Source organism: Mauremys mutica, chromosome 14, assembly GCF_020497125.1.
Source record: "Mauremys mutica isolate MM-2020 ecotype Southern chromosome 14, ASM2049712v1, whole genome shotgun sequence".
In the NCBI taxonomy this organism is placed as follows: domain Eukaryota; kingdom Metazoa; phylum Chordata; order Testudines; family Geoemydidae; genus Mauremys; species Mauremys mutica.
The window spans coordinates 2,819,380-2,888,888 of NC_059085.1; the positions used below are offsets into that span (position 1 = coordinate 2,819,380).

At 58.9% G+C, this 69,509-nt stretch overlaps 2 protein-coding genes across 2 annotated transcripts in view; one reads left to right on the forward strand and one right to left on the reverse strand.

The window, feature by feature from the left end:
• Positions 1–19,085: 19,085 nt before the first annotated feature.
• On the forward strand, positions 19,086–59,400 carry BCAR1 (BCAR1 scaffold protein, Cas family member). Its single transcript, XM_044987208.1, has 7 exons — positions 19,086–19,360; positions 35,901–36,482; positions 50,632–50,793; positions 51,593–51,706; positions 52,251–53,378; positions 55,736–55,825; positions 57,965–59,400. Exons 1-7 carry the CDS (start codon positions 19,349–19,351, stop codon positions 58,478–58,480), a joined length of 2,604 nt encoding a protein of 867 aa, XP_044843143.1. The 5' UTR covers positions 19,086–19,348; the 3' UTR covers positions 58,481–59,400.
• Positions 59,401–63,524: 4,124 nt separating this feature from the next.
• The window catches only part of LOC123349503 (chymotrypsinogen A-like), a 12,030-nt gene continuing 6,045 nt past the window's right edge, over positions 63,525–69,509 (reverse strand). Inside the window, exons 2-7 of the mRNA XM_044987660.1 lie at positions 68,180–68,353; positions 67,353–67,438; positions 66,679–66,757; positions 65,797–65,977; positions 64,698–64,831; positions 63,525–63,812 (exon numbers count right to left, since the gene is read on the reverse strand). Of these exons, the coding sequence (XP_044843595.1) occupies positions 63,654–63,812; positions 64,698–64,831; positions 65,797–65,977; positions 66,679–66,757; positions 67,353–67,438; positions 68,180–68,353 (813 nt within the window). The 3' untranslated portion in view covers positions 63,525–63,653. The remainder of the gene's footprint in view (positions 63,813–64,697; positions 64,832–65,796; positions 65,978–66,678; positions 66,758–67,352; positions 67,439–68,179; positions 68,354–69,509) is intronic.

The window sequence follows — 69,509 nt, forward strand, 5'->3', positions numbered from 1 at the left end:
CTACGCAGGTGCCCCTCCCTCATGCCAGATCTTTGCACCACTTAGTCAGTAGCTTAATTCCGTTCAGTGCCCCCCACCCACCATTCACCTGCCTTTCCCTGTAGAAATTACCTTTCCACCCAGAGGAGGGAAGCAGCACTTCTTGTCCCAGCCTATCCTCTCAAAGCAAGGCCCGATCCCAGCTTGAACTCCTCACACGACAGCTTCTCCACAGTGCTTGGAGTGGCTGGTGGGGCCATTGCACAGAAAAGGTGCACGGCCATCATATGCCATATAACCACAGGCCCAGGTGCCTTTGTAGGGGTGCCCATGGGGGTTGCCAGGTGTCCAGTTTACGACCAGAACGCCTGGTCGAAAAGGGATCCTGGTGGCTCCAGTCAGCACTGCCGGGCCATTAAAAGTCCGATTGGCGATGCTGCTGGCACAGCGGGGCTGGCAGGCTCCCTACCCGGCTTGATGCGGCTCCCAGGAAGCAGCCGTCATGACCCTCCAGCTCCTAGGCATAGGAGTGGCCACAGGGGCTCCACACACACCCCTGCCTTGAGCACCAGCTCCGCAGCTCCCATTGACTGGGAACCACCACCCATGGGAGCTGCAAGGGCAGTGCCTGCAGGCAGTGGCAGCAGGCAGAGCCCCCTGGCCACCCCTACACCTAGGAGCTGGAGGGACATGATGCTGCTTCCCGGGAGCCACCTGATGTAAGCACTACCTGGAGCCCGCACCCCCTCCCATGTCCAAACCCCCCTGTCCCAGCCCTGAGCCCCCTCCCGCACCCAAACTCCCTCCCAGAGCCCACACCCCCTCCCACACGCCAACCCCCTCAGCCTCCACCCAGAGCTCCCTCCTGCAACCCAAGCCCTCAACCCCAGCCCAGAGCCCCATCCCGCACCCCCAGCTGGAGCCCTAACCCCCTCCTGCACCCCAAGCCCCTGCCCCAGCTCAGTGAAAATGAGTGATGAGGGTGGGGGAGAGCCAGCAACAGAGGGAGGGGGGATGGAGTGAGCAGAGGCGGGGCCTCGGAGAAGGGGCAAGGGCGGTGAAGGGGGTGAATGGGGCAGGGGTGTTCGTTTTTCTGCAGTTAGAAAGTTGGCAACCCTAGTGCCGCATGACCTAGTTGCCTTTTCCACCCTCTGTTTACTCCCCCAGCAGTCACCAGGGTGACAGATGGGGTAACAAGGCCGTACCACCGGGTAAGGTGCCTGGCACAGAAGTGATGGCAGCTGGTCCACGGGAGCTCCCCTCGCCCACTCACAGCATGCGCTCTCCACTGGGAGCCAAAGGGCAGGCGAGAGGACCCCTGTGCACCATAGATACCCGAGTATAGGGGGCCTTTACGCCAGGTGCCAAGCCGGCTCATCAAGGCCCCAACAGGGAGGGCATTGTGAGTTGAGCTGGAGCTGAGTGGGGCTTGGACAGAGCAAGGAGGGGTTCATACACACCCACGCTCTGGCCCTTGCTCTCAGTGAGGCCGTGCAGGGCTGGCTGCTTTCCCACCGAATGGCAGGACTAACCTTTCCCCCATTTCTGACAGGCCTGTCTGCATGTGTTTTGCTGGAGGGGCTGCTGCCAAGTTGATGGAGCCTTGATCCTGGCTGTATTTATTTACTCCACATGGCCTGCCCATGTGTAAAATCCCTGTCCCCTTGGCAGTCCCCAGGTGCTGAAAACCAGAGAGACCCTTTGAGTCTCTCTATGGGGCGTCCCTGTGCATTCCCTGCACAACGGATGGTGTCCTCTACTCTGCCAGCCAGCTTCCCACTATTGTTCTCCACTGCAAACACAGATGTGAAAGCATCCTGGGTCCGGATCTCCCAAAGCCCCCAGCCCCCAGCAGCCCCCATTGTTCTCAGGGCAGTGGGGCCAACATTCAAACATCGCAAGTCGGCTCAAAAATCAGGAGCTTGGCTTAAAAAATGATGAGATTTTATTTCACAAATAATGCACCTCGGGGTCATTCCCTTCATGTTCTGCTTTTGGAGCCTCGAAGTGTCACGTTTCCAAGCGTTTATTTGAAACCACAAGGGCGGGAAGCTTTGTTTTTATGTTAAACGCAAGCTGAGAGTCTCACATCCTCAGAGGACTCCAGGAACTCCTCAGATATTGCAAGATGCATGATAAAACCCAGAGAACTGGCAGCCCTGTCTGCAGGCATGGAGCATATGAAAATCTGGCCCTGAGGATCCAACTTCAAACCCTACAGTGTGTTCCCTAGCAGAGAGCAAACTTGGGGTCCCAACCTCCTTGAGGCTGTCTCTTTAAGACACACATCACTGGCGTGTGGGTAAGAACCTTCAGAATAATGTCTTAGGTCCCAGCTATGACCTGGCAGCAGTACAGCCTGCCTCTCCAGGAGAGCTCCGAGGGCCAGGCTGCCTACAGGAATCCATTTGGGATGGGCAGGATCCAATGACAGGAGGAGCTCTGGCCGCCAGCCTTCTGAAGATCATAGAATATTAGGTTTAGAAGGGACCTCAGGAGGTCATCTAGTCCAACCCCCTGCTCAAAGCAGGACCAATTCCCAGATTTTTACCCCAGTTCCCCAAATGGCCCCCTCCAGGATTGAACTCACAACCCTAGGTTTAGCAGGCCAATGCTCAAACCACTGAGCTATCCCTCCCCCCAAGATCAGATAAGAAGGAAGGGACATCTCTGCAGGGCAGGGCCTTGGGAAATTAAATCCTGTCCAGAAGGAAAGCTCCAGGGAACTCAGCATGGCAAGGCACAGATGAACACATCCTGTTTAGAGGGTCAGCTCGGCCCTGCCCAAGCTCTGTTCCTGCCCCTGTATTCACAGGACCAGCCCAAAGGACTCCAAGGAACGAGGGGTACGAGGCTGGCCGCCTGCTTTGTATGGAGCAGAGCAGATTGCTGCAGATGCCTCTCCTGTCAGGCAGCCAGGCACAATGCAGAGACCATGTCCTCCATGAACTTATCTAGTTCTTTTCTGAACCCTGTTATAGTCAGCCTTCACAACATCCTCTGGCAAGGAGTTCCACAGGTTGACTGTGCATTGTGTGAAAAAAATACTTCCTTTTGTTTGTTTTAAACCTGCTGCTTATTAATTTCATTTGGTGACTCCTAGTTCTTGTGTTATTAGAAGGGGTAAATACCACTTCCTTATTTACTTTCTTCACACCAGTCATGATTTTATAGACCTCTATCATATCCCCCTTAGTCATCTCTCTTCCAGGCTAAGAAGTCCCAGTCTTATTAATCTCTCCTCATATGGCAGCCATTCCATATCCCTAATCATTTTTGTTGCCCTTTTCTGAACCTTTTCCAATTCTAATGTATCTTTTTTGAGATAGGGCGACCACATCTGCACACAGTATGAAGATGTGGGCGTACCAGGGATTTATATAGCAGCAAAATGATATTTTCTGTTTTATTATCTATCACTTTCCTAATGATGCCCAACATTCCATTAGCTTTTTTGACTGCCGCTGCACATTGAGTGGCTGTTTTCAGGGAAATACACACAATGACTCCAAGATCTCTTTCATGAGCACAAGTAAGGGGCTGGTTTCTTTGTGCCTGTAGCACACTGGGAGTTCCAGCTGTGTGGAAAGGGCCAGCCCTTCCCCGAGGTGCTCGTGGTCTAAGGCTGGCGGACAGACAGATAGCTCTGGGAAAGGGGGCCAGCCCAGATTTCTGATACCGGTCAGCCAGGTTTGCACCTTAGAGGAGGTGCCCAGCTGTTCACATTGGATTCAATGGCAGCTGGGAGCCAGAGAGGGGGGATGCCGTCCTGGGCAGGTGGGGCATCTGCATCTGCCCAAGAATGGAGCGGCGGGGAGGCCAGAAGGGAACCTTGTTCTGTCACCCCACCTCCCTTCCTGCTCCGGCCTGCCCCTCACTGCCCATCTCCATTGACCCTCCGAGCCCAGAGGGGGCCAGTTCTAGGCAAGGATGTTCCCTTCCCAGAGGCCTCCCTGTGACGGCCTGAGGAGGATCCAGCCACATCCGCTGATGACGCTGGCGTAGCAGGAATGCTCACTAAGGTGCACTTGGCTGCACCCCTCCCTGGTCCCTGACTAATGTGCAGTGGGGTTAGGCTGCCCTTCCAGCCAGGGGGCGGGTGGGAGAAACACCCCCTGAATGCAGGGATGGAAGCTGGCGCTGGACAAATTCAGACTAGAAATCAGGTGTTCGCTTGGAACAACGCACCTAGGATCATGATTCCCCACTGCTTTAAAGGGAGGCAGTGTTGCCTAGTTGCTAGCTCACTGGCCTGGGGCTTAGGGAACTTGGGTTCTATTTGTGGCTCTGGGTTACCTCAGATGGGTCACTTCCCTCCCTGGTGCCTCAGTTTCCCTGCCTGTAATGGGAATAATGACACCGACCTCTTCTGTACAGCACTTTGAGAGCCCCTCGCTCTATTAGAGCCAGGTGGTGTTCTCATTCAATGCAAGATTGGCATCTCTTTCGCTGTTCTTGCGAGGCTCCAGGCTCAACACAGGAATTACTGCTCCAGGTTGGCTGGCCTGTGCAAGCCAGGGCAGACCAGAGGATCGCACCTGTCCCTTCTGGCCCGGGGATCTCAGACTCGACCCACACAGGTCTGTTTCGATAAAGCGCTTGAACTCGTCAACGGACGCTCTCGGACTGGAGAGGAAGTTGTGGCTCACTCGGCCTGGCTTTTCGGGGGCAGCTGCGGTTTACCAGCTTGACCGCGGCCCTGCACAGCAGGGGATGTGGGTTCTATTCTGGGACAGGAACTCGCCGGGTCACCTCAACCAAGACCCTGTGCCTCCGTTTGCGCGCTTACAGCTTAGGGAGCTCTGCGGAGACCAAGCAGGGGTGTTTGGAAGCCACTGGGGTGAGGTTATTTTGGTCACCCCGCCTACTGATTGATCCTTGGTTCCCTCTGCGGGTCTTTCTCCCCACAGGGGACACTGCTCCTTTACAAGGGAGAAGCTGCTCAGCACACCCCAGCTTGGCCATTTAACAGGGTGGGGCAGCACCGAGAGGCCATAAAGAAAAGGGTGGGAGAGCCAGTGAGAAGGAGCCCAGGTGACTGGGGCCTGAACGTGAGCCAGGGACAGGGCAGAGAGGGCAGATCTGGGGAGCAGGGAGACTGGCCAGGTGCAAGACGTCCCCTGGGAGCAACTGCCAGAGGCCGGGGGCAGGAACCTGCCAGGCAAGACCCGTGAGTCGGAGCAGACTGGGTCAGTCAGGATCAGGGGAGAGCTGCCCCATCCCTGGGAGACTGGAGGAGTCCAGGGAGGGAGCAGAAGGTGGCTCCTGGGAGAAGGCAGGAGAGCAGCACAAGGGGTTTGGTGGCTGGCATTCCCAAGCCGGAGCCAGGCCCAGGGCTGGTGCAACTATTTAGGCAAACTAGGCGGCCGCCTAGGGCGCCTAGTGGTTGGGGGCGCCTAAAAGCCCCCTCAGGCGAGGAGGTGGAGCGGAGGTGAGCTGGGGGGGGCGCGCGGGGAGGGCTGCCCACAGTAACGGGGGGAGGGCGCACAGGGGAACCGCTTCCCGCTCCAGCTCACCTCCACTCTGCCTCCTCCGCTGAGCACAGGAGAGGGGGGGGAGAGTCTCCCCAGGCAGGGTTAGCTGGGGGGGGGAGAGTCTCCCCAGGCAGGGTTAGCTGGGTGGGGGGGAGAGTCTCCCCAGGCAGGGTGAGCGGGGGGGGGGGCGAGTCTCCCCAGGCAGGGTTAGCTGGGGGGGGGAGAGTCTCCCCAGGCAGGGTTAGCTGGGGGGGGGAGAGTCTCCCCAGGCAGGGTTAGCTGGGGGGGGAGAGTCTCCCCAGGCAGGGTTAGCTGGGGGGGGGGAGAGTCTCCCCAGGCAGGGTTAGCTGGGGCCGGGGGGAGAGTCTCCCCAGGCAGGGTTAGCTGGGTGGGGGGAGAGTCTCCCCAGGCAGGGTTAGCTGGGGCGGGGGGGAGAGTCTCCCCAGGCAGGGTTAGCTGCCGTGGCAGTGGGGGAGAGTCTCCCCAGGCAGGGTTAGCTGCCGTGGGGGGGGGGAGAGTCTCCCCAGGCAGGGTTAGCTGCCGTGGCAGTGGGGGAGAGTCTCCCCAGGCAGGGTTAGCTGCCATGGGGGGGGGGGAATTCTCCCCAGGCAGGGTTAGCTGCTGTGGTCGGGGGGGAGAGAGGGGCTAGCTGTCGGGTGGAGGGAGGGTAGCTGCTGCGGGGGGCGCTCCCTAGGTGGGGGGCTGAGTTAGCTGCTGTGGGGGGGGGCAGGGTTGGCTGGGGGGGCGCAAGGTGGAAGTTTCGCCTAGGGCGCGAAACTTCCTTGCACCGGCCCTGGCCAGGCCCGCAGAGAGCTGAAGGCTGGAGGAGCGACAAAGGGCGATGTCAGCTGGCTCTGGGCTGGAGAGCGCTGAAGGCAGAGGAGCAGCAAAGAAGCTCCCCTGCTGATGGGAGCTGGCCAGGAGGACCCATGTGAGGGCTGGGGGAGCACGGGGTGCATCCCTGGTACAAACTATCTCCCAGAAGCCAGGCTTGGGGGAGCAGGGGAAGGGCTGGGGCGGCTGTCCCGGCACGAGGACAGGAGAGGACTGACAGAGTCCGGGTGTGGGCAAAGGTGATTGGTATGTGGGGCAACGAGGCATGAGGTGTCTTGAGTTGTAATGACCGCGCCCGCTGGACTGAGCAATGGACAGTGTGTCAGACTTTTGTTAGGTGCTCTCTGGACTGGGTGGTTGTAATACAGCAGCCCCAAGGAGGGGGAGTGTGGAGACAGGAAAACCTGAAGTGAAGTAATGGGGTCACCTGAGAGGGGAAATTGAGGCGGACGGGCCTGTCATGCTGCGGCCTGCCACGGGAGGGTGCTCCCAGTGGAGCAGCATTCTGACAGTTAGTGTAAGAATCCTCCAAGCCAAGGGGAAGGCGGGCAGCGGGTGTTGGTGCAGCATAGGGAATCACGGCAGTGCCAAGGGCTTCCTCTCAGCCCACATGCGTGGTCCCGGCAGGGCGGCCAGTGAAGTCCTCCCATGGTTGGGTTGGGCTGGAGCTGTGCCACCAGGCAGCTGAGCGCAGGAGGAGGGGGCGGGAGCCGGGTCAGGCCCTGCGTGAGGCAGTGATGTCAGCCTGGCTGTGGAGGTAGAGGAGGGGAAACCATGTGTTAGCAATTTTGCCTCTTGCAAGCAGCTGGCTGGCACATAGCAAAGGTAACCCCCAAGGGGGAGATTTCCAGAGAGGAAATGCCATTGCAAGGAGCGCAGGGCTGCAGGACGAGGGGGAAAGGGGCACATTCCTGAGATGCCTGCACCAGTGCTTCTGCTGTCACACTCTCACAGCACTCGTATACACGCAGCTTGCACACACAGATCTCACAATGGCTCTTTAACACATGCACAGTTCTCATGCATACACATCACTCACCGAGCTCACACATGGCTCTTACACACATTTACACATGATGCAGCTCTCATGCTTACGGAGCTCACACATGGATCACACACTCACAGCAGTCACACACAAATCTCACACATGGATCTAACACACTCGGATCTCAGGCTCACATGCAGATCTCACACTCACTGCACTCACCACATGACTTACACACACATTAACCACACAACACACTGATTTCACACTCAGTATTCCCACACACACGTGCACTCTCTCTCTCACACACACACAGAGCTTACACACCACAGATCCTACCCCCCCCCACACACACACAGGTCTAGGACACTTATAGGATTCATCACACATACATATAGCTCACACGTGGATCTTACACACTCAGTGCTCACTGTCCCCCCACCACAACTGTCACACAGCTCTCATCACACACACAACTCACACACCTAGTGCTAATCAAATACAGACAGCTCTCTCACACGCCCTGATCTCACCCAGCAACCCTCATGGATATGCCTGGTTCTCACACTTACACAGCACTCACCACACACCCACCTCTTACACCCCCAGATCTTAGTCTGACTCCCGGTGCTCGTCACATGCACCCAGTGCTCACAACACACATAGAGTGCGCATCCACATCCAGATCTCCCTTGCACACAGCTCACACAGGTGGTTTGAATCCCTGCTTCATGCACAAGTTCTCACACAAACGGTTCTCGACTATGCACCCAGAGACAAAGGCCTGGGTCAAGCCAATCCGGAGCCCTAGGTATGCACTCACATGTATCCCTGCCCCTGCCCCTCCATGGGGTAGCATTGGCATGAGCTGCCCATCCACCCAAAAGCTGTATGCAGGGCTTGCCAGCAAGGACTCCCTGCATACAGAGCCCTTGTCTGAGGAACTGTTGTTAGGTTTCAGAGTTAACCGCCCAATGAAATGCATGGGGCAATGCCCCATCAGAGCTATTGCTGAGGCTCTCTGCAAACTCAGGCAGGTGTCCCTGCATCAGCGACCCCCCACCACCACCACCTCATGTTTTCATGGCTTTGTTCACAGCCATGAGGGCTAGAGACATATTGTTTTTCAGTGAAAGCGAAGATTCTGTGTGATCTGGGACTCCAGGCACTGGGCCTGAGGCATGGCTCTGTTGTGCTTAGGTGCCTCTTCCTCACTCTGAGTTCTCCTATCTTCAGCTCCCAGCCACTGGCTCCTCTTCTACCTTGGTCTGCCAGATGAAAGAGCCCTTGGAAGCATCAGACCCCTTCTCCCCTGCAGGTACCAACATCTTCTGATCTTAAACCTGCCACCAGGGGCTGCTAAGGTACAGTGACCTGCCCCTGCCACTCGCATGCCATAGCCAAGTGCTGTTTGTAAGAGAGGCAAGTCGCAATCTCCTTTCATCCCCCAACAAGCCGCATTGGCCTTCAGCTAGGGAGCAGGTTTGCTTGGCTGGTGGTGTAAAAAATACCAAAGCGGCAGATGTGACCCTGGCATCCTAAACCCTGTGGCAGGGGTCGGCTGCCCAGCACTCCCCTAGGGTGCCATGCCCTGGTGTCCAAGTACTGCCATGGAACTGTCGTTTTGTTTTAAGGGGACAGCATGTACAATTGGGGGAATGACCCTGCCCCAAGGCACAGGCGCCGCTCGGCAGGGGCAGATGGGTGGTGGGTTCTGGCAGGACCGGGGCAGGCCCTGTCTAGAGAGGCGCAAGCACTGCGCTAATCTCTAGTCCAAGCCCTCCTGTGCACGCGGGGAGGTGAGGGGCCAGCCAGTGTACGGTGCTGCAGCCTTTAAGAGCAACTGCTGCTCCCGGGTGTGGGCTGGAGGGTTTCTATCCTGCTTTCACTCCGTGGAACTGGCTGATGGAGTTAGGCACCTGGGGCAGTGAGGGCTTTGTGATGCACACAGACCTTGTGTGTTTTCTTGGAAAGTCAAACGCCTTCATCAGACAAGTGCTGAGCTCAGTCATGCAGGCAGGGGGAGGCTGTCCTGGCCTAGTGGGTAGGACACAGCCTGGGACCCTTGCATTGTCTTCTGGGCTCTGCCATTGATTTGCTGCCTGACCTTAGGCAAGTCACTCAGCTTCCATATGCCTCAGTTCTCTTGTCTGTGAAATGGGGATGCCAGTGCTGCTAACCAAATACAGACAGCTCTCTCACACACCCTGATCTCACACACAGCCAATGCTGCTGCCTGCCTTTGCCTGTTTCTTCAGGATCTGCCGCTGTGCTAGTGAAATACAGTGGGCAGCTCACCCTGTTTCTCTCGAGCACAGGGATTTTCTGTGCGGGTGGGAATTAACCAACTATGCTCCCAGTGGCCCCGCAGGGCCATGCTCAGATGCTACGCTTCCTCTGGGACCCAGAATCTGTGTGATCACACAGAAAGTGCAGCGGCTGGCGGGGAGCTAGACCGGTGGGAGAGAGGAAAAGGTTTGCACTCAGAGCTCTGCAAACCTAAATTGTGGCTGGCACCTGAGAAGTGCAAAGTGAAACTGACTAGACACAGAAGAAGAAACTGACCAGCCAGGCATGACTGTCCCAGCAGAGAGTAGCCAGCAGGGAAAGGAGCTGCAGAAGCCAGGATGAGGGATGAGCCTGCTGTGTTCTATAAAACTCTGTCACCTTTACTAATCACAGGTGTTCCTGGGACAGAAAGAACCTGCTGCCTGGGGGAGAGCCAGCAGCTCAGGACGAGCCCAAGTCCATTTTAATGACTTGCTGGCCCGCACGTAGCAATCCTGCCATGATCTGTTCTGAAACAAGAAAATGAAACTTTCTTCCACTTGGGTGCCATTGTAAACACCCCACCCCACCCCCCCCCACCCCACCCCCCGGCGCAGCACCAGCCAATGCTGATTTATCCACTCGGCCTGCTCTGGCATGCATTTCCTCCTCAGCCTTTACCCACGTGGCTAAATGCAGAAGTTGTGAGACTGGGTGGTTTGTGGTGAGGACCCAGCATTCACACTAGATACCCTGGCCAGATCCACATTGCGAATTTCTGCTGACGCTCTGTCGGTCAGGGCTGTGATGAGGTGCAAGCTACACCTGCAAATGCCTCTAGGGCAGAGACAACTCTACTGGCTGCACTTCTACCAACAGAGAGGCTGGTTTGACTGTCCCAGTGCACAGCGCACAACCTCCATCCTTAGATGTTTTTAAGGCCCTGGCTGGGATGATTTAGTTGGGAATTGGTCCTGCTTTGAGCAGGGGGTTGGTCTAGATGACCTCCTGAGGTCCCTTCCAACCCTGATATTCTATGATTCTAACACAGCTTTGCTGGACGCAGCAGCATGAGCACTTTGCTGGTATAGTATACTGGTATTGCTAGCCTGGTAAAGAGCTCCCAGACAATGCCTCTGTCTCTATACAGCACCTAGCACAATAGGGCCCTGATTTTGGTTGCAGCCTCTGAGTGCTGTAATAATAAAGTAGAAGGCTAGGAAAGAACAGTGTGTGACCCTGCTCTCTTGGGTTGGATATGCATCTTTGAACTGCTGGACAAGTGACCTTAAAAAAAATGTTCCTTGTCTGTGAGATAAGGCCAGCTCTTTTAAACCCTGTGATTCCAATCTCAGCAGCGTCCCCTTTTGAAACCCTTTGCCGGCTGTTTCTTAACAGTGTGCAGTATTGTTAGAACATGTCTCGGCTCCAGAGATAAGAACTCTTTCTTATAGGCAGCCTGTGCGTCCTCCTGACCGAGCGCCCCCTTCTCATCCAGCCCTCGCAGGATCCATTTGTTGTACAGAGCAGAGTTTAGGAGACTGTTAAAACCAGGTTTAGGGGGATTTTGCTGGGAGCCAGACCTCTCGGCAGAGGTCAGGACCGCTGTGTCTCAGGGCTGTTGGTGTGGCTTGCTGCAGCCAGCTCTGGGATTTCATTCCCACTTTCCCCAGCCTTGAATGGGGATGGTGGCATCACTGACCAAGTCCCTGGGAATCTGATTTATAGATAGCGGCAGGGCCGTCCAGAGGATTCAGGGGGCCTGGGATCAGCCACCGCCGAATTGCCGCTGAAGACCCAGCACTGCGGCGGGGGGGTCCTTCCGCCCCGGGACCTGCCACCACGGGTCTTTGGGGCACTTCGGCGGCGGGTCCCAGAGCGGAAGGACCCCCCGCCGCTGAATTGCCGCGGAAGATGCTCCGGGGCCCCCAGAGCAAGTGAAAGACCCTGCTTCAGGGGCCCCAAAAAACTCTCGTGGGGGCCCCTGTGGGGCCCGGGGCAAATTGCCCCACTTGCCCTGGGCAGCCCTGGATAGCAGAGGTTCTGCACTGGGACAGGCTAGCTTCATGCTTGGTATCCCAGACACCGCTCAGCCTCACCTGGTCCCCTAGCAGCACTGAGGCCTTCTTTTTAACCGTCCCACCAACGTTCTCAGCCCCAAACATGACTGTAACTAGTCTGTAACCAACCTTTACGGTATGTCTACACTACAGAATTATTCCGATTTTACAGAAACCGTTTTTTGGAAACAGATTGTATAAAGTCGAGTGCACGCGACCACACTAAGCACATTCATTCAGCGGTGTGCGTCTATGTACCGAGGCTAGCGTCGACTTCAGAAGCGTTGCACTGTGGGTAGCTATCCCATAGTTCCCGCAGTCTCCCCCACCCTTTGGAATTCTGGGTTGAGATCCCAATGCATGATGGGGCAAAAACAGTGTCGCGGATGATTCTGGGTAAATGTCGTCAGTCAATCCTCTCTCCGTGAAAGCAACAGCAGACAATCATTTCGCGCCCTTTTCCCTGGATTGCCCAGGCAGACACCATAGCATGGCAACCATGGAGCCCGTTCAGCCTTTTTTCACTGTCACCATATGTCTACTGGATGCTGCTGACAGACGCGGTACTGCAGTGCTACACAGCAGCATCCCCTTGCCTTTTGCAAGTTAGCAGAGATGGTTACCAGCCCTACTGTACCATCTGCTGCTTTGCAAGTTGACAATGATGGTTACCAGTCACACTGTACCATCTGCTGCTGTCATGGGTGCTCCTGGCCGGCCTTGGTGAGGTCGGTCAGAGACGCATGGACAAAAATAGGAATGACTCCCCAAGTCATTCTCTTCTTTAAGTTTTGTCTAATGGAGAGTCAGTCCTGCCTAGAATATCAAGCAAGCCTACTAAAGAACCAGAAAGGCAAATGGCCGCTCTGAGTCAGAGCCCCAGACATCCTGCAGAAATGATGAGCTGCATGCCATTCTAGGGGGTGCTCCTGCAACAATGCCACCCATTGCTTCCCTCCTCCCCCACCCCTCCTGGGCTACCGTGGCAGTTATCCCCCCATTTGTGTGATGAAGTAATAAAGAATGCATGAATAAGGAACAACACTGACTTTATTGCCTCTGCAAGCAGAGATCAAAGGGGGGAGGGGAGAGCAGCCTCCAGCTGCTATGATATTCCAGGCAGGAGTGAATCTCCATTAGACAAAGCTTAAAGAAGAGAATGACCTGGGAGTCATTCCCATTTTTGCCCAGGCGCCCCCGGCCAACCTCACCGAGGCCAGCCAGGAGCACTCACGGGATGATGATGATGGATACCAGTCCTAGTGTACCATCTGCCATCCGGAAGGGAAGGGAAGGGGTTGCTGCTGTGTAGCGCTGCAGCACCGCATCTGCCAGCAGCATCCAGTAGACATACAGTGACATTGAAAAAAGGCGAGAAACAATTTTTTCCCCTTTGCTTTCACAGGGGGCGGGGGAGCAGGGAGGGGCTGATGACATATACCCTGAACCACCCGTGACAATGTTTTTGACCCTTCAGGCTTTGGGAGCTCAGCCCAGAATTCAAATGGTTTTCGGAGAGCGTGGGAACTGTGGGATAGCTACAGTCGTCAGTCGCCCCTCCCTCCGTGAGCGTCCATTTGATTCTTTGGCTTTCTGGTACGCTTGTCTCAGCTCCTTAAGTTTCACGCAGCACTGTGTTGAGTCCCTGTTGTGGCCTCTGTCCATCATAGCCTTGGAGATTTTTTCAAATGTTTTGGCATTTCGTCTATTGGAACGGAGTTCTGATAGAACAGATTCATCTCCCCATACAGAGATCAGATTCAGTATCTCCCGTACGGTCAATGCTGGAGCTCTTTTTTGATTCTGGGACTGCATGGTCACCTGTGCTGATCAGCGCTCCACGCTGGGCAAACAGGAAATGAAATTCAAAAGTTCGCGGGGCTTTTCCTGTCTACCTGGCCAGTGCATCCGAGTTCAGATTGCTGTCCAGAGAGGTCACAATGGTGCACTGTGGGATAGCTCCTGGAGGCCAATACCGTTGAATTGAGGCCTCACTAACCCTAATTCGAAATGGCAATACCGATTTCAGCACTACTCCCCTCGTCGGGGTGGAGTACAGATATCGATATTAAGAGCCCTTTATATCGAAATAAAGGGCGTCATTGTGTGGACGGGTGCAGGGTTAATTCGGTTTAACGCTGCTAAATTTGAGATAAACTCGTAGTATAGACCAGGCCTTAAACAGGCTGGGCCTGAATCTCCTCTCGCTGCAGCATAACCAACATCACTGGAGATACCCATTAGTGTCAGTGACAGGAGACTGCTGCTTTCCAAGGACTTTATAGGTCCAGGGCTATGGGGAACATCCTAGTGGAGGCTAGGCACACAGCTCCTCCTGATCTGAAAGCTGAGGCCTCTGCCACTTCAGCAATTGATAGAAGAATCTCCAGTAACGGCCAGCAGTAGAGGGTCTATGACATAAGATGAGCTGTAGGACAGACACACCAAGTAGGTCTTTACAACAGGAAGGAAAGAATCTTGAGCAAACTGCTGTCCCAGGGCGTTAGCCAGGGACAGGCTGCCATGGGCATTTCACCCCAGGGAGGATCAAACAAGGGGATTGGTTTGGCTCCGTTTAGCAAACAAGGGGGTTGCAGAGATGAAAAAAGAGAGAGAGAGAGAAATGAAAGTTGGATTGGGGAGGGTCTGTCCTATCCCAGGCTGCAGACCTCATGATCAGTACAGCAGCCCTGTGGCTGCAGTGCACTCTCCCACCCCCATGGAGGAAAAGACTGGGGGAGCTTCTCCCCCACTGCTGAGGCACATGGGGCTTTCAGAGATTTCCTCTTTGAGGGCCACAGACCTTCAAGGGGCTCCTGACATCTCCCCCTTTCTGTGCTCTGGTTCTGCTGCAAGCAGGAGGTGGCACGAGCACAGTGCTGTGTCCGTGGCTGTAGTCAGAGACCTCCTTGAGGGTGAGACCAGGAGCTTCCACCTAGCAGGGCTGTAGCAAGACAACCAAGCCTGCTCATTCACAGGGGGCTGCCGTGGGGCCAGGCATGCCCCAGGGAGACTGCAGGCAGGTCACCACTAGCTATTGCACGTGGCCTGTTGACTATGTCCTGGGGGTGGGGGGGTGTCATGGCCAAGCATGGGGAACCTGGGCCGTGTTGCTGGGTGTTATTCTCCTCTGCTGGGACTGCCTCTGTTCACAATCCATCACCTTGCTATCTGGGCACCAGCATATACATCTTTCATCTAAGGATCTCGGTATTCTTTACAGACATGCGTTGCTGCTGTTAAGCCTCCCACCACCCCTTTGAGCCATAGGACAGATGGGTCGAAACTGAGCCGTGCAGAGATTTGCCCAAGGTCCCCCAGTGGCAGGGTTGTGAACAGAAAGGACCCAGAAGTCCTGACTCCCAGGTGCCCTTCTCTCATCACTAGACAATGTTACAGTGTTAGCTCCCATTCCCAGAAGCTGGATTCTCTCATGCAATTGTTTACAGCCGTGCAAAGTGGCTGTAGAATTACCACGGACCCAGTGGCATTTCACGCCCACATTGCACGGATGTGAATGACCACACAAGGGGCAGGGGAGCTGTGAACACAGCCCCCCATTCTTAAGGAAGTGGTTTGATTCAAGGAAAACCCACCAACTGTCCCCCACCCCCTCCCCAGGCTGAACATATCCTCCTGTTTGCAGAGGAATCAACTCCATGGCGTGTTTTATCCAGAGATCTCGCAGCACTGCAGGAAGGTGCGGGAGGATTGTCACCCCATTTTACAGATGAGGAACCTGAGACACAGCTTTGCCCAGGGTCACACAGTGAGTCACAGAGTCATTCTGGCCTCCTTGATGCCCACAAAGCCCCATGCCAGCTGGTGCAACATGCAGCTGCTAAGATAAGCGTCCTTGCCTTTCATACAGCCTGCGTCAACCCTTCTTTGCATCTTTATGCTGGCTCCTTCTGTTGTGCTGCACCCCGTTCCAGCTTCCTGTCTTTGTCTTACAGGCCCTTCATAGCTGTGTTGTCCCTCCTTACGTATCCTCATTTCTTTCCACATCATCCCCTCCACTCTGCCAGTGACACTTGTTCATCTGCTCCTCTGCCCTCTTTCCTCTCTGCCGCTTGGCACACCCTTCCTGCAGTGCCCACATAGCCACCACCCTCTGTGCATTCAGACCCATTCCTCAAGTCCCATAGCCAGGGGCGGCTCTAGGAATCTGGCCGCCCCAAGCAGGGCGGCATGCCGCAGGGGGCATGCTGCCGGTCGCCGGTCCCGCGGCTCTGGGGGACCTCTTGCAGACGTGCCTGCGGAGGGCCGCTGGTCCCGCGGCTCCGGTGGAGCTTCCGCAGGCATGCCTGCGGGAGGTCCACTGGAGCTGCGGGACCAGCACACCCTCCTCAGTCATGCCTGCGGGAGGTCCGCTGGTCCCGCGGCTCTGGTGGACCTCCCGCAGGCATGACTGCGGAAAGTCCGCCGGAGCCGCCTGCCGCCCTGCCGGCAAAATGCCGCCCCAAGCGCGCGCTTGGCGCGCTGGGGTCTGGAGCCAGCCCTGCCCATAGCCACTGGGATGCCTACAAGGAACTAGCCATCAAAGCTTGGGGAGGTGGAGGCAGTGCTGGAGCACTGGGTATAATTCTAATATAAATTAAAAACCAACAGAGCTGTTAATTTAACTTTTGATTTAGTTGGGTTTGGTCCTGCTTTGAGCAGGGGGTTGGACTAGATGACCTCCTGAGGTCCCTTCCAACCCTGAGATTCTATGATTCTATGATTCTATGATTAAGCATTGAGTGGTCTCGCCCAGTATTATTTCTTACAGCTGGTCAAAAAAGTTTTCCATTAGAACATTTCCCCCCTTCTCCCCTGACAATGTTTGTGGACAAAAATCTGATTTCATCAACAACAACAAAAAATCAGATTTTTATTTAAAAAAAAAAAAGCAGCAGCACACATTTTTTTCTTCCGGTTTCAGTTGCCAAACCCCCACCGCCCCGCCCCCAAGTCAGCTTTTGGGGGTGGCGGAGGGACAAAAACCCAAATAATTTTGAGAAATGTGAAAATAGTTTCATTTATATCACAAATTTTCATGGAGAAAAAAGATTTCCAGAGGGCTGCATTATATATATTCTGCTAGTACCTAGAATCAAGGCCCAGGTGTGCTGGGTGCTGTAGGAACATGCAATAAGACAGTCTCTGCCCCAAAGAGATCAATCAAAATAGCTGAGACAGACAAAGCATAGGTGGGAAAAGAACTTGGCCAGGGTCACACAGCAGGAAGAGAAGCCAGGTCTCCTGATGCCAGTCCAGAGCACTATTCTGTCTGCCAGGCGACCTTCCCTTTCTTTGTTGTACCCTTCCCCTGACCCTTTCAAGCTCTTCAGGGCATGGGCCATGCATTCCTGCATGTTTGTACAGCACCGAGCATGCTGTGGACATGACAGTAATACAATTAATAAGAGCCTGGCATACAGCCCACTTATCCCGTCTACTGGTTCCTCTCTCCTCTGCCCCGTGCTTCCCCATGCTCATCGTCACTCGTATGCATCTTTCAATATGGTCTCAGGGCCCTAACTTAGGTCTTGATCCCATCATGCTGGGCACAAAATGTGAATAGGAAGAGCCAGTCCCTGCCCCTAAGAGACGGGGTAGACACAGGCTGGGAGAAAGAATGGATTGTCCCCATTTTACAGATGGGGCAAGGATGCCAGGAGTAGCTGTAAGCACACATTGAAGCCAAGGAGATTACTCTCATGTTTCGAGTGATGCCCGTGCATAAGTGGTTTGCTGAACGGAAGCTGGACATTCAGCCTCATTCAGTTCCTAGTGAGCACCACAATAAGAGGCCAGTGTTTCCTAAGAGGCATCAAATCTATCCCTAAGTGTCCCAGTAGAAACTGCTGTAGAAGTGTGCTGGTAGAAGTGTCCCAGTAGAAACTTTGGGAAATCCAGCTCTGATTTCAGAGCTGAGCTCTGGAAAATCCAGCTGCACATGCCAATCTGGCCCAAAGGACTTACATGCACCAGAAAGTTTTATTACTACAACAAACTCCAACTAATGTGGACACAATTAGATTGGTATACAGGTGAGCGATTCCTGTATGAACCACACTGGTATAAGGCCCCTTATATGGGTAAAACTGGGTCCACCCCAGGGCTTTTACCAGTATTATTATTGCAGTAACAACTCACACCCACCTCTGATATTGTTATAGCAGTAAAACTTTGTGAGCCAACGAGGCCAGAATGACTTGCCCAGGGTTACACAGGCAGTGTGTCAGAGCCAAGAATCAAAGACAGATCTCCTGAGTCCTAGTCGAGTGCTTTGACCACCCAGTCCCTGTCACACACACAGTCACTCACACATCCTGCCTATCTCACACACCCAGCCCGTCCCTCTCTCTCACACACACACCCCACTCCTGTCTCACACACACACACACACAGTCCATCACACACTCACATACACACCACGCATCACTCCATACACAGCCCGTCTCTCTCTCACCCCCCCCCACACAGTCTCTCTCTCTCTCACGCACACACCACCCATCACTCACACACACACACACAGCCCATGTCAATCATATACACACACAAACCCCGCCCCGTCACACACACCCAGCCCGTCCCTCTCTCTCTCTCTCTCTCACACACACACCACCCGTCACTCACACACACACACACAGCCCATGTCAATCATATACACACACAAACCCCGCCCCGTCACACACACCCAGCCCGTCCCTCTCTCTCTCTCTCTCTCACACACACACCACCCGTCACTCACACACACACACACAGCCCATGTCAATCATATACACACAAACCCCGCCCCGTCACACACACCCAGCCCGTTCCTCTCTCTCTCTCTCTCTCACACACACACCACCCGTCACTCACACACACACACACAGCCCATGTCAATCATATACACACACAAACCCCGCCCCGTCACACACACCCAGCCCGTCCCTCTCTCTCTCTCTCACACAGTCCATCACACACTCACATACACACCACGCATCACTCCATACACAGCCCATCTCTCTCTCACCGCCCCCACACACACAGTCTCTCTCTCTCTCACGCACACACCACCCATCACTCACACACATACACAGCCCATGTCAATCATATACACACACACACACCCAGCCCGTCCCTTTCTCTCTCTCACACACACACACACACAGTCCGTCTCTCTCACGCACACACAACCCATCACACACTCCCATACGCATCACTCCACACACACAGCCCGTCTCTCTCTCTCTCTCTCTCACACACACACACCACCCGTCACTCACACACACAGCCCATGTCAATCATATACACACACAAACCCCGCCCCGTCACACACACCCAGCCCGTCCCTCTCTCTCACACACACACACACCACCCGTCACTCACACACACACACAGCCCATGTCAATCATATACACACACAAACCCCGCCCCGTCACACACACCCAGCCCGTCCCTCTCTCTCTCTCTCACACACACACACACACACGCGCTTGCTCCCCGCGCTGGGCTCGGCACCGCCCCCTGCTGTCCCGGCCGCGGCCGGCGGTGGGCGGCGCTGGAGGCGGGCTGTTCCCTGGCCAGCCGGGCGCTGGCGGCCAGTCGGCCGGGGGGAGCGCTGGGGTGCAGAGTTGCCGAGCCGAGCCGGGCCGGGCCGCGCCGCCTGGGCCCGCAGGACTATGCGCTGACGGGGCCGGGGCGGGCAGCCTGCACCGAGCGCCGGGATCGCGGCTGTGCAGTCGGCGGGGCCCTGCTGGGGCCGCCCGAGGAAGATGAACTACCTGGTGAGTGCCTGGGCCGGCCGGCCGGAGCCCCCGCTTTGCAGCCGGGGGGAGCAGACCGGAGCCCGGCTGGAGCTGGCTCTGGGGTCGGTGGCGGGGGTGTCCGGAGTGGGGAGCTGGGCCTCTCTGCCTGCCCGCTGGGCCCATCCCCGCTGCCTCCCGGCGCCACCAGAGCGTCCGCGGCGGCCCGAGGGGTGTCGTTCCCGGGGGCGCTCCACGGAGCTCGGGCCGAGGACGCCGCCGGGCGGTGGTGGATTGCCAGCCCCGCCCGCCCCAGGGAGCCGGACCCAGCTGGCAGGGACGGGCCTGGGCCTGGGAGTTGCCGGGCGCCGCCCCCTGCGCCCCCAGCGGAGACAATGCGGAGCCCTCCCGGCGCTGGGAAGCCCGAGGCCGCGGCGAGTTTCCTGCTCCCGGCTCGCCCGCTGGCCGGGGTCCCCAGGCTGCGTCCGGGGAGCTGAGCTCCCCGTGCCCGCGGGGCCGGCCGGGTCAGGCGCATGTCCCCTGCCCGCTGCGATCCGGGACCTTCCCGGGCTCTGCTCTGCCGGCCCGGGATCATGCCCCTCTCGACGTGGCACAAACCGTTCCGCGTGGCTCCTGGGGACCCTGATCTGGCCCCGGGCCGCTTCCCTGGTGAAGCCAGGGACCAGGGCGGGCCCCTGGGTGGCAGCCATCTGTAGCTGGTACTAGCCCGGGCGTGCGGGCGGGGTGGGGAGCTCTGAGGGCAGGGCTGCGGGGCAGTTGTCACAGCTACGGACAGCGGCTGGTTTCTGTGCCCGGGTCAGGATGTGGCCCAGCAGCCCGGGGCGGATGCGGGACAGTATTTCCAAGGTGTGGAGCAGTGCCTTTGTCCTTTGAAGGAGATCTGAAACAGAAACCAGTGGCTAAATCCCCTGGGCCAGGCTGTTGCGAGCCCTGTGGCTGCTCAGGGACCTCCCTGTAACGAGTTTGTTGGGTCTCAGGCCAGTTCCTGGAGGGCCTGGCATGGCCTGCTGTAGAGCCCACCAGCACTCTTGGCGCTCCCTTTGTTGGCAGGAGAGGCCGCGGCGGTGAGCTCCTCTCCCCCCCTGTGTCAGGGCAGGCACACTGGAGTTACCTGTAGCAGTGCGCTAGAGTCCTTGGCGCTGGCTACCGTGGCAGCAGTGGGTGCAGGCTTGCCTGGCGCTGCCCTTGCCCTAGGAGTGTATATGGGAAGGTAAGCCCCAGGGCTATCTGCCCAACATTGCAGTCCCCTCCTGTGGATGTGGGTTTACAGCCTGAGTGCCTGTCCCAGGGGAAGGTGACCTGGCTGTGATGTGGGCAATTAGCTGGGCTAAGCTGGGAGGCTAGAGGGCATATTTCCCCCATAGGATCCCCTCCCCCAGCAGCAGCATGGATCATTGCCCTGCTCCAGGCTAACATTGGCACCTAGCACCTGCCAGCCCAGGATCTCAAGCTCTTAACGAGGTGATGGCCACTATCTTGACTGACAGGCCAGGGCTCGAACTGGTCACCTCCAGGGCTAGCTGCGTGAGGTGGCCCATGGCACGTGTTTGCCTGTGACACTTGGTACCTTCATCTCCCCCGTAGGGAGGATCCTGGTTGGGGTCCCTGGTTTACAGATTTGGAACTGGGGCTCTGAGAGGAAGTGATCTGCCCGGAGGTTGTGCAGATTATCTGGCTGAGTGCCTTACTTCCAGGCCCTGCTCTCACCACTGGCCTGTGCTCCCTCCCAGACTTGACCCCATCTGGGATGGCACGAGACTCTTAGCAGGGGTGGCTCTAGGAATCTGGCCGCCCCAAGCACGGCGGCATGCCGCAGGGGGCGCGCTGCCGGTCGCCGGTCCCGCGGCTCCGGGGGACCTCTTGCAGACGTGCCTGCGGAGGGTCCGCTGGTCCCGCGGCTCCGGTGGAGCATCCACAGGCATGACTGCAGAAGGTCCGCCGGAGCCGCCTGCCGCCCTCCTGGCAGAATGCCGCCCCAAGCGCGCGCTTGGCGCGCTGGGGTCTGGAGCCGGCCCTGAGCAGGGGGCATTGCTCCCTCCTCCCACCCTGCTGGCATGTTCCTGAGTCACCCTTCAAACCCTGCCCCCCTTTTCTCTCTGCCCCCCGAGAAGCCATTGATGCCCTCCCTCCCCACCACTGTCAGCACCCTGTCATTGGGCTGCGAGTGCCCTCTGGTGCTCAGCACCACCCCATAATCAGTCAGGAGTGAGCGCCACGAGGCTGTCCCAGGCAGCCCCTTCTGTTGCTGGCCCCAGGAGCAAGGGCCCAGACCCTCACAGGGCCACCCAGGCTGGCTCCCAGGCAAGCTGAGCTGGGACTCTGGCCTCTAGAAGCATTTTACCATCCAAACCTGGGCGCAGCGGCAGTCTGGGACTGTGCTGGGCAGCGGGGCCCTGAGGCCTGTCAAGGAGGCGTGCTGGATTTCCCCCTCCCGAGGCTGGGTTTGCCATTGGTAACTGAAGGAGGAGGGAGGGAGCCGTTCCTGGGAGGAGGCTGCATGGTGCCAGGAGGCCGGCTGGGGGGGAATAACTGGCATGGGTGGTGGTTAGTGTGAGAGCGTAAGAGCCCTGCCTGTGCACGTCAGCGGCAGGCTGGCCCCAGAGCATTTCGTTAATGATTCACCCAGCGATAATCAGCAATCTCCAGGCCTGGCTAATCTGGCTGTGTGAGTACAGTACAGGGCCGGGGGAGGGGAGCGACTCCTTTCATGTCAGATTACAGCATAGTGGCAGTGCTGGGTGGGGCAGCCAGAGCAGGGACCCGTGTGAAGGCAAGCTGTAAGCACGCCCCATGTGGCGCTAGCAAGCGGTGAGAGGAGATGTGCCCCTGCATCTCCCCTGGTATTCAGGGAGCACCCCCCTCGGGCAGTGCCTGGACCTCTGGCTGGTGCTGAGCCATGCAAACTCACAGGGGCCAGGGCTCGTGAGGGGGATCTTCCCCCAGGGCGGTGGGTGGTCCCTTGTTGTTCGCGCTCTTGTGACAGTGCACGCTGTGGGGGGGTCTCACCACGCAGAGGGGTTCCTTGCTCTATTTAGCCGTTCTCTGTTTAACCCTTTCAGACCCAGATTTGCCCAAGATTTGCTTGAGCAAGAAGGATCAAACAAGTAACACCTAGTGAGTGGAAAGGTGGGGCGGGCTGGTGGAGGGGGCGGGAGCCTGGGTCTGCTCCTGTCTCTGCCAGCAGCCTTGGGTGGCTACGTGTCCTCGCTGGGCCCAGTTTCTCCTCCCACGTTTTGCCTTGTTCAGATTGCAGGCTCTGTGGGGCCGGGACTGTCTGTCACCAGAGGTATGCCTAGCGTGACCAAGCCCCGAATGCAATTGTTACCATAATACACACCAATAATGAAGGGGGAGTTTGGGGCCTGTTGAGTTGATGATGGCAGTCCCCCAAATGGCATCCATCCTCCTGCCTTGGCAGAGACCATAGATGCCTGGCAGAGGGCACGTGTTGGCTGCTAAGAACATAAGAGCGGCCAGACTGGGGAAGACCAGTGGCCCAGCTAGTTCAGTGTCCTGTCTTCCAACAGTGGACAGTGCCAGGTGCTTTAGAAGGACTGTACAGAACAAGGCCATGGAGTGATCTGTTGTCCAGTCCCACCATCTGGTAGTCAGAGATTTAGGGACATGCAGAGCATGGGGTACAGTACAGGGGATGGGAGCGACTCCTTTCATCTCAGATGACCATCTTGGCTAATAGCCATTGCTGGACCCACCCGCCGTGCTGTACTAGCCCCGCCAGCTGCTGGCAGCCGCATGTGAAGTGGGGCTCTAAAAGCAGGTGGCGTGTGGGGTAGTTCCAGGAACAGGGTATGGTGAGTGTGCGGAGCTGAGCGTATCTGTCTCTTTACCTTTCACTTTTCTGGGAAAGTGTCACTCCCAGGACCTGGCTCTCCTGGCTGCCCCAAGGGAGAGAGAGGTGAGTGCTGGGCATGGGGGCTAAACCACAGCGCAGGCTGGGGAGGGACCTGCTGTTTGTTTGCCCCCAGGGTCCAGCTGCTGCACAAGAGCCTAAAATTGCTGGTGTGGAGCCCTGGGCAGGTCCTGACTGGAGGCTGAACAGCACCCGCTTGGTCGCATTGGTTACCCAGCGCAGCTCCCGGTGGGGCTTGCTTCCAATCCCTGGGCAGGGCTCATGGCAGTGTGGCTTGTCTTCACCAGATGGCCAGAGAGAGCCAGTGTTGGTGAGGAAGAACGGCATGGTGACTTAGGGCCCCAGACTGGGACTTGGAAGACCCGGGTTGAAATCTCTGCTCTGCCACAGACTACCTGGATGACCCTGGTCAAGACACTTAGCTGCTCTGTGCCTCGGTTTCCCCCTCTGGACAATGAGAGTAGTGGCATGGCCCTGCCTCCCAGGGCTTTGGGAGGTTAAACATGGGTAGTAGGGACCAGATAAATAGCATAGATAAGTGAGCATGTGCTGGACCCTCACCCGGTCGCTTACCAGAGGTGGTAGAGCTGAGCTGAGGCCATTTCGGGGGTACTTTGGGCCAGTCTCCTAAGGCGGGAGGTCACCTGATCAGGGCAGACTCTGCCGTGGTCTGGGGGTGGGAGGGGCAATGGCTGAAGGGCAGGTGTGGGGAGCAGAGCTCAGTGTCTGCCATGGTGTGGGATGGGACACCCAGGCTAGTGCGAGACAGGCCCTAGTGAACCCAGTGCTGGGGGAAGAGGGGGAAGAGACCCAGATACCAAGACCTGAGAGCCGGAGAGGTGACGGGGCTTGCACTGCTATGGAGCAAGGGGCAGAGCAGCTCCTGGGACTGCTCCATCCTCGGGGGCAGGGAGAGGGAGAGGAGGAGGCAGCCCACTCAGCGCACAAGCCTCTTTGTGCAAGGCCTCCACTGCAGCCTCCTTGTAGGTGCTGCTGCACTGACAAGCCCCAGCTTGATGGCAACATGCCTAGTTCGGGGGGGGGGGGGCACTGTGCCCCATGCATACAGCGGGTGGCTAGGTGCCTGGCGGCTGCCTGCTCCCATCCCCAAGAGGAACATATGCTGATGGTGTGGGGGTGAGCAGACTCCAGGCCAGGGTTGCCTCAGCCCTGGAGGGGGAAGGGGGGAAGTGTCCCGCCCTAGGGCAGCAGTGTCTGAACAAAGCCCAGGGCTCCTGGAGGGTTCAGCTCCAGGCGGTGAATGTGGCCATGGGTGTGAGCCCACTCATGCCAGGACACCCCCAGCAATGGGTGATCAGAGCATTGGCTCCCCCTATCTCTGTGTGCGGCAGCTGGGACTGGGTGCTGCTGAGGTGGGGGCGAATGGTACCTGGGCAAGCCGCCCCTGGCAGACCCCCCACAGCCAAACTGCAGCCACAAGGGAGCAGAGTGTCCAGGGGGATCCCAGAGCAGGCGCTACCGAGGCCCTTCCCGCCTGGCGCTGGACTGCACTGCGTCCATGGTGGGCACTGGGACCCGGCTGCCCAGGCTCCATGTGCTTCTAGCCTGCAGGGGCAGGGCAGGGCCTGTCTGCAGGAACGGCTCCTGCTGCAGCTGGTGCACCGAGCTCCAGGGTCGTGTCTGGGCAGGACAGGCTGCTGGAGGGGGTGGGGGGCGGCGCTCCCATCCGGCTGCCTCCCCGCTCGCGTCAGCTGGGCGCAGCTGGAGCTGGGCAAGCTCAGTCTGCAGTGCCCACTGGATGGTGCTCTTGCGCGGGAGTCCCAGCCATGCAGATGTTCTGGGTGGGGGGCCTATGCAGGTAGCTCTGGCGGCAGGTGTTTGTATGCTTAAAGGAGGCGGGTTTGATGGCAGCCGAAGGGGGAAGGACAATAAATCTGCAGCAGCAGCTGCTCTGCTGGACCCCTGCCGCCAATCAGATGTAGAAAGGGCTGGGGAAGGGCGAATACAGCGCGGTGTCTACATGGAGAGCGGGGCCCAGGCGGTTCTGGGAGCAAGGCATCCGAACTCTGGCCTCAGCCCGGCTGCTGCGCAGAGACAAGGGCCCTGCATGGGGCTGGGATGGTTCCCCAGCTGCCGTGGGAAGAGCACGTGTCTTGGCTGCTGTGATCAGCACCGTGGGGTGCTGCTGGGGCCTGTCTACCCAGGGTGGGCTGCGTTAGCCAGTGAGCCCCTGAGCCAGTGGCAGATTAAGGATTTTGCCGCCCCTAGTCCCTGAAATTATTGCCACCCCCAGCCCCATATGAACTTGTTTTAGTTTTTTTACAAATTTGTTTGAATTAAAATGAATCTAAATATCATTAAAATAATTGAACAGTTACAAGTTTTATTATAAATAAAATTACAAGTACAGCGGACCCTCGCTTGAACACACGTCTGTATAGCGTGATTTCACTTATGGGCCGGAACCGCGCATGGATCCAAAACTGAGAACCGCTTCATTTCTTCCTTCCAGTCATATTATTAACGTTTAGGATTCTCACGAGTATGTTTACTAAATGGTGTCACGCCATCGTTGGTGGTTTCAATACGTGCTATAATTGGTAGAATTACGGCGTCACTGATGCCGCAATTACAAAAATGCTGCTGTTATAAATTTGCCGCCCCTGTATCTGTTAGTGCTGGGATCTCTGAGAATTGGGGTGGATCCAGCACCATGCATCTAGGGAACAGAAAACGGCTCCGTAGCCATCCCTGCATTAGTCTCAGCACACTTTGCTGAGGGGGTCAGGGTTATCTCCATTTTATAGCTGGGGAAACTGAGGCACAGAGCAGGGACGTGACTTGCCTGAGCTCACCCAGCAGAGTTGGGAATAGAACCCAGGTTTTCCAAGTCCCAGTCTACTGCTCTGTCCACTAGGCAAGGCTGCCTTCCCCCTTCTTGTGTTTCCCCATTGTTGGTGTCTCAGGGAAGGGGTGCACCTGGCCAGTACCAGGTTTACCATGGCACCAGTGGCTCCATAGTGCCGGGCCCAGACTCAGAAGGGGGCCGGGTGTTGGGACCGTGGCCCCAACTCTCCTCCCCACTCCAAGGCCCCACCCAATGTTGACTCCTCTTCACCTGCCTCCCCACCCTCTGGGCCCTGGGCATGGGGCCAGTAGCGTGGCTGGGTTGGCCGGCTCTCGGGGGTTAAATCCCAGGAGTCTGCCCCACTCCCCAGCATGACTCTGGCTTGGGCAGTCTGTGCTGCCTGCCACCTGTGGGGCCTCGCCCACGTCCCCGGGCTGAGCTGCCTGGGACCAGGGCACGTGCAGGGCCGTCTCGGGCAGTGCATGGGGCTTGGCTGGGCCCCTCCAGGCAAGTGGGTCCTGAGAGAGCCCAGCCCAGGCCTACAGGCCCCGCTCTGTCCTGGCTGATTACGCTGTTTACCAGTCCCAGCTGAGCTGCTGTCTCAGCCCACACATGGACATGGTCACTTCCCAGCAGGGAGCAGGCAGGGTGTGGGGGAGTGGGTCTCTGGGGGATCTTTGGGGGGGGTCTGTGCATGTTGGGACTTTGGGCACTGGGAGGTCTGCGGGGGGGTACTCCTGGGGGAATGGAAACAGGTCCCCCTGCAGATTTCTTTGCTTCCCTTTAGAAAGTGAGGGAGAAGAAAAGGGAAGCAGCTGTGGGGTGCGGCTGGGAATGCCCATGGACATTGCCCCCAAACAGAGGCGAGGCGTGGGGGGCACACAGGGTCACATGCCACTGCCCCCCCTTTCTGTGAGCGCAGAGCTGCCCAGCTGAAAAAAACCGGTGCTCAGCTCTGCTGACTTTGCAGCTGGAGCCTACCTTCTGGAGCAGTGGGGAAGGAAGGTGATGGGATGGGGAAGGGATTTAGAAGTGGGGAAGGGGCAGAGAGTAGGGGAAGTGGGAGCCCGGCATGCAGCATCCCCTGCAGAGTCTCACTGCCCCTGCACCTGGAACCCCCCAACGAGCCCCTGTGCATCCAGATCCCCCACTGAGCTGCCCACACCCAGATTGCCCCACACAGAAACCTCTTACCCCCATCTGGATGTTCCCACACTAAGTCCCTCTGCACTTGAATCCTGCTGCCGGGCTGAGTGTGTCTGTCCATATCTGGTGCACCTGGTGGAGAGAGGCAGGGCTTCAGGGTGTTTCTGGGGCAGGCCTGGCCCTTTCTCTGGGTCAGGGTCAGGTGCAGCCTCGCTGCTGAGTCCCTGTAGGGTGATCTCCCACCTCCATGCAGCCAGTGGCCTGTGCCCCCCACTGCCAGGCTGTAGCTTCCACATTTATTGGCCAAAAAAATTGCGGAATTTTAACATATTATGTGCAGAATTTTTAATTTTTTGATGCAGAATTCCCTCCTGGGGTGCTGTGCAGCTGTGAGGGGGGGTGTTGGGCAGTGCGGGGGGTGCTGGGCGCTGTGCAGTTGTGGTCGGAGGCCAGTGGGGAAGGTCTCAGTGAGGGGGTGCTGGGCATAGGGATCTGTGGTGGAGGTCTCTGGGCGAGAGAGTGCTGGGCATAAGGGCAGGGCACTGGACAGGGGGGCACGCTGGCAGCACAGTGCCAGGCGGGCCAGTGTGTGTCTGGCTGTAGGTATGTAAATGGTTCCCTCATACTGGGCTGAGTGGAGCGGGGCCGCTCCTGCCATGCGGTGACCTGCCCCCGTTGCCTCACTCTGAGGACCGACCCTTCCCCCGTGCCGTGTCATGCCCTACTGCCCCCATGGGGGTCCACAAAAAGTTAATCTAGCCCTGCCCCTGGCCTCAACTCCCTGCAGTGACTCCAAGAGTCTGCCTGCTGGCTCCCTTCGGCCCGGCTGTGTCTGGGAGCGTCACCAGTTGGGTTTGGGTTGGCAACAGAGGGGGAATCATCAGAACTGCTTAGCAAACAGCCCCGTGGGGCTCAGCTGATGCACCGATCTGGCAGAGCTTGGAGCTTCTCTGAGACCTGAGCTTCAGCCCAGCGGCGTTCCGCACCCCAGGCTTGTACTGGGCCAGGGAATGAAGGCACCTCCGAGCAAGGAGGAAGGGGTGGGGGATTTCCCTGCAGGGCTGCTGATGCTCTTCTCTTGAGAGCTACCGGACAATCCCCGTGGCACAAACAGACCAGCTGGCTGACGCAGGCTGGTTGCTGGGCCAGCGCGCCGTCGGGCTGCCCAAGGGCTGCATAGTGAACATCTGGCATTGCCCCACATGGAGCTGGGTGCTGTCTCTGGGTCAGGTAGGACCATCCCTGTAAGAACTGGCCATCCCTCTGGGGCAGACTGACTTGCAGGATTGGGATTCCGGATGTAAAGAGCCGCCAGTTGGGCCCGAGCTGCAGGAAGGTGTTGACTTGCCTGTGTCCCCTCCCCCTTCCTTTGGACAGCAGCAGGCGCCCCTCCAAGGTGCCCCATGGGTCAGGCCTCACCCACTCCAATTGCTGTTGAGGAGCAGACGTATGCTCCCCTCCGTGGGGCTCACGCTGCAGGGAGGCAACGGGCCCAGGCTTGGACCCTGCTGTGCCTGGTGTATGGGGGCAGCTGGCTTGCCGCCGGGCGGCGGGACCCTAGAGAAGCTATGAGGTGGGAGCATTAACAACACACACAGGTCCTGCGCCTGGAGGCCTCCGCAAAGGCGTCTGGGGGACATGATGGGAGTGGGGTGCGATTGGGGGAGGGGAGCTCCAGCGTGACCCCAGCATTGGCAGCGCCAGGGCTGGTCTTAGGGGTGTGCAGGTGGTGTCAGTCTCCACAGGGCTCTAATGCCAGCACTGCCGGCTCTGTGTGGCGACCGCACTGCCGGCTCCGGGGAACAGTCTTGGAGCTGATCCCCGGCACAAACAGGCATTGTTCCATGGGGCTGCAAGCAGGAGGGTCCCCCCGCCCGGGCTTGGGCCTTGTGCCAGCAAAATGCCCTCAATTAATCCTGGACTGGATTTTTTCCTTTCCAAGGGACCTGCGAATGGTCAAGGGGCAGCTGAAGGAGTGGCAGGTTGGGGATATCATTGCTGAGGCTGGTGTTGTGCCAGCAGCCTCCACCGCAGAGGTCAGTGTGGGGAGTCTTCCCAGTACGGTAACCCCGTTGCGAATCCAGGGCTTTGGCTGGTGTGCTGCATTCCAGCAGCTTTTAGGAATGGTTGCTTTGCCGTTTGGGATGCCAGCAGAATCGGTCAGAGGTGCGGTGGCCGTGGGGAATGGAGGGGGACATGCTTCAGACAGCTGTGTGGGGGAAGATGAAATTTCCCCATGTGGGACCTGGAGACCCCTCTGGGCAGCCATGGGAAGTCCTGTTCCACTGGGAAGCCGTTGTCCTCTGTGAACTCAGCCAAGTCACTTTCCCTTGCTGTGCCTCAGTTTCTCCGTCTGTTACATAGAGGTAATGACTCTTCCCTGGGGCCCAGCAGGGAATGTGAGGCTGGACTCAGTGATGGCTGAGTGGTGCTTTGAGATAACAGGGGGTCATCCCTTTCCCCCCATCTCCTTAGCAGAGCATCGGGTCATCCAGTTGGACGTGGATTTCTGTTTCCATCTGTTTTGATACCAGGATGCACCCAGGGCAAGCTGCTGCTGCTGCTGGTGACCACCAGCTGGCATGGAGCCTTCTGCAGCTCCTAGCTACGGCTCTGGCGGGTGAGCTGCTGGGAAGTCAGGCTGAGCAGTGGGGGGGAGGGGTGAGCTGGCGTGGCGCGGATGCTCTTCCTGGTGAGTGGCATGCTCATTGCGAAATGCCCGCGGAAGGCCGGGGGTAAAAATCTGGCCTTGGTTGTAAGTGCCGCTCACATGAAAATCCGAGTGGGGGACAGGCGGGGCTTCTGGCAGGTTCCTTCGCAGCTGTCGCTTCCCAGTTTTCCGTCTTGTGCCTGCCGTTCTCCAGAGAGGTTCTAGCCCAGCTGTCGCTGGGTTTTCCAGCAATCAGGGCTGGTACTGAGCTATACTGTGCTGCTGATCTTGGAGCGGGGGGGAGTCTTAAAGCCCCAGCTCATGGGAGCATGTGATTTCGAGAGACTCGGCTTTCATTCAGAAAGACCATTAACTGTCCCGTCTTCATGGTGACCGAGAGAGTGGGAGCTGTGAAGGCTCTGAGACAAGACAAATGAAAAGAACCCGGCATTTCTTATAGTCTAAAATGGAACGATTTGTATGCCTGGTTTGGGGGCCTAGTTTGTGGATTTTGGCTGGTGATACAGTGACCCCAGGGTCGAAAGGTGTTTCCGTGTGGGGATGAACGCTGGCTTCCACACCCCGCTCAGGTTCCTGGGCTGCCATCACAAGCCAGGGCCTCACGCCCAAGCTGGGCTAGTTCTGTGAGACTCCAGTGCCCCGAGCGCTGCTCCCACTCGGCCCCTCGCCCACCACGCTGCCATCCCGGCTGCCCAGCTTTCCGGCTGCCCTTCCCACTGTACCGTGCCATGCTGTCCGTGGGGGAAGCGCTTGGCACTTGTACAGGCCACCTGGCCAGGAAGTTCCCAAGGTGTTTTGCCAGCAAGAGTGAAGCCCCTGTGTCTGTGCAATCTATAGACAGGGAAACTAAGGCATGGAGTGAGGCAGTGTCCTGCCCAGGGTCCCCCAGAGTTGGCAGCAGAGCCCAGGAGTCCCAGCCCCTTGTTCTCTGCTCTAACCATTAGACACCAGTGCCTAGCGCTGTACGCTGCTAGTGAATACAGTGCAGTCACCCTTAGAGAGTTACTGGGGAAAATATTGGAGACCCCCCCCTCCCCTCCCAAATGGCACAGGACGGGGGCAAGCAGCCAGGGGCCAGCTAGGGTCCATCAGCTAGGGCCCTTGTTCTGCTCTAAATCACATGGGCACAGGGCCCTGGAGTGTCAGTGAGACCAATACCAGAATTGGCCCTTGCCACAGGAAGTCTTTGGGCCTGGGAGTCAGGATTCTGGGGCTCAAGCACCCCTTGGTGCCTCAGTTTCCCCATCTGTAGTGGAGGAAGAATGATCCCGGCCTGGCTTTCTCAAGTGGCTCCTGTTTGGGGGGATCGAGAGGTCAGTGTTGCCAGTGGCCCCCCACATCCATGACCCGCCCCAACCCCTGCTCCTCCTGCCTGTGCCCTCTTCCCATGGCAAGGGGCTGCTTTCTGCCCCCAGCAGGGGGGGCTGCTTCATGGCTCTGTGAGTCTGCAGCTTCGCCAAAGCTGCCACCAGTCCCCAATGCTGTCTGCCCACCCCCCTCAGGTGGCTCGGGTGATGTACAGCCTGGCACAGGGGCTACTCCCAGCAAGTAGTCAGTGCCATGGCCTTTGTGCCCCCCTCCCCCCCTGCCCTGGGGATGGCATTGCTGAGGGAAAGGGGGCGCTGGCAGGGTGCTTCAGCAATCCCCAGGGCTGCTGGCAGCTGATGTGATTCTCAGCTGCCTTCAGGAGGCTGGCACGACCCAGCCAGCCTCGGGTCTGGGGCATCAAATGGGGTTGGAGCCTCCTGCTCCCCCCCCCCCCCCAAATGGGCTGTGCCCAGGCTGCCAACCCAAGGGGCAAGGTAGTGGAAATCGAGCCCCAGTTCTCAGAGGGCCAGGCCCAGTGCACGTGCTTTGACCACGTTTGATCTACCCTCAGGAGGCTGAGGCATTGCCCCCCTCACCGCACCCCTCCTGGCATCATGGGCGGATGGCAGCCTAGCGGGTGCCGGATGGGGTGACCAGAGCCTGGCCCCGTGAGCCTTGGTGCGAGCAGGCTGTGTTCTCTGGGCTCAGCTCGCTGGCTGGGCTGGAGCTGGGGATTTTCACGGTCCAGCGGGCAGGGGCAGGGGGTGGGGGAGCCAGGCACCTGAAATGGAAGCACAAGCTGGGTGGGAGCGTGATGTGAGGGGCCCAGCCTGCCGCCAGGCGGCCCACCCCCCTCCCCTCCCCAGCTCCCTTCCCCGCAGGCAGATCTGGACAGGATGTGAGCTCTTCCGAGCAGGAAAAGCAGGCAAAAGGCCATATTAGGGAAAGCTCCGTCCTGGCCCACTCCCCTGAGCCAGGCCCCCGGCTCCCACGGCAGCCACTGGGGTGGGGTGCGGGGGAGCTCAGCAGCACTGTAATGACTCTGCTCTCCCCAGCAGGCTGGGATCGAGGTTTACACCTTCGCCCGGGGCAAACGAGTGACTCGAGCTCTGTTCTGTCTCCATACGGTCCGCCCAATCTAAGGCAGCATTGGCAACCCTGGGCTCGGAGCCTCCTGGGGATCACGAGATGGGCTTTCCGATGGGGAATTTCAGTTGGTTTGTTGTTTGGGGCTTTTTGTGGTTAAGCATCTGGCTTTGACGCCCGGGTGCGTGTGAGTCGTGTTTCCAAGCTTTTCTCGCTGTGACGTGGGCTAGAGACCAGCTGGAAATAAACCAGAGCTGAGATCCTGTCATCATCACAGGACTCCCGGAGCCGGGGCTTTGGGACTTGTATTGCGAACTGGTGCTAAATGTGTGAGAGCCAGGCCCACCTGCCTTTGCTCTCCCTCTTCGGGGCCCACTGGGCCTGGCTCTGGGGTGGGTTTGAAGCCCGTGGGAATGGGATGTCCCAGCTTCCGGCTTTGCCTCAGTCGTCAGTTCCCATTGGCTTTACACCAGTGTCGTTCCAGTGGGGTCACACCTGACAGACCCGTCCCGCTAGGTGCTTAGCCGCCGGGGGAGGCGCTCAGCAGGGTAGGACCTTCGGTCCGGTGTCGTTTCTGATCTGGTTCTAGCCGCTCCCAGGTGGGGATGGGGCCTGCAGCTCACCACACTCAATGCCCACCCAGCCATACATGGTGCCAGGGATGGGCTCAGCGCCTTGCGGGGAGTGAGAGCAGGATCTGACCTCTCTTTGGACAGCCCTGGAGTGAAGGGGCCTTTTCTTGGCTCACTTCAAATGCTGTGAACTAGCCATGCTGCAGGAGGTCGCTGGCCTCGGCCGGGCGCTGTCCCTGCTGCTTCCCCCGCTGCACCTGGGCCCCTCCCTGTCCCCTAGAGGGGCCTTCACAGCAGGTGCTGCTGGAGCAGGGGTGTGGGAGGAATGGCTGCCCCCCAGCGTCCGGCTTCCTCTGGGACGGGCTGCCCACCGGTCCCTGGTTCCCAGCGTGGCTGAGCCCCGTCACCCCTGCTTTGCGGGGGAGCCCCCCCCGTCTGGGGCAGGTGGGAAATAGAGCTGGAGAGCAGTTGGGCTCTCGGGAGAGGGCAGGGAAACCACCTGCTTCCAGCCTGGACAGGGCAGACAGGAGCTGGGCCTGCTCCCCCCAGACAGCTCTGCCAGTGCCCCTCCACCCTGACCCCCTGCTGTCCCAGCCTGGGCTCCCTCCCACTTTGCCAGTGCCCCACAGCCCTGTGGTGTCCCAGCCCTGGGCTCCCCCCCCCCCCACACACACACAGTTCTGCCGGTGCCTCTCAGTACCGCCTCACAGCCCCAGCTGTCCCAGCCCTAGACTCCTCTCTGCTCCTGCCCCCAGCTTTGCTGGTGCCCCCCAGTCCGCTTTGCAGAATCACAGATGACGGTGTGGCCCTTCGTGAGACGGGCAGATGGGACGTGCCCCCATTTGAGCCAGTCGGGTCATTCTGGCTTTACCCATGAGGTCTGAAGGCAGCTGGGTCTGGGTGGGGGAGTCCCTTGTGTCTTGGGGCAGTGGAGGGGCTGTGTGACAGGTGTAGCTGTGCCCCCGGGGGGCCATGTGGAGGGAGCTGCATATGGGCTCAGTGCCTTGCGTTCCTCTTCCCAGCTGGATCCCAGCCCCAGGCCAGGTGTCGGTTGTAGCAGCAGCAAGCAGGGGCTGGCCGGGAAGCAGAGCGGTGCGGTGTGGGGATGACTAATCCCCAGCAAAGGGCTGGGAGCAGAGTGACTGTGCGTGGCCGAGCACTGAAGGTTCTTTCCATCGCTCAGCCCCTGGGCCAGGCTGGGTGATATTTGGAAGCATGACCAATGTGTCATGCTCCTGAGGAGCGCTGGCGAGTATTGACTATCAGCGCCCCGGACCAGGGAGGGAGCAGGAAATGGCGGCTCTCTGTGCCTGGGGCCTGATCTGGGGCACTGCGAGCCCTGCAGGAGCGCTGGCACAGGGCAGCCAGGCATCCCCATCTCCACCACCAGGTGACTTTAAACTGGGAGAAGTGGTAGATACGCTGGAGGGTAGGGCTAGGATACAGAGGGACCTAGACAAATTAGAGGATTGGGTCAAAAGAAACCTGATGAGGTTCAACAAGGACAAGTGCAGAGTCCTGCACTTAGGATGGAAGAATCCCATGCACTGCTACAGACTAGGGACCGAATGGCTAGGCAGCAGTTCTGCAGAAAAGAACCTAGAGGTTATAGTGGACGAGAAGCTGGATATGAGTCAACAGTGTGCCCTTGTTGCCAAGAAGGCTAATGGCATTTTGGTCTGTATAAGTAGGGGCATTGCCAGCAGATCGAGGGACGTGATCATTCCCCTCTATTCGACATTGGTGAGGCCCCATCTGGAGTACTGTGTCCAGTTTTGGGCTCCACACTACAAGAAAGATGTGGAAAAATTAGAAAGAGTCCAGCGGAGGGCAACAAAAATGATTAGGGGGCTGGAGCACATGACTTATGAGGAGAGGCTGAGGGAACTGGGATTGTTTAGTCTGCAGAAGAGAAGAATGAGGGGGGATTTGATAGCTGCTTTCAACTACCTGAAAGGGGGTTCCAAAGAGGATGGATCTAGACTCTTCTCAGTGGTGGCAGATGACAGAACAAGGAGTAATGGTCTCAAGTTGCAGTGGGGGAGGTTTAGGTTGGATATTAGGAAAAACTTTTTCACTAGGAGGGTGGTGAAGCACTGGAATGGGTTACCTAGGGAGGTGGTGGAATCTCCTTCCTTAGAGGTTTTTAAGGTCAGGCTTGACAAAGCCCTGGCTGGGATGATTTAGTTGGGGATTGGTCCATCTTTGAGCAGGGGGTTGGACTAGATACCTCCTGAGGTCCCTTCCAACCCTTATATTCTATGATTCTGTTATTCTATGCCTCTCGCAAAGCCTTAATGTCCAATTCCCCTGGGGGAGGGGCTCTAATTTGGTGGGGCTGGGATGGGGAGGACACAGCATCTGGGTGCCCAGCTCCGGTTCCCTTCAATGGGACCTGGGTGTCCAACCACGGTGGTTTGTCAGCTGGCAGTGCCCCTTAAGGGGCAGGTGCGACACACGCCTTGCTTGTCTCCCAGCAGATCTCTGGCACCCGCTGCATCGCGCCCAGTGAGGGTTCAGCAGAGCGCAGGGCAGGGTGGGGGATGCAGGCAGGCCCTGGGAGATGGTGGCGGAGCCCAGCCAGTGGGTTTCTGACCAGGGTCGCTCATCCACAGGGGCAGCCCTGCAGCCCGAGTGCTAGCCCGTCTCTGTCCTGCGGGGGCGTGGCTGGACTGTGTGCACAGCGGATTCTGGACCAGGGCTGCTGGCTGTGGGCTGACCCTGCAGTTCTCTCGGGCCACCTGGTGTCACCAGGCCGGGTCCTCTCATGAAGGGCTACCACAAAGGCCTTTTGCCGGCCGCATGGGCTCGGAGGATATTGCTCAGGGCGGGGGTCACCACGGGGACCTTCCAGCTCTCAGGGGAGCCTGGCAGCAGTGAGCACCTGTGGCCGCTTTGCAGGCACTGAGGCGGGGAGCTCAATGCTTTGGGAGGGGCAGGCCCAGTCCATACGGCACTGGGGAGAGAAGGCCAAGGTCTCTTGGTGCCCGGCCCCCAGCGATGGCCTTGAGCGGTGCACGTGGCATGGGCGGCCAAGGGGCAGGAAGGCAGGGTCCCAGTGCGGCTGACTCACCCTCCCTCGTCTGTCCCCCCCCCAGAACGTGCTGGCCAAGGCGCTGTATGACAACGTGTCCGAGTCCCCGGACGAGCTCTCCTTCCGCAAGGGTGACATCATGACAGTGCTAGAGCGCAACACGCAGGGCCTGGATGGCTGGTGGCTCTGCTCGCTGCACGGGCGCCAGGGCATTGTGCCTGGCAACCGCCTGAAGATCCTGGTGGGCATGTATGACAAGAAGCAGCAGGCAGGGCCTGGCCAAGGGCAGCCGCCCTCCCACCAGCACCCGCTGCACCCCACCACCCGGCCGCCAGGGGACAGCATCTACCTGATCCCAGCTCCAAGCAAGGGGCAGCTGGGCCTCTACCCGGGCTCTGCGCCAGGGGCCCCCTTCCCCTCACCTCCAGCCAAGCAGCCGCTGATGTATCCAAAGCAGCCGCCGCCCCACACCTGCCAGGACATCTACCAGGTGCCTCCGTCGCTGAGCCACGCCCCGGACATCTCCACCAGTCCCCCACAGGAGATCTACCAGGTGCCCCCAGCTGCGGGGCTGGGCCAGGACATCTACCAGGTGCCACCGTCCTTGGACATGAGGAGCTGGGAAGGGCCGAAGCCCCAGGGAAAGGTAGGATGCATCCCCACATGGTCCAGGGCCCAGCTCTGCCCTGAGAATTGCCCAGGGTCCCCGCGGGGGGATCCAGGCAGCTCTCCCAGTGCTGGGGCAGGAGCTGGAGGCAGGCGTGATGGGCAGGGGATATTTCTATTCTGGGTACCCCTGGGTTGTGGGGGAGCTCCCCAGCCTTTGCTTTCTGGAGAGTTTGGGGACAATCCTTCCCTTCTGGGGGTTGCTGTGGGGCACTCAGCGTAACATCCCCACAGCCAGGCCCCCGCCCCTTTCAGGCTGGGTTTGAGTGCCATGCCCCTCACCAGGGCATCTGGGCTCCCGGCATGGGAGGGCACAAGTCTCTGTTCTCCTGTGCCTGGGGCCCCGGGGGAGGGGGCCAAAGTGGGCATTAACACCCTGCCGCCCACCTGGCCTCCATGCACATTGCAGCAGCCTGCGGGCTGCCCTCCTTTGGGCTTATTCTGGGCACCCCCCTGCATGCCCCCTGTGCCAGCGGTAGGGGCAGTGTGCCAGCTCCCTGACACTGCGGGCTTTCGGGGGCAGGGCCGGCCCACAACATTTTGGCATCTTAGGCTGGAGCTCAAATGATGCGCCCATGCTCCCTTGCTTGGGCCAAAACTTTGAAAGGTCTCAATTCTGCCATCTTCCTGTTCTACCTGAGGGTCCACAGTGTGGCCAGCTCGTGGTCTATTGAGATGGTTGCAAGGCTGACCAGCCTCTCCTGTGTCATTGTGGAGCGTAGATGTGTTTTTATTAACTTTGGCTTGGAGAATATGCGTTCTCCACTGGCAACTGTTGCAGGAAGTGTCAGAAGTATGTGCAGAGCAACAAAAGCATTTGGAAAGATCTTTTTTGTGCACATATATTCCAGAACAGCCTTTGGAGTTGATCCTGCTGAAATGTATCTTGAAAGGGCTTTCAGTTATCACCTAAATCACTCACATCAATATCACACATGTCATCATGTGTCAACACTGTCTCTAGTGCCCAGCATTGCTGGTGTAGGTCATCTTCAGGTATAGTGAGGAGTTTTGGAATATCCTACAACATCCCAAATATGCTGCTGTGTTCCTTGAGCTGCATGAAATGTTCTTCAATGACTGTATTGCACAATCTAGCACCTGGTTAAAGAATTCAACTTTGAATTGTTGTTTGAGGTCTTTTAAGGGATTATCCCATGCCTCGTAATCAAATGTTGTCTTCTTCAGTGACTCTTGTATTCTTGAATGGGTGGGAAAATAGCTTCAGTGTGAATTTCCTCTGCCAACTTCTGTGCGCTCTTCAGAACATTTTGAAATCCCTCATCTGACCGTTAAGACTGTAGGTATCACTTTGCTTTGTCCAGTTGTTCCATTGCTCCAGATATATCAAGGTCTCTTGCTTACAACATTTATTTCAAACAGTGTGTCATGCCACAACACTAAGCCACACAGAAATTTGAAGTTATGTATGTTTCTGGTGATTCATCATAGAATCATAGAATATCAGGGTCGGAAGGGACCTCAGGAGGACCAATCCCCAACTAAATCAGCCCAGCCAGGGCTTTGTCAAGTCTGACCTTAAAAACCTCTAAGGAAGGAGAATCCACCACCTCCCTAGTTAATCCATTCCAGTGCTTCACCACCCTCGTAATGAAAAAGTTTTTCCTAATATCTAACCTAAACCTCCGCTGGACTCTTTCCAATTTTTCCACATCCTTCTTGTAGTGTGGGGCCCAAAACTGGACACACTACTCCAGATGAGGCCTCACCAGTGTCGAATAGAGGGGAATGATCACATCCCTCAATCTGCTGGAAATGCCCCTACTTATACAGCCCAAAATGCCGTTAGCCTTCTTGGCAACAAGGGCACACTGTTGACTCATATCCAGCTTCTCGTCCACTGTAACCCCTAGGTTCTTTTCTGCAGAACTGCTGCCTAGCCATTCGGTCCCTAGTCTGTAGCAGTGCATGGGATTCTTCCATCCTAAGTGCAGGACTCTGCACTTGTCCTTGTTGAACCTCATCAGATTTCTTTTGGCCCAGTCCTCTAATTTGTCTAAGTCCCTGTGTGTCCTATCCCTACCCTCCAGCGTATCTACCATTCCTCCGAGTTTAGTGTCATCTGCAAACTTGCTGAGGGTGCAATCTATGCCATCCTCCAGATCATTAATGAAGATACTGAACAAAACCAGCCCCAGGACTGATTCTTGGCACTCCGCTTGATACTGGCTGTCAACTAAACATGGAGCCATTTAACACTACCCATTGAGCCCGACAATCTAGCCAGCTTTCCATTCCCTCTGCCACTGTTTTCCCACAAACGGTTCCTGTCATAGGATTAGCCTCCATAATGGCAACTATGGCATCATCTATCTTCCCAATTTGATGTTTGATAGGCTTTATCACCTCCACTCGACTTTCCCATCGTGTCGCACTCAGTGGTTTCAATGTCAGAGAGGATGTTCTCAGATGTTGCTTCAAAATTTCCCATCGATGAGTTGATGCAGAGAAAAATACATAAATGCATTGAATTACATTAAAAGATTCAGCAGCCTCACTAGAAGCTGATGCTGCATCACTGACCACCAAGTTCAATGAATGAGAACTGCATGGGACAAAACAAAGCTTGAGGGTGTAACTCTCGGATCCGTGTCTGGACTCCTCTGTTCTGTTCTTTCCTCTCATGTTGGCACCATTATCATAGCCCTGACCTCTCATGTCAGCTATCACAATTCCTGTATCTTCCAGCTTTTTAAGAAGCACATTTGTCACACCAGCTCCTGTAGTATCATCAATGTCAATAAATTCTAGAAAATGCTCTCTGATAGTCACCATTGCAGGGATGTTTTCACTAGGTTCTTTTGTTGTTACAAAACGCACCATTAAAGTCATTTGTTCCGAATGCTGATGTCAGGTGTGCAGTCCAGAATAACAGAGTAATATCTTGCTGACTTCAGATCTGTCACAATCTTCTGTTTGACTTTTGCTGCCAGTTACTGTATGATCTCATTTTGAATTGTTTTTCCAAGGTAGTGATGTGTAGACATTTCTTGAGTGGTGACTCTTCTTAGATGCTCCTGGAGTACAGCTTCAAACTCAGCCATCAGCTCCACAATTTTAACGAAGTTTCCATTGTTTGGCACATACAGCTGATCTGCAGTGTCATGCAGTGCTAGGTTTTGGGTAGCAAGCATTCTCACAATGACAATGAGCCTTTTCAGAACATTTTGCCAGTAAAGAGACTCTGGTGCAATCTTCTCTTGATGCTGATCATCTGTGGTAGCTTTTAACCTTAGTCTCATCTCAAGTTCTTTCCCCCTATGGAATGCTCTCTGGTGGTTTGCTGCCTTCTCATGGCATGCCAGATTTCTAGCCAGATTTTTCCAGTCCTTTGTTCCTGTAGAACCCAATGTGGCTGAAACATTAGACTGGAAGAGTTTGCAACAAAAACAGTATGTAGCATTCTGGGTTTTTGAGTACATAAGCCATGGCCTCTCCACCTTGTCACCATTGGGGATTTCACACCAGGAATGTGTTGGATGGAAACGTCTATTTTCATTGTCTTTGGGGAACATGAAGTTTTTCACTTGCTGTGGCCCATGCGGTACAAGGAAGTCCCTCAGGCTACTGCTCAAGTGGGTCCACAGTCCTGGATCATCTAGACTTAAGGAACTAAACTCAGCAGCAGCCATTTCTTGCACCTCCACCACACTCTTCTCTGATCTACACTTTTCTTCAAGAATGTGCATGGTTACTGTCATGGGCCCGGCACAGCAGCTGGCGGCGATACTTCCGGGGTACCACCAGCTGCCTCCTGATCCCCCCTGATTCCATTTTCCCTGGGGAAGCCCATTCTCGGTACAGGAACCCCTTCTCCCACAGGAACCTTTTCTGGCAACCTCCCCCCATGGTCTGTACCACACTGAGGTAGGCCAGGTCCCTTATCTTTCGCAAGGAGGGATCTTTCTGCAACTCGGCCTGGAACTCAGCAGCTGGGACAGGGATGGGGACCTGCTCTCTCTCACCGGCTGGGGCTGAAGCCGCAGCCTCCTTGAGCTGTGTCTCTGGGTGTTCCCTCCCTACCAGGGTAGGGTCCTGCTCCTCGGGCAAGGTACCCTTCCCGAGGTCAGGGCACAGTGTCCCCTGCAGGCTTGGGCTACGGGTCATGACCAGGGCCCCCTGGGGGTTGCTTGGCCAGTTCTCCATGTCCCCCCCATTAACACCTCAGTGGGTAAATGGGGGTGCACCCACACTTCCTTGGGGCCCTCCTTGTCCCCCCATTTCAAGTGTACCCTTGCCATGAGCACCTTGAATGGGGTCCCGCCCAGCCCCGTCAGGGTCAGATAGGTGTTGGGCATCACCTGCTCTGGAGCTACCACCTCGGACCGGGCCAGCGTCACCTCAGCACCCGTGTCCCAGTATCCATAGACTTTCCTCCCATCCACCTCCAGGGGAACAAGGCACTCGCTCCGCAGGGAGAGCCCTGCGCCCACCCTCTAAACAGAAAATCTGATGTCCAGAGCATCCAGCTCTGCAGCTTGGGGCCTTCCTCCCTCCTGAACAGTTGATAAGCTGCCAGCTCCCCTTGCCTGGGAAGCCTGCCCCTCGTCCAGCTGGGCCTTTACTCAGTTAATCCTCTGTGGGTCCAGTCTGCTCGGTCTGTACCTGAGCCTGGGGCACTGGGTCCGTATGTGGCCTCTTTGGCTACAGTAATAGCAACCCATGTCCCATTGGTCCCTTCGAGCTGGTCGGTTGGCCCTGATGCCGGATGTTCCCCTTGGGGGGGGGTTCTCCACGTTTTCATTATGGGAGGTCCCAGGATCACTCCCTCTCTGCATCGCGGTGGGCCTGTTCCTTTGGGACTCCTCCCTGCCACCCCCTGACCGGCTCTTCACAAACTCATCAGCCAGCCGCCCTGCATGTCGCGGGTTCTCTGGCTTTTGGTCCCTTAACCACAGCCTCAGGTCGGATGGGCACCGCTCATACAGTTGCTCCAGTACCAGCAGTTTAACCACGTCCCCCTTCGTCTGGGCCTCATCTGCCCACTTGCTGGCGTATCCCTCCATGCGGACAGGTCGTTGCAGATATGAGACCTCAGGGGTTTTATACTGACTCCAGAACCTCTCCCGGTACATCTCAGGAGTCAGCCCAAACTCGCGCAGCAGGGCCTTCTTGAATAGTTCGTAGTTCCCTTTCTCCTCCTCTCCCAGCTGGTGGTACAATGCCACGGCTTTGGGGTCCAGTAAGGGGGTGAGAACCCGGAGCCTGTCCGCAGGATCTACCTGGTGCAGCTCGCAGGCCGTCTCAAAGGCAACCAGGAAGTCATCCATGTCCTCCCCCTCCTTACGCGGGGCCAGGATGCACTTATCAAAGCTCTGCGCAGTCCTGGGCGCCCCCCCACTCACCGCAGCCGGGGGCTCACTGCTCCTCAGCCTCGCCAGTTCCAGCTCATGCTGACGCTGTGTCTCTTCCTGCTGCCTCTGTCTCTCTTTCTCCTCCAGCTCCCGCTGCCTTTTTCTCTCTTCGTGCTGCCTCTGTTTCTCACGATCCTCCATCTCTCTCATTTTTAGCTCTCTCTCTCCCATTTTAGCTGCTTCCACTCCACAGATGCTGAGTGTCGCCGGGGGGATCCCCTGCTGGCCGGGGGTGTCAGGGTGACCTCGGTATTCGCTGGGCTCCTCCCCGCCCTTCCCCTAGGCATAGGAAGAAGAGGTCTTGGGAAGTCCTCAGCAGCCGGCTGACCACTCCCAGCGGGGACAGACATTGGTGCCTGCACTGCATCTGCCAGGCTGCTTCCCTCGGAGACAGGGATCAGTTCATTCGAGCAATCTCCCTCCTCTAGCTGGGCAATCAGCTGGTCTTTGGTGAGCCTCCCACTGCGCAGCCCCCTCTGCTAGCACAGCTCCACCAGGTCGCTCTTAAGCCGCTTGGCATACATCTTCCTGCTGGCCACTCGCAGGCCTGGGTGCTCGCCGCTCCCCACAGTTTCCAGGGAGATCCCTAGTGTGTCAGCCCTTCTTGAGGTCACCTCTTCTCTGCCAGGGTCAAGTGGCAGACTCCTCCGCCCCTGTGACCGCTCGCTGCAATCCCCCGGGGGACCCTGTTACTGCAAAGTCCTTCTCTCTGGTCACACACTCCCAGGGGTAACAGGAAACCATCTCTCTCTGAATCTTCAGCACACCTGGTCCCCCTCAGTCCCCCTTCGTTTTACTGCTCCCCAGTCACTTACTGCAGGAAGCGCCGTCCACGGGGTGCAGTAGATCCCACATTTGCCGCCAGTTGTCATGGAGTCCCCGGGCGATGCTCTGGAACTGCTCGCCGCAAAGCCAGTCAGGACTTTGGGGAGCCTCCTCTCCCTTGGAGCAGACTGTCTGCAGGGCAAGAAGCTCACACGGCTTCACCTCCTGGGTCTCTCCTTGGAGCATTCAGCATCCTCTGGCCCTCCGTGTGCTTCCCACAGCGAGTCCGCCCAGGCGGGGTCCTGGGGAAGCCACCGGGTCCTGTACCCCCACTTCGCAGTCAGACGTGACTCTCAGCCAGCCAGTATCACAGAGGTTTATTCAATTACATGAACACGGTCTAAAACAGAGCTTGTAAGTACCGCAAACTGGACCCCTCGGCCGGGTCCATTCTGGGGGGCAGTGAGCCAGACCCCAACATCTGCACTTCACTCCTCGTCCCCTGCCAGCTCCAGACTGCAAACCCCCTCCAGCCCCTCCTTTCTTGCCTTTGTCTCTTTCCCCGGCTAGGAGGCCACCTCATCTCTTTGTCTCCAACACCTTCAGTTGGCACCTTGCAGGGGAGGAGGGTCCCAGGCCATCAGTTGCTAGGAGACAGAGGGTCAGGCATTTAGGTGCACTGGCCCTTTGCTCTGCTAGATACTTAAGAACTGCATAGGGGACACTGAGGCACCAGCACAGTATTCAGAGAAAACATTAAGAACATTCCTAGTTCGTCACAGTTACATCCATTTGAGATGGAGATATGTATGCTGCTTTAGCTGCCAGGTCACCTGCACTCTGACTAACTGGAAGATCAGGATAGCTCAGTGGTTTGAGCATTGGCCTGCTAAACCCAGTATTGTGAGTTCAATCCTTGAGGGGGCCATACTGGGGTAAAAATCCGTCTGGGGATTGGTCCTGCTTTGAGCAGGGGGTTGGACTAGATACCTCCTGAGGTCCCTTCCAACCCTAATAAACTTATTAGTTGATCAGGCATCTCCTCACCACTCACATTCTCACTGAGGCTAGAAGGCTCAGCGTGAACATTTGTGTCTGTGTATCTCAGGAGAGCTCCTTCCTGCTTAGACAGAAAAGCTTCCTTTGCTTTCTTGCTTTTTCTGAATGTTGCCCCAGGGGGGCGTTTTCTTCTTTCTCTCATGACTGCTGTTCTGTACCAGCTAGAGTGACTCTCAACACTCGAAGGGGACGAATAAGCAGGCTGGTAGCAGGGCCTGAGTGAGGGAAGATACTAGCATCTTAAGGGCCTAACTGGCTCCTACTACTTCAGTTGTCTGTCTGTTCTCCTCAAGTTGGTTCAGGGAAGCAGCAGGAAACAGGAAGCTCCCCGAGAAGCTGGTGGGAATCAGTCCAGGCTCCTGGGGGTGCTAGAGAGGTACATAAGAGGCTCCTCCTCCTCTCTCTCCCTGCAGCTCCAGCTCCTTTCTGTTATTCCCTCTCACCTTTTCTGTTATGTTTCTTGTGCCCTCCTTCCTCCAGCACAGCACTCCACCATCTCTGTGCATCTCGAGCAGAGAGAATACATATGCACCAGCAGCAGACACAATTTTCGACACTCTGGGTCCTAGTGGTGGCCCCACCACAGTCTGGCACCTCAGTTTGCCTCATGGTAAGGCCAGTCCTGCTTGGGGGTACATCTCCACCCTACGGGGCACTGTCCCTGGACAGACACACCGTGGTGCAGGGACCTGGCGGTGCCCTCTGGCGGTTAGAGCTGGGGACGAGGAGTGCGGCGTGGCATGGCTGGGTTAACGGAGCACCGGGCTGTGCTGGATCCCAGCACCGGGCCATGATGAGTGCGGGGCCGTGCTCTGATGCCGCCTGACTTTGTTAGACCCACTAATGAGCTGGACAGGGACATGTGTGCCCCCGCCCAGCCCCTCTCCCCGTTGCACACCAGCACCCACCAGGGAGCACCTCTTTGCCTAGTGTTATCATTTACCACAGGATGCCCAGCAGCTGGGCAGGCCTCAGACGCTGCTGGCAGGGGTTGGCACACCTGGGCACAGGAGCCCTGACAGTGTTTCCTTGGGCTGTTTTCCAGGCTGTCTTCCTGCCCAGCGCCCCCTGGGAGTGCAGCCGGGGGGCTGGCTCCAGGTCTCTTTAGAAGTGGGGTGGGCAGCATGGCAGCTCTGGGGAGAGAGATCACCACCTGGGCATGCAGCACTCTCCCCGGCTGCAGAGCAGGGGGCCTGCTGGTCCCTTGTGGGTCTCCTGTGGCCCGTGCTATGAGGCTGGGGGGACAGGACAGGCACTGGAAAGCTCCAGGAGGCAGAGGGTCCAGACCAAGCCGCTGGGCCTGATGTTGCAGCTGCCAAGGCTGAGCATGGGGTGCTGCTGCTTGGCCTGTGGCCAACTGAGCCCACAGGCCGGAGTCCGTTAGCTTCTCCGCCTGCTCCCAGCCGCTGGCTTCAGCAGGCAAGCGCCAGCTGTAGCAGGAGCCGGAGGGTCCTCTTCCCCCAGCTCACACCACAGTGTGGGGTATGGTGGGGAGCTGGCATAAGGCCTGGCTGTGCTCGGTGGCTCCACCTGGCTGGACCACAGCCAGCACTGGGCAGAAAGGTGGGGGGCTGTTGGAGTGAGGGGCACTGTCACCCACCCGCCCCATTGGAGATTCTCAGTCTCCGATCCCTGCCCTGGGGGGGAGGGGGGAAGACCCCTCTGCACTGCCTGGCTCAAGGGCCTGCCCGGCCCCCAGGTACGTTAGAGCAGACTCAGGGCTGTTCCAGCTTGGGCTCTGCCAGCCCCTCCTTTCTGGCCTTTCTCTTTCCCGGGCCAGGAGGTCACCTGATCTCTGTTCACCTTTAGCTATTCCCTTGCAGGGGGAAGGGCCCAGCCATTTGTTGCCAGGACAGTGTGTCGGCCATTTCTACACACTGGAGACTTAAGAAATGCACAGGGGACACTGGCACCCACACAGTATTCAGAGGAAACATTAACAGTCCCACTTCATCACACCCTCCCCTGGAGTGAGGGGCCAGGGCCCTTAGCTGGAGTGGCTAGCCGGCCCCCACCCCTGCCCCGCAGGGCAGCCCACGCGTGGTAGCACCCACCCAGGCTGGCCTGGGGCTCTCTGCTGGTGCTGCGGGGTTCAGCACGCAGGGCAGGGCCGTGTAATGCTCTAGGGCAATGCCCTAGAGCAGCAAAACCCACCAGTCCCGCGGGGCCAGGGCAGCTAAGAAGAGCAGCCTGGCTGGGCCTTTACAGGGGCCAGGGAGCAAAACCACAGGCTGGCAACTGGTGCCCTCCGTGGCCCTGCACCCAGGGGTTTGTCTTGCAGGGGAAGCAGCTGTGGGGGGTGGGGGGAATTCCCCAGTATAATCTGGGACCAGAGGCTGCTGCTCCCAGATCTGTTAAGCCTTGAATTTCTGGGGTCAGCTCTCACCTGAGTGCATATGTTACATCTGCTGGTTGGGATGGAGGGGCAGCTGCGGCTGGGAAGCCTTGGCTAGAATGGCAGCAGGCTATGGGTCAGGATTGAGGGGCAGCAGCAGAGCTGTGGGTGGGACCTTGCCTAGATACCTGCCCCTCCCCCCCACCGTGCAAGGTCTGTGCACAGACATGCATGCCCCATGAACCCCCCCGTCCCCCTGCCGCTCAGGGGAACCCCAGCTAACTCCTGCCCAGCCTCAGGGGCTGCTCTGAGCCCCAGGCACTAACAGATCCCGTCGGTCCCGCCAGTGGATGGGGGAGTCGAGGGAAAGCAGGGTGGAGTCTGCTAGCTCTGTGCCTCCCAGGGGAGGGGTCCCAGCCAGTGTGTTTACAATGCTACAAACTGTCTCTGCTGTGAGAGAGCTAGTGGCACCCCCCACACACACACCCAGGGCTGCGATGGAGCCCGACACCCATCTCACTGGCTGTGCTGGTGCACCCATAAGCCACACGCAGACAGATGGCCGCCCGCAGACGTGCCCACACCCTGAAGCAGGCAGGCACGTGTAGACAGACACACGTATGCACAGGCAGGCACACACGTTCAGATGCATGCACGCACCCAGACACACAGACAGATGGCCACGGACATGCCCACGCCCAGAAGCAGGCAGGCACGCACAGATGTGCCGACAGACACACGTACGCACAGACGGGCACACATGCAGACGCATGCATGCACCCAGATGCAGACAGATGGCTGCGGATGTGCCCATGCCCAGAAGCAGGCAGGCACAGATGTGCCGACAGACACACGTACGCACAGACGGGCACACATGCAGACGCATGCATGCACCCAGATGCAGACAGATGGCTGTGGACGTGCCCATGCCCAGAAGCAGGCAAGCAGGCATGCAGATGCGCATAGCAGGGCACACGGGAGGTGAGCTGGGAACGCTTGCTGCTACAGGGATGCTGACCCCAGGACCAAAGGCTCGAGTGCAGGGGCACACTGGGCATAACCCTCCTCCCCCCAGCCTGGGGCAGACTTCCCTGGGGTTGGCCAGGGAGCCAGCCTGGCCCATGCTTCCCAGAGCAGGTGCACCAAGGCAGTAGCTACTGTGCCAGGTGCCAGCGTGGGCTGATCGTCCATGGCAAAGCTCCCTGGGATGGGGGCAGCTCTGGGGCAGAGGCTGGCTCTGGCGCCAGGCCAACAGCCCCTGCCGGAATGGCCCTGGCAGCACCCTTGGCACAGGCACCAGGGAGGAGACATGACCCATCTCTGGGTGTGGCTCAGGGAGAGTCCTGGCTCCACCTGGCACTCCAGTCATGCACGCTGGGAGCAGGGCAGTTCTGCCGCCCTGGTAAGGCCATGAAGGCGAGGGCAATGGGGATAAAATACAGCCCAGTTTTACAGCAGGTCGATTGCCCTGCAGCTCTAACGGGATGCCAGTGAGGCATCAGACAGCACCCGGGGGGGGGGGGGCGGCTGTTAGTCACACTGGAGGAGCTGGGGATGAATTGGGGAACAGAACGGTGAGTAAGGAGCGAATATCCCTAATGACCGGGGCAGGCTCTGAGTCGCTACAGAGAATTCTTGCCCGGCTGTCTGGGTTTTGCCCACATGCTCAGGGTCTGACTGATCACTGTATTTGGGTGGGGAAGGAATTTTCCCCTGGGTCAGGTTGACAGAGAATCGGCAGGGTCACTTGCTGGGTTGAGTAAATGGTGGATTCTCTGTAACTTGACGTCTTTAAATCAAGATTTGAGGATGTCAGTGACTCAGCCAGAGGTCAGGGGTCTGTTACAGGAGTAAACAGGTGTGGTTCTGTGGCCTGTGATGTGCATGTCAGACTAGATGGCCCTTCTGGCTTTAAAATTGGTGAGGAGCAAAGCGTGCTGTCAGCGCTGGGATTACACCGGGCACCCTTCGACCTGCAAGCCGGCCCAGGGGTGCTGCAGGGCTCGCTCCCCACGGCCCAGGCCCTAGAAACAGGGCTGCAGTCCCTCAGCCCAAACTGGCTGTGGCCAGCATGCAGCAATGCAGGGCAAGGGGTGCAGACAGCAGGCAGCTCCAGGCCTGGTGCCCCAGGCACGAGGAGCCACTCCAGGGCATTGCCTGCCCAGCACGGGATCAGGCACTCGGCTGTGCAAACACCGACCCATTGCTATTCCAGCCCCAGGCCCAGCTCTGCTGCTGCCCCTCTACCCACAGGTTAATGTTCTTGTCACTTGGGCCCTGCGGTGCCCAACACCAACTCCCATGGGTGGGCTAGAGGGGAGTGTGGGGCCTAGGCCAGTTTTACGCCCTGCGTGGCTGGTAGAATGCTGGCAGCACCTGCCTCAGTGGTGTGTGCAGGGGATGGCAGCCCTGGCTGGTCCTTTGCCTTTCAGCCACTGCCCCTTTGCCAGCTGCTGGCTGCTCCTGCCTGGGGCTTGGCTACGCCCACTGAGCTGCACTCCCTGTGGCAGGGGAGCACCTAGCTCTCTTCAGTGGAGTTTTCCTCACAGCCCCTGGCAGGCTGGGCAGGGCTAGTTGCCACTCAGCAGTAGGGGAAACTGAGGCACATCTCCAGGGGCATCAGGGCATGTCTATGGTCAATTTGGGGTTTGAACCTGGGTCTGCCAAGTCTCAGTTTTCAGCCTAATCACTGGGCTCTCCTTCCTTCTCCGGCAGCCCTCTCCTCACAAGCTGGGCTGGGCCTGGGCATGTCAACTACGTGCTCTCAAATGCATAGCCCCATCTCTCCTCCCCCGCACGTACCCCTTCCCCCACACAGCCCCATTTCCCCCAACACACACACCCCTCCTCCCACATGCAGCCCCCTTCTCTGCCTACTGCCCACCCAGGGAGGCTCCCCGAGGAGCTGACTCCCATCTTCCATACATTATCCCATTCCATGGGGAGTGTCACAGCCCCACCCTAGCTCCAGCTGGCTCTGATCAGCAGCAGCTCAATGCTCAGACCCCACTGGCATGTAAATGTGGACCAAGTGCGGACCCCCTCGTAGAGCCAGCTGGCCCAAGCTGTGTGGCATAGCTGGGTTCACCCAGACCCCCAATGCCTTCCTCCAGGCCCTCGGCTGGTGCATTCCTCGCCATGCCGCAGGGGACATGAGCCTGTGTGTGCCCAGCCATGGAGAGCCACACAGACAGTGTAAGGGAGTGGACTAACCCCTGCGGCGCCTCCTGCTGGTCATCCATGGGAATTAGCTCTTCCAGTGTCCTGGAGCGCCCCCTGCAGGCTGGTGATCCACCTTACTGCGGGCCCCCAAGTCCCTCCCAGGACCCCAGTGCCCCTTTCTCTGGGTTGCTGCCCCCCTGGCAGTACCCCCACACTCTGAGTCTCCCCTCCCCACCCACTAACCTCACCTCACCTCAGTGCAAGGCTACTGCCAGTCACCCTCTACCCCCCCTCCCTGGGGCAGACTGCAGTGTCAGCCGCTCATCACAGGCAAGGGGGGGTTGGACCTGCTGCCTCTCTCTATAGCGGGGCTGCCCTCTGGCCCTCAGCCGGGGGTTTCCTAGGCCGGAGCTCCCCAGCTCCCCTGCTCCACTCCTGGTGCCCTGCTCAGCTCCCTGCAGCCAGGCCCTTCTCTCTACCAGCAGAGAGAGAGTCCTGAGCTTCTGCCTGCCCTGGCCGCCTTATAAGGCCCCCTTAGGCTGGCTGGGGCATGGCCCCAGCTGCAGCCACTTCCCCCCATCAGCCAGGGCCTTGCTCCCTTCCCCAGCCCTCTGCAGGGCTTTTGCAGCCCCTTCCGGGCCCCACTCCAGACGGGCATGGAGCCCTTTGCTCTCACGCCCTGCTCTCCTCCCTCCGGCTCGGGGGCTGGGGTGCATAGCGGGAGACGCTGGACTGGCTCTGCCTTGGGCTGACAGTGAGTCCCTCCCATGGCCTCCAGGGAGGCTGGGCTTGCGGCCATGGCCCTCGGGCCGCCTGGCTTCAGCGTGGTCTCTCTGTCCCCCAGGCCATGCCCCCCCAAACAGGGCGGTGCTCCTCCCTTTGCCAGCCAGGCACGTGAGCTCTTGGGGAGGGGCTCTCCCACCAGCCCTGGGCTGCCAACTGGGGCCCTGGCCACTCATGTGAGGCCAGTGAGGCCAGCTGCTACTTGCCATGTGCCCAACTGCATTGGAGGAGTGCTGCCCCCCAGCCCCAGCTCCCACCCGCTATCGGCACAGCCAGGGAGCTCGGCTGCAGGCTCTGGCAGTGCTGCGAGGGGGAGCAGGGTGGGGAGGCAGAGCTGGCTGCAGAACACCAGTGTGAACAGGCACCACCCAGCGCTCAGGGGGAGGTGCCCATCAGTCTGTAGCTGGGATGGAGCACTGACTCCGGGCACTGCCTCCCCGTTCAGTTCCTAGGCAGGAACTGCTGAAACCCCCAACAATGTCTCTTCTCTGCTCCCCACAACTGCCACCCACTCATACTGGGGGAGACTCTGCTCCCCCCCGGGCCGTGGGGCCTGTGCCACGTGGCAGCACTCTGCTGCCCCCCCGGGCCGTGGGGCACCTGTATCACATGGCAGCGCCCTGCTCACCTACCCCTGTGCTCTCTTCCAGGTGGTGGTGCCCACCCGCGTGGGGCAGGTCTACGTCTACGACTCACCCAAAGGCGAGCAGGATGAGTACGACATCCCACGGCACCTCCTCGCCTCTGGGCCCCAGGAGATCTACGACGTGCCCCCCGTCCGCGGTGTGCTTGCCAGCCAGTATAGCCAGGAGGTGAGGCCCTGCGCCAGCAGGTGGGCGGGCTGAGAGGCCTGGCATGGCTAGCTAGCTGCCCCTCCCCCTCCCTCATCTTATAGGTGCTGTCCTGTCCACCTGGGCCTGGGGGCAGAGCTTCTTCAGGGGTACTCTGGATCTTGTCTCCTTGCTTGTCTAGCAGCGGGTGATGTGCAGGACAGGGGCTCTCTCCTCCAGTGCGAGAACAAGGGATGCCCAATGATGCTGAAAAGAGGGCAGATTCCAGTATGATTAGCCTGTGGAACTCCCTACCACTTGAAGTGTCCAGGGGAGGGAAGAAGGGATAGCTCAGTGGTTTGAGCATTGGCCTGCTAAACCCAGGGTTGTGAGTTCAATCCTTGAGGGGACCATTTAGGGAACTGGGGTAAAAATCTGTCTGGGGATTGGTCCAGCTTTGAGCAGGGGGTTGGACTAGATACCTCCTGAGGTTCCTTCCAACCCTGAGATTCTATGACCTAGACTGTAGCAAGCTTCAAAGAGATTCATGGTTAGTGCTAGCAAAGGCAGAAGGGATACTAACCAATTAGGCTCAACTGGAGGCCATCTGTAGGATGAGAGTGATGTGGGGGACAGATGACCCCCCCCATACCCCATCTCTCTATTGTGGGGTTCACGCACCTTCCTTCCTGGCCACTGTTAGCCAAGCTCCTGGGCTCAGGGCGGTGGGGCTGAGCCATCCAGCCGTCCCAGTGTCCCTAGGGATCAACATGGCTACAGGCAAAGTGCCTGGGCATCCACTAGCCGCAAGAACCAATGCCATTGCTCGCTGCGCTCGCAGGTCTACGACACCCCCCCAATGGCAGTGAAGGGCCCCACCAGCCGGGAGCCCGGCCAGGAGATCTACGACGTGCCGCCCAGCGTGGAGAAGGCCCTGCACCAGGCTCCCCAAACTGTGAGTGGTGCGGGAGGGGGGCATGGGAATTCCTTTGCCTGCCCCAGGGCTGGGATCCAAGCCTGTGCTCCCTGGCATGCCCCAGCACTAAGCCTTGCCTGGTTCTGCAGCACAGTGGCACCATGCCAGGCCCCATGGCAAGGTGCAGCACAGGATTTCCTCCAGCCGAGCTCCCAGGTGGGGTCAGCGCAGCATTGGCAAGCTCAGACGGTGCCACCGGCAAGCAGGGGTGGGCGCCAGGGGTTGCTAGAGCAAGGGGCTCAGCAGGAACTGGCAGCAGGGACTGGAGGACAGGTCCCAGGCCCCCCAGCCTCCAAGAAGCTCCAGGTGGGCCCCACAACCATCAGCAGCTTCAAAGCCACCAGACTTTGAAAAATAATAAATATTGGTCAGTTTTCTGACCCCTCGGGGCTCTCCCACAGCGTCTGCTCTGACATGAAGAAGGGGCACGGGTGGTAGGAAGGGTGCAGGCAGGGCCGGGCATTGTATGCAGGAAGGGGCGCAGGCAGGGCTGGGCACTCACAGCTGCTGTCCCCCTATGCAGGTGTATGACGTCCCCCCATCTGTGAGCAAGGACGTCCCAGACGGCCCCTCCCGAGAGGAAACCTATGATGTGCCCCCCGCCTTTGCCAAGTCAAAGGCGCTGGAGCTGCCCCGGCACCCGGCGGAGCTGGCCCTGCCCGAGGACGTGTACGATGTGCCACCGGCGGCAGGGAAGGGCGCCCCTGAAGCCCCCTTCCCGCAGGAGATCTATGACGTGCTGCCCGGCCTGCGAAAGCCGGCGGGGCCCGCGCAGGACGTGTACGATGTGCCCCGGGAGCTGCACGCTGGCAGCCTGGACAGCGAGGCCGAGTACATCTATGACGTGCCGCCGCAGGTGGACCGGGAGGCCAGGGCGGGTGATGCCAAGCGCCTCTCAGCCTCCAGCACGGGCAGCACCCGCAGCAACATCTCCAGCTCCTCGCTGGATGTGGGGCCAGTCAAGGATGCACCCAAGGAGCTGGGCCTGGACCTGGACGCGGCCATGGAACTATTGGCCCGGCTGCAGCACCACATCAGCGGTTCCGTCTCCTACCTCATGTCCTTCATCAGCACCGGCTGGCGCAGCCCGGAGCAGCTGGAGCTCCACGCGCCCAGCCTCCGGGCGGCGGCCGAGGGCATCAAGGGGGCACTGCGGGACCTGCTGGAGTTCGCCCGCGGGGCCGTGGGAAATGCGGCCCAGGCCTCCGACCGCGCCCTGCATGTCAAGCTCAGCAAGCAGCTGCAGAAGATGGAGGACGTGTACCAGGCCCTGCTGCGGCACAGCCAGGTGCTGGATGACTGTGGTTGGGCCCCTGGTGCCCTGGCAGCCGGCAAGCCGGGCGGCACCGACGACCTGGACCGCCTGGTGATGTACTCACGGGGCATCCCCGACGACACCAAGCAGCTGGCGTCCTTCCTGCACGGCAACGCCTCCCTGCTCTTCAGACGGGATAAGCCGCCGGCGGATGGCCCGGACGCCAGTCTGCTCCTTGCCAGCCACCCCCTTCCGGCGCCCACCGACAAGGCCAGCAGCATCCAGTCGCGGCCCCTGCCCTCCCCACCCAAGTTCCTGGCGCAGGACTCGCCCGACGGGCCATACGAGAACAGCGAGAGCGGCTGGATGGAAGACTACGACTACGTGCACCTGCAGGTGGGCAGCGGGGAGGAAGAGAGGAGGCGGAGGGGGCATCCCAGGGTAGGGCGGGGGCTGGGCTTGCTCTGGAGGGGGGCACATCTCACTGGGGGCACCTCAGCCCCCCCCAACTGAGACAGGCCTCCCCCTCACACGAGGCCTCTCTCTTCCTCCTGCTTCTCCCTCCAGCATTGCCCCCACTGGCCCCTGCCCCAGGCACAGAGCTGGTGCCCCCGGACAGGGTGTGTTGAAATGTGCCTGGGCCTCACGCGCTCGATGCCCCTGCATCCAGCCCCAGCAGGGAAGCAATAGGTCCAGCTGGGACTGACTCCTGGGAAGGCCATGGGGGTAGGGACTGGTGCCTGCTGCTTGCCATCCACCCAGCACCTTTGCTTCCTTTGCTGGCACACTGCCCTGGCCAGGGGGTTCCCACTTGCCAAGCCAGGTGGGGGGCAGCAGGTGCTGGGGTGAGCCTGGGATGGGCAGGTTTCCTAAGGCCAGGATGCTGCGCACCGTGATGGAGGTAAGGTTCCTTGCCCCTTTTTGACAGCCCAGAGGCCCATGCTTGTTGGGCTCCCTCCCACTATTTGGGGGGCTGAAGGGGTCCTTGGGGAACCTCTCCATGTGCCCCATAACCAGCCCTGGGCACCTCCCAGGTGCCCATGCACTGGCTGCGCTTCCTCTGCAGTAGGTTCTCCCAGGGAGCAAGCCCAGGGGGCTGTATGGACGCAGCCTCTGCCTGGTGCTAGCCAGTTACGTGGGGGGTGAACCTGCCTCCCTCCCACCTGGCCGGGTCCCCTGCTGAGCATCTGCCCTTGGCCAGGCCATGGGGCTGGGCACCCAGCCAGCCTGTGCGGTTTGACGAGCTCGGCGTGTGGCATCTGGGACCCATCTCAGCCAGCCTAGGCAGGAGTCCAGCTATCTGATCACCGCCACCAGCCTGCAGCGCCACTGCCTGGCCTTCTGCAGCACTGCACCCTGGCTGCAGCACTAAAGCCGGCTGGGTGTGTACTGAGAGGGCAGGGTGTGCTGGTCCCACCTAAGGGGTGGGGCACTGCATGCTGGAGCTGCAGTGGGGCGGCTGCCTCTCGGGTTCCTCACAGCGGGTGGCTGCAATCCGCCTCCTCTTGGGAGCCCTCGTGGCAGGCAGGCTGGGAATCGTTTCAGGGGACAAGGCAAAGGTGCCATGTTTATTATGATGATAATTTGATCTATAACCACTAGCTAATACCTAATACTTATACACACACACACGCACATCCAATGTTCTGCAACTGCTGGATAGTTACCAGTCCTAAACGTAGCTTGAGTTCATGATTTGATTTTGCAGCTTGGGATAGCGCTTGTGGTGGCTAACTGGCCAGGAAAGCCGGGCATGAGGAAGGGCTGGGTCTCTGTTGGGCGTGCACTGATGCCCTCCCATGTTGGCAGCAGAACGTTACCCAAAGTCTTCCATCTCACCCATCTTTTTTATAGGCTTTTAGTCTGAATCCAGAGTCTATAGGTCTTGCTGTGTCACGCTGCTTCTGGAGTCGGTGTGATTGATCACCCGTCAATTGCAGACGTGACTTTCAGCCTCGGACCTGGCTTTGATCTTCCTTCAATTGCACCTTTCTTCTTTTTTTTTTTTTTTTAGGGTGGACTTACTTTGTTAGGGCTCTTGTCTGCATTTTCAGCCGTTGGTGACTGGTGACGGGCTGGGCTGGAGGTTGATTCCATCATCCATCCATACCTCATTCACACATCTAAACTAAACTAATCAGATTACATTAGGGTTTTGCAAAATGAAGGTTGCAGCTGGCTTTTACAAAATGGAGTGAGCATTTTAAAATGGAGCTTGAGTTACAATATGGCCAAGTATAATGAATGGCAAACGTGAGCAGAAGTTACAATGTTGAAAGTGCAAGTTTCAGTGATTTAAGCACAATTGGATTGAAAGTGAAATTTACAAGGGCAGCTGGCTGAACAGCTATGGCTCTTAACAAGCATCTTCATTGTCAGTTAGCCAGTTATTGGGGTAACCGGTTTTATGAATGAATGTTGTTTCATTCATAAAACTTTAGTTATGAACAATTTCACAACCCCCCAGGGGTGAGTGGCTGGCAGCTGGAAAGCCAGCCCCTGCCCGTTCTGGAGGAGAGGGGCTAAGAACGCGCTAAGAGCTGTCTCCCAGGGCGAGGGCTCCCCAGGCTGGGAGGGGGTGACTGTGCTAGGCCAGCCCCATTCATCGCTGTGCTCCGTGCCGGAGAGAGGGCGTCCCGGATCTCTGCCCTGGTGTGGGATGGACTCCCACCAGGGGAACCCCCCAGTGGGCTGTGATGAAGGGACCTTCCCCCCCATGGCCATGACTCACCCTCTGGCCTCCCGTCTTCCAGGGCAAGGAGGAGTTTGAGAAAACCCAGAAGGAGCTGCTGGAAAGAGGCAACATCATGCGGCAGGGCAAGGGGCAGCTGGAGCAGCAGCAGGTACTGGGGCCCAGCACTCTGGGGGGGGCTCCCACCCCCACAGCACTCTGCCAGGAGCTTAGGGAGCACAGGCAGGGGCTTAGCTAGTGATGGGGGGAGTCTGGGAAGCGCCCTTTGCTGGAGGTGGCTCTCCCCAAGCAGGGCCCAGCTGTCTGCCCAGGCCCCTCCTGTCCCGACATGCACGGTGCAGCCTCCGTGTCAGGCAGAGCCACACCCTCGTGAATCCGCCCCAGCTCGCTCTGTCTCCCGAAGGAGATCCTCCGGCTTTGGGGGAGTCCTCCTGAAGGCAAGAGGGGCCTGAGGCTGCCCAGCTCCAGGGGCTGGGTAATACCCATCGTAAACAGTAACGGGATCCAGCCCTGGGGAGCCAAGGATGCTGTCGAGCCGAGTCCAGAGTCCAGTGCACACAGCAGGTCCCCGCTCCGCTCCCTTGACTTGCTGGGGGCAGCACAGACATTCGGGAGGCAGGTTTAACCATTCTGCAATTGGAATTAATGCTGTGGACAATGCGGGAGGCAGATCAGACTCCGGCTCCCTCCCCCGTGGCCAGGCCAGGCCCCGCAGGGCCCCCAGGGACAGACTCCGGCTCCCTCCCCGTGGCCAGGCCAGGCCCCGCAGGGCCCCCAGGGACAGACTCCGGCTCCCTCCCCGTGGCCAGGCCAGGCCCCGCAGGGCCCCCAGGGACAGACTCCGGCTCCCTCCCCGTGGCCAGGCCAGGCCCCGCAGGGCCACCAGGGACAGACTCCGGCTCCCTCCCCCGTGGCCAGGCCAGGCCCCGCAGGGCCCCCAGGGACAGACTCCGGCTCCCTCCCCGTGGCCAGGCCAGGCCCCGCAGGGCCCCCAGGGACAGACTCCGGCTCCCTCCCCGTGGCCAGGCCAGGCCCCGCAGGGCCCCCAGGGACAGCCTCCCCGTGGCCAGGCCAGGCCCCGCAGGGCCCCCAGGGACAGCCTCCCCGTGGCCAGGCCAGGCCCCGCAGGGCCCCCAGGGACAGCCTCCCCGTGGCCAGGCCAGGCCCCGCAGGGCCCCCAGGGACAGACTCCGGCTCCCTCCCCGTGGCCAGGCCAGGCCCCGCAGGGCCCCCAGGGACAGACTCCGGCTCCCTCCCCGTGGCCAGGCCAGGCCCCGCAGGGCCCCCAGGGACAGCCTCCCCGTGGCCAGGCCAGGCCCCGCAGGGCCCCCAGGGACAGCCTCCCCGTGGCCAGGCCAGGCCCCGCAGGGCCCCCAGGGACAGCCTCCCCGTGGCCAGGCCAGGCCCCGCAGGGCCCCCAGGGACAGCCTCCCCGTGGCCAGGCCAGGCCCCGCAGGGCCCCCAGGGACAGCCTCCCCGTGGCCAGGCCAGGCCCCGCAGGGCCCCCAGGGACAGACTCCGGCTCCCTCCCCGTGGCCAGGCCAGGCCCCGCAGGGCCCCCAGGGACAGACTCCGGCTCCCTCCCCGTGGCCAGGCCAGGCCCGCAGGGCCCCCAGGGACAGACTCCGGCTCCCTCCCCGTGGCCAGGCCAGGCCCCGCAGGGCCCCCAGGGACAGACTCCGGCTCCCTCCCCGTGGCCAGGCCAGGCCCCGCAGGGCCCCCAGGGACAGACTCCGGCTCCCTCCCCGTGGCCAGGCCAGGCCCCGCAGGGCCCCCAGGGACAGACTCCGGCTCCCTCCCCGTGGCCAGGCCAGGCCCCGCAGGGCCCCCAGGGACAGACTCCGGCTCCCTCCCCGTGGCCAGGCCAGGCCCCGCAGGGCCCCCAGGGACAGCCTCCCCGTGGCCACGCTTTCATCTGAGCCTCGCTGCTCCCCTTTCCCTCGCTGCCTAGGGCTGGGGCTCTGAACACGCTTGCAGTGGGGTGTCTGTCTGTGCCCCAGTTGGCAAGTAGAGCCAGGCCTGGGCATGCTGACCCCACTGCCATCAGCCAGGATGGACCTGGGGCCTTTGGCACTAACAGATTTTCAAGAACCAAGGGAGTCAGCGCCTAATCCCCTTGGGCAGCACTGACAGTGCCAGGCTGTGGCACAGGCGCGCGGTATTGACTCCTCCGGCTGAGTCAGTAGCTGTTGCGGGAGCTAGCCACGGGAGGGTGAGGGCAGGAGCCCTTTGTTGTGCTTGGCTAGGCCTGGCCACGCCCTGCCCCTAACGTGCTGTCCGTCTCCCCCAGCTGAAGCAGTTTGAGCGGCTGGAGCAGGAGGTCACGCGCCCCATCGACAACGACCTCTCCAGCTGGACGCCGCCGCAGCACTACGCCCAGGTGCGGGGCAGCAGCGCCCTGTGCCCCTCCGACCGCCAGCTGCTGCTCTTCTACCTGGAGCAGTGTGAGGCCAACCTCACCACGCTCACCAATGCCGTGGACGCCTTCTTTACCGCCATGGGCACCAACCAGCCACCCAAGATCTTCGTGGCCCACAGCAAGTTCGTCATCCTCAGCGCCCACAAGCTGGTGTTCATCGGCGACACCCTGTCGCGCCAGGCCCGGGCGCAGGACGTGCGCCACAAGGTCACCCACTACAGCAACCTGCTGTGCGACATGCTCAAGGAGATCGTGGTGACCACCAAGGCCGCCGCCCTCCACTACCCATCCCCCTCCGCTGCCAAGGACATGGTGGAGCGGGTCAAAGACCTGGCCAGCAGCACACAGCAGTTCAGGATGGTGCTGGGGCAGCTGGCGGCCATGTGACGGCCTCGCCAGCACACACCGCGCTGGGAGCTACTCGGAGAGATCAGTCTACTATTAACGACTGCAGCAGAGCACGAGACGAGTGTAAATGGGCTTGTAAATATTTAAAGAGACTCCCATGGGGGGGTAGGGGCGGGGCACAGAACAAGCGTCAGCACTGGGCTCCTCTTCGCTCCTCCCCCTTTCCCCCCAAGAACGAGGTAGTTTTAGGCCACGCTGGCGATTCGCTAAGGGTGCTTTGAGGTGAAAGGCTGGAGAGCCAGGACAGAGGCTGTGGCCTCGGAAAGAAGAGGTGGCCCCAGGCCCCGCGTAACGAAGCTACAGCGGCAAATTATTGTTGTCGGTGATGGATTCAGAGCGCTTTAGGCCAATGGGCGATATTTAAAAACAGAACTAGAATTTGAATCAGAGCAATGCAATTATAGCGGGCGGGAGCAATTGAAGTGAAGTCCAGCAGTGTCAGCCGACAGTTAGGGGCGAGTGTGATTTCCATTGACTTTGGGGCCTGATCTAATTAACGAGTTCTCTCGCTGCTAATTGACAGCCGTTTAATTGTGCAGAACGAATCAATCCAATGGTATCGGGGTGGAGATGAAAAGGAAACTGACAGAGTTCAATGGGGGAAAGTACAGTCAAACTGTAAGCTGGAGGAGTGTCTGTGTGTCCATTGCCTGGCCTGACAGACAGCCCCCGGGGCCGGCAGGATGGACGCAGGGAGCTGTGCCTCACTGGGGCATGTCACGGTTGGGTTTTGCTAAGATCGGCTGTAGCAGAAATGCGAAACGAAATTGGTGCCTTGAAATGTGCGGGTTCCCGGAGCTCTGGAGTACCTCACGGCCTGTATGGATACTCGTTGATATGGAGCCTGCTGGCATGGCAGCATAAAGGTTTGCCTAGAACCCCTCTGGCTTGTGGTTGTGTTTTGGGGGTGGGGGGCTGGTGTGTGAGCATTGCCCGGAATGCAGAGGAGATGGGATCCCACGTTCCCATGGCAGATGGAGATGTGAGAACTCATCTCCCAGTGGGAGCTCCTAAGGCATAGGCTGGAGTCAGAAAGCCCCCAACTATCTGGCTGATAAGGCTGTTATCTCAGTGCCCTCTGTGGACCCTCGGTGCTCACCAGCTAAGCAATGTGGGGCTGGGTCACTATGAATGGGTCCCTGGGGGTTGCCCATCCCGTGAAGTCCGTACCGAGCCCATACCCCAGCCAGCAGGTGCTGTACTGCTGGGTCAGCTCTCATGAAATGCAACACAGAGGATCTGACTAAGGGGCCACTGAAGCTCCTGTTTCACCCAATAAGAGATGGGTGCATTCCACTCGCCTCTAGGATCAGCCCACTGAGGTGTGGCTGGTAAACAGCTGCCAGGTTCCACCCCAGAGGTGGCTGCATGTTGCTAGCAGGGAAGCAGATTGCTGCATAGAGCTTGCCACGGGTTTTGTGGCACTATGGGGATGAAAGTTATTGTTCTCCATCCCTAACTCCTATGCCCACAGCACTCGGCTTGGGCATCTCATTGAGGTTTGCCCAGCTCCCAGCACTCTCCTCAGCTGGGTTCTTTCCTGCCCATGGTTAATCAGGATGTAGGCCCTGATCCCCTTAGCCCATACAGTGTCACTCTGGCCTATGGGGGCGCTCCGTGGGCACAGGATTGGCATGCTGCTGCTGCCTGATGGGGAACTGAGTGCAGCCTGCTTGTTCATGGTGCTCAGCTGAGGAAAATGAGGGTGAGCAGGAAACTCAGCGGGAAAGACCAGGGCACCCTGGGTAAAGATTTAGGGGTCGTGGTGCACTGAAATGAGCTCCCCATGCAGTGCTGGGGCCAAAAGGGCTCATGCAGAAATGGGGGGATCTCGAGTATGAGAAGAGAGGTTCTTTGATCTCTGCATGTGCCCTTGGTGCGGCCGCTGCTGGGATTCTGGGTCCAGTTGTGTGCACAGTTCAAGAAGGATGTTGATAAATTAGAGAGGGTCAGAGAAGAGCCACGAGAATGAATAAAGGATCAGAAAACCTGCCTGGTAGTGACAGACCCTAGGACCTCAGTCTGCTTATCTTAACAAGGAGAAGGTTCAAGGAGACTCGACACAGTCAGTACGTATCCATGTGGGGCTCTTCAGTCTAGCAGACAAAGGTCTCCTACAAGCCAATGGCTGGAAGTTGACACCAGACAATTTGAGACTGGAAATAAGGTGTCAGTTTTTAATGATGAGAATAATTAACCACTGGAACAATTTACCCAGGGTCCTGGGGAGTTCTCCGTCACCGACCGTTTTTAAATGGAGATTTGCTGCTTTTCTAAGATACCTGCTGTAGGAGTGATAGTGGGCAGGGCTCTGGCCTGGGCTGTGCAGGGGGTCAGACTAGATGATCACACTGGTCCCTTCTGGCCTTGGCTTTAGGGATCAGTGAAGTCTAAGCCCCATGGGGACAGTCAGGGGCGCTTTACTAATGGCATCTGTGGCCCCAGGATTTTGCCCCACGTGGAGCAATGTATGAGCCTACCTCAAGTGGCCATTTTTGTGGGGTCACTTTCAATAAACCATTCAGCCTAGTGTATTGTGCACGTGCCTGGGACACAGCAGAGCCAGGCTTCATTCCCGCCTCTGCCCCTGGCCTGCAGGATGCCTGTGAGCAAGTCACTTCCCCAGTCTCTGCCTCAGTGTCCCCAGCTATAAAATGGGGAGGATGTATGGTGCTGAGAGCTCCGGTGCCGGTAAGCACTGTGGAAGAGCTGGGCCTCATTACTACAGTGACACAGACAATTGAACAATAGGAGTTTTGTAGGGCCACCACTGTCATGCTGCACAATGGGGCCTTGATCCTGACTGGGTCTCCGGCCGCTAATCCCATACAAATCCCTACTACTAACAATCTTTGGGGCTAGACATCCCCACTCCCTTCCCCAGTAGCTTGGCCGGGCCCGCTCAGTTTGTGTACAGTGCAAGCACCAAGGAGGGAGCAGAGTCGACTGTCTGTGTTGGTCCACCAGGGTCTCACGGAGGGCAGGGGCAGGGCTGTTTGCAACATCCCCCCCCCCCAAAAAATTATATGAAAATGAAACAAACTTTTATTTTTGTTGTTTATGTTTCGGGGCCAGTTGTCAAAACGCTGAATTTCCTGGAAACATTCACCCAGCTGGCCACCCAGCACGGCAGGAGGAAGGTCCTTTCCTTCTCAGGAAACCCCATCAGGGAGCTGAAAGGGGCCCTGTCCCATGCTCCCAAAACAGCCATTTTTCCATCCAAAACCAGTAGTGCTGGGAACCAGCAGGGAAGGGGAAGTTGGGGCCCAGCGGTGCAGGCTGCTGGGGAACCGCCCCGGGCAGGGAGGGGGATAATGGGTCTGGGAGTGCATTATGGGGTGGTGTCACTGGGACGAGCAGGTGGGCTCAGCAGACCAGAGGTGGAGAAGGGGCTGTGGAGGAGGTAGAGACGGTGACTCCAGGGGTGACCAGAAGCTGGATTGGTTATACATGGTGCAGCACTGGGGAAGGGAGGAAACAAGTGGCCAGCCAAGGACTTGCATTTCTAGAGGGCTGTCCCTCCCAGAGCACCGGTCGCTAGACATGGATTGTTCAGCCAGCACTGAATTGCAGCCACCTCGCGTGTGGAGCATGCTGGCTGGATAACGGCAGACAGGAACGCTAAGTGCCGGTCCAGACAAGGAGGTCAGAGCACAGTTTTCTTCAGAGGGCTCCAGGCTGCTTACAGAGCTGGGCAAACCACACAGCTTCCACTATGCTAGTGCCCTGAGAGCTAAGGGAACCTCTCCAAGTGGCTGGGCAAGCTGGGTCTGAGCACCACAATCCTGAGCAAGATGCCCACAAGCCGCCACCCCCATGCACAAGCTGTGGGGGCTGCACTCTGGCGTGCAGACCCAGTCCCATCTAGGCCACCTGCTAGCACCAGCTCTGAGTTCAGCCCCTGCACAGTGCTGTGGCGGGAGCCATCACGGCTCTTGGAGATGCACCGTGGCACCCAAGTGCAGCGTGGCTGTGTCCCCCTCCAGTGGCTGCACCAGGTAAGTGCGTCATGAGGCTGCAACTGTAGCAATGGAGCTGGCTTTACTCGGCGCACCATTAGGTGCAGTGGCTGGGGGCGCTGCACAGGCTCCACAGCCAGGTGTGACTCACCCGCTACTGGCCCTGCCAGGTACGCAGCTGAGGCGTCTGCTACCCCCAAGTGACCAGCTGGTGTTTAGCTCCGGCAGTGGAGGCTGGCGCTGGGAGCTCACTAGGGCGGTGCCGAAGCGTGGCCCAGCCAGCAAGCATGGCACTGGCAATGCGTGGCCCAGGCCTGAAAGGCAGGATTGTGCTGCCGTGATCATGAGGGCACATGGGAGCCGTGAGCGCCACACTGGAGACACAGCCAATGTCCTGGGCCCTGCGCCATGCACCCATGCCAGGGCGAGCGAGCGGGTCGGGCTGAGCTGTGCAGACCTTGAAGCCAGCATGGGCACACCCTGACCCTCAGTTACCCCACACACACTGGGGGGGGGGGGAGAATCTCCCAACATGCAGTGCATGGCGGGAGCTGTGACTAGCTCCATGGGGGGAGGCAAGCCTGGGAGAGGGCTCAGACAGCGGCTTGGCTGGCGGGGATGCACTAGCCAAGGGGGCTAGGCCGGGTTCATGTCTCTAGTGCATCCGAGACCTAGATGGCCCCTGATAACCCTGTGCCCCGCCGGGCTCTCCGTGGGGGAGGGCGGGGGGGGCCTCCTAGCCAGGCTGGGGCTCATGCGATGCTGCTGGAAGATTTTCCCCCCATGCCGGGGCGGGGAGGGGCCCTTCCCTCATGGATCAGCTTCCCCAGCTCCACGCCAGTGGCCACAGCCTGGCTGGCCACCTGGCCATGGCACAAAGCTCAGTTGAGGGGCAGGGAACTTAAAGGCGGCTTCACCTGGTGTGGACCCTGCCTAGGCGTGGTGGGTGTGAGCGCCCCCTGCGGGGTCAGCTGCAGCTGGCATGTGCCCAGGCTGTGCCCAGTCCTGTGGACACAGCGTGCTGGTGCCCCGAAGCTGGCAGGAACTCAGAGGCACCGTGCTGCAGAAGAGTTTTATTGGAAGGCCGTGGGGCTGCGTCTGAGCCAGGTGGAACGAGGTCACCCGCGGCGAGAGAAGGATGCAGAGCCGCAGCCGCCGAGCTGGGGCCTAGCCACTGGGAGCCCTCGACAGGCTCAGTTGTTGGCCATGATGCTGTCGATCCATGGGCGTAGCAGGCTCACACGGGCATAGACGCCTGGCGAGGTGGTGGCACAGCGGCTGCTACCCCAGGACACGATGCCCACCAGATACCAGACTCCGTTCTCGCAGACAAGGGGGCCACCGGAGTCACCCTGCGAAGCAGATGGAGATGCAGGCTCAGCTGCCAGGGCTTCAGAGAGCTGGGCACCATGCCCTCCAGTGCCAGCTCCTTGCCCAGACCCCCTGCCAGGAATCCTCCCAACGTGGGACCCTCTTGTGCCACGCTGGGGAGGAGCTGCCCATGGCAGAGTGCCCGCCTTTGCTCCCCGAGGGACAAGAACCCTGGCCCTGGACTGTCACATTCTCCCCGGCCTGGTGCCCCGAAGATGGGGAACCATGGCCAAGAGCTCGCGCTCCCCTGCTTCCCCTGGGCCACAGGTACCGTCCCAGCCAAGCAGCAATGACTGGGCCAGTCTGCTCTGGGCAATGCCTCTATGGGCCCATGCAACAGGCATGAGGGTCTCGCACCCCGCGAGGGATCACTATGCCCTTCCCCCCACCAGGGCCGCCCAGAGGATTCAGGGGGCCTGGGGTCTTGGGCAGCAGGGCGCCCCTGCTTTGGCGGTAATTTGGCGGCAGGGGTCCTTCTGCTCTGGGACCCGCCGCCGAAGTGCCCCGAAGACCCGCGGCGGGGGCCTCCCGCCGCAGAATTACCACTAAAGACTTGGCACTTGGCGGTGGGTCCAGGGCGGAAAGACACCCCCCCCCCCGCCGCTGCCGAAGACCCGGAGCGGAAGAAGCTCCGGGGGCCCGGGCCCCACGAGAGTTTTCTGGGGCCCCCGGAGCAAGCAAAGGACCCACTTGCCCCGCCCCTGGGTGGCCCTGCCCCCCTCCCCACACCCCCAGACGGGAGCAGAAGCCGTGTATGGCAAGGCCACAGGGCTAGTAGAGGGGCAGAGCGGCCACAGAGGGCGCGAGCCTGCGCTGGGGGTGGAAGGAGGCTGGCCAGCGGGGCAGCCCCCGCCCTGGGGCCATACCATGCAGGAGGAGGAGCCGGCTGCTCCAGCGCAGATCATTGAGTCCAGGATGTTGTTTCCCCAGTAGTTTTTACACTCCTCATTAGTCAGCAGGGGCAGCACCGTCTGCTGCAATTTGCTTGGGGTGCTTAAAGCTGCGGAGAGAGGGCAGGGTCAGGGCTGCACGCCACGGAGTGGCCACATGCATTCCACATGACATGGCGCACGGCCTGTGCCACACGTGGGAGCTGGGTGCGCTGCTGAACACGCCCTATGGAACAGGTGAGCTGCACATGGGCCCCCCGCGACCAGCCCGTCCTGCTACCGAGGCACGGACCCCTTCTCCCTGGCTCCTCAGTGGGGCTGGACATCCCCTGCTCCTAACAATCCCCCACTTGCCCTGGCTCACGTTCCCCTGCCCACACACGGTGAGCTGGCCAGGCCTGCCCAAGCAGCATCCCACAGCAGCCTGGCCGCGGTGGGCTCACGGGCAGGCCTGCCAGCTGGCCAGTCAGTGCTTTGCATGCTAGGAGTTAGCTCCACCCACGGCCAGCTCCAGCCCTGCTCTGCCAATGCCCCAGTGCACGACTGCCTCAAGGTCCGATCGTGCGCCCATGGGTGGCTCTTGGTGGGCACCTGGCACACTGGGGCTAGACCAGATACATCACTAGAGAAGGGCCACAGTCCTGGGTCTCACCACCTGCGTAGAAGGGGCTCGGGCCAGGCAGGCTGGTGACAGGAACAGAGCCAAATGTTTTCTCACACCTCCCCCCAGGGAGTGCTCTGCGCACGGGGGAGTGGGGATACCAATGCGGGTGTGAACCCCAGGGGGCCGACAGCTCAGTACTGCCAGGGCGGGGCATCTCTCATTCCCCTCGCTGAATGTGCGTTGCAATCACCAGTGTGCACAGCCACCCAGCTGGGTACGTCAGCATTACTGTCCCCGCCCACAGGTGGGGCTACTGAGGCATAAGGTGGGTAACTAACCGGCCTTGATCTCGTGATTCCCAGCCCTGGGCCCTACCCCCCAATACATGTGAGTGACCCAGCTCCAGGGGCTGTCACAGCCAAACCCTAAGGTCATGCGGGCTCCACTCCCCGCGGCGCCAGGCGGACGTACCGTTGTAGCGGGTCTTGCCCCAGCCGGTGGTGACGCAGCGCTGTCTGCTCTGGTACTGCTCCCCGGCAGCTGCCAGGCACACCGGGGACACAGTGCTGCCCAGCTCCGCGGCCGTGGCCAGCTTGATGAGCGCGATGTCATTATTGATGGTGTTGGAGTTATACTGCGGGTGGGTGAAAACCTGCAGCAGAGACATAGGCCCATGAGGACAGGTCCCTGCAGCTACCCCTCCCCCACGGTGCGGGTGCTCACATGGGCCCCGTTGCCATGGCACCTGGCTAGGGTACATTTAGTGGGCACTGAGACCAGCTGGCATCACCAGGCCTGGGGCAGCGCTGAGCCCACTCCTTAGAGCCAGCAGGCAGCATGTGGCAGGCAACCTCCCACCGCTCCCAGGGCCTGCTGCACCCAGAGAGGGCTGCTGGGAGCTGCAGTCTCTCAGGAGGGCACCGGGGCCTGCGGGGCACAGGCTGTGTGCGGACTCAGCGGCACTCCTCACATGGCTGGAGCAGGGCAGCAGTCAGATCCCTTGGGGGGCCAGGCTGTGCCCAGCAGAGGGCAGGGGAGACAGGGCCATCACCTGACACTGCAGTGGCTGGCACAATTGTGTGGCTCTGGAGGGGACCCCCCATTGCACCCCTGCAGGGGCAGCTGCCCCAGCTGGCACAATGCCCCCAGGGCTGGAGCAGATGGGAGTTCCCAGCTGGTCCCCATCTCACCACCGGAGAGCTCACTCTGCAGAGCAGGGCTGCACAGGGGCAGCGAGCAGACAGCAACCCTGGGGGCTCATGGCACCCACCGTGGGGTTGTACCCAGAGGCTCAGCATCTGTGCCAGGCTCCCCCACCTGCAGTGGGTTGGCACCGAGCAAGCGCTCACCAACCTGCTGGATGGCCAGTTTCTGCACTGTCTCTTGGGAGGAGCTGCGGTCGTGTTCCCCGAGCACCACCACGTTGGATTTTCTGGGGCCGGAAGAGAGGGCAGTTAGTGTCCAGGGAGAGCTGGGCTCACCCCCAGCGAAGGGCGATGTGTGGGGCACTGTGGGATGGGGACCTAGCAGCCAGTGGTGCCAAGCTAGCCCCTTCCCTGCTGATCCTGTCGGCACTCCCTGACATGCCATTGGGCCCATGAGCTGTAGCTGGTGCACTTGGCCATGCAGCGGGGGTTCCTGCCTGCCTGGGGCTAGTGCCCAGGTGCACCCGGGGCTGTCCACCCATGCAGAGGGAGCCTTCCCCTGCACACAGCTGGGGCCTTCCATGCGGGCAGCGACCTGGCTGGACCAGGCACAGTTTTCCCCTTGGTCTGTTTGCTGGGTTAGCCCATTCAGCCTGGCACGCTGGGGACAGGCCTGCATTACGGGGTGGGGGCAGGAACAATCGTCCGGGCACTAGGTGTGATCTCAAAGGGCAAGGGGAGGTGACATCTCCATGGCTGGGGCTGGAGCCTGGCTCTGGGCTAGCAGCACCCAGCTGCCCCATGGGGCCCATCGACTCTTCAGGCGGCACCAGACAGGCTGCTAAGCCCCCCCAACCAATCCCCAGGGGGGTCCCCACTCACGTCACTCCACAGTGCGCAGCTGTCACCACCCAGCGCTCGCTGACCAGGGAGCCGCCACAGAAGTGCCAGCTGTTTGTCGCCGACTGCTGCAATTGCCAACCAGGGGGAGACTGTAAGGCCCTAGAAATGCCCCAGTGCCCCAGAGCCCCTGCCCCCGGATATTGCCCGCAAGGTCAAGCCACACTGAAAACAATTGCAGTGCCCAGCTCAGGCATGGCCCGGGGCAGCTAGGAGGGCGCCGTCCCTTGGCCTCAGCCACAAACTCCCTGCAGCCTCCCCAGAAGGTCACTGGCAGCAGGGACTGAATCTGGCACTTCTGCTTCTATGAGCAGGAGCCACTACTGCCAGAGCTACACGGGCCTGTGCTTGTCAGGGGCCGCCCCAGGCTCATAACTCCCCCAGAGTGTGCCATGGGGTGGAGGTAGGACAGCCCAGCAGCCACTCTTCCCACGAGCTCATCCCCAGCGTCTGGGCTGCAGCATGGCCGCTGGGAGCTGAAATGGGAAGCTGGGCTTGTGAAATGAGGGCCAGGGCCGACTCCACCGTTTTTGCTGCCCCAAGCAAAAAAAAAAAAAAAAAAGCTGCTCGGACTGAGCCACCCCACGACTGGAGGGAATGCCACCCTTAGCATGTGCCGCCCCAGGCATGTGCTTCCTCTGCTGGTGCCTGGAGCTGGCCCTGATGGGGGCAGGGCTTGAAGCTGGGACAGAGCCATGGGGCCGAGCCAAGCGAGGAAAGAGTTCAGGTCACCCCGGGGGGGAGAGGGGCCGTGAAGGGAGTAGCTAGGGCACCCAGCACCAACAGAGAGACTTCCCCACCCTCCTTACCTGCAGGGAGACCTGCCAGGGCCAGGATCCCGGAACCGCCTCCTCACCATTCACAATGCGGGCATAGCCACTGATGATGGGCTGGATTTTCTGCACACCACAGCCTGGCAGGGAAAGGGAGTCAGCCTGGGTCTCCACCCGTTCCCCACTGGCACCCTGGGGCCGCAGTGCCAGCTAACCAGAGACAGCTCCAGCCCGTCTCCCTCCTGCAGCCTGGCGAGAGCGTGGGCAGTGCCGGCTGGCGGAATGATTGCCAGAGCCTGCCCCAGAAGGGGTTATGCGGAGGAGTGTGAGATTGTGGCCACACACCTTCCTATTCAGAATGAAAACCCAGAGACCCTGTCTGGGTGTTGTTGTGTATTTGGTTGTCATGGTTTTGTTGCTATGGCAACTGAGTTAGATTATTATGGGCTAGCTCAACCGGTTTCAACCGGCTGAGGTGCTCTCTGTATATATGTAAATAAAATGGAGGTTTTGGTTAGCTGCCTGCTCTCTGGCCTCAAGTGATTGCTTCCTACACCGGCTGCCCCAAGGATATAACACTGGCGACGAGGGTGAGACTCCGGTGCTGCTCCAGTAACAGAAGGAAGTAGAAGTTAAGGTAAAGAACAAACAAACAAAAAAGCTGCTTGTTGCACTGACTGTGAAAGTGAAACTAAAAATCATGGCTACTCTGACCAGGCCCCTGGAGCCTTTTGATGAGAATACAGAGCAGTGGCATGTGTATACTGAGCGTTTTGAGCTTTTTGGTATTGCAAATGACATTACAGAAGCAAAGAAGGTGCCAATATTCTTAACTGTTGTAGGGGCTAAAACCTACTCTCTGCTACGCAGCTTACTACACCCTGTTAAGCCTGAGACTAAATCTTACAGTGACATTGTGGAAATCCTGGGGTCTCATTTCTCCCCAAAACCACTGGTAATTGCTGAAAGATATAGGTTCCACAAAAGAGACCAAAAGGAAGATGAAACAGTTGTACAATTTGTAGCCATTTTAAAAAAGCTAGCAGAACACTGTGAATTTAAAGAAATGTTACATGATGCCCTGCGTGACAGGTTAGTGTGTGGCCTGTACAGTGAAGCTATAAGGAAGCGCCTACTGACAGAGGCTCAGCTTACCTTCCAGAAGGCTGTTGATATTGCTGTCTTCATGGAACTGGCTACAAGGGAGGCAGAATACATCGGTGCACCCCCTAGGGTGCAAAAAGTGTCACAAGAACCGACCCACAAAACTGTGCAGAGTCAAGAATGTTACCACTGTGGTAAGCCGGGTCACCAGGCATCAGAATGCTGGTGTAAGGACCTGGTGTGTCGACACTGTGGCAAAAAG

Coding starts and splice junctions, on each gene's coding strand:
- BCAR1 (XM_044987208.1), top strand. Junction 50,794..51,592: donor CCAGCCAGTATAGCCAGGAG/GTGAGGCCCTGC, acceptor CTGCGCTCGCAG/GTCTACGACACCCCCCCAAT. Junction 55,826..57,964: donor GGCAGCTGGAGCAGCAGCAG/GTACTGGGGCCC, acceptor CGTCTCCCCCAG/CTGAAGCAGTTTGAGCGGCT.